This window comes from Aquarana catesbeiana, linkage group LG01 (genome assembly GCF_042186555.1).
Source record: "Aquarana catesbeiana isolate 2022-GZ linkage group LG01, ASM4218655v1, whole genome shotgun sequence".
NCBI lineage: Eukaryota > Metazoa > Chordata > Amphibia > Anura > Ranidae > Aquarana > Aquarana catesbeiana.
Window position 1 is genome coordinate 65523881 of NC_133324.1, and position 72089 is coordinate 65595969.

The following is a 72089-nucleotide window of genomic DNA, read 5'->3' on the forward strand; positions in this document are numbered from 1 at the left end:
AACTTCTTCGCTATTAAAACAGCCTTCCTGAATGATACCCCTCTATCCATCAAAAAAGCTCATTACTAAAACACCTCCTTATTGCTGCCAAGGTCTGCATACAAGCTATGCAATGGCTGGCTAGGATTATGGAGACCAAAACGATGGACAAACCTACCATGGCCATGAAAGACCACAAATGACACTCCTAAAATGAAAACAGGGGAAAATACAGTTTTATTCAATCTTTATTAGGAAAGCCCAGCACTAGCCTTGCACATGTTGACTATTCCTTCTGAAGCAAGGTCTAGATGAACTGCCTCTTCTAGAGGAGGAGGACAGGGAAGTGTCATTAAGCTGCGTGTGACCTGAAAACTGATATTCATATCTGTAGTCTTACCAACACTGGAGTATCAGGCTTGAAATGTTTATTTGCAATAGTTTATAATTATCTAACTAAAAAAAAAAGAAATAGAAAACATTAAAAAAATTATAGTTTTATTTGCTCTTGAACATAAAACACAAGGAAAATATATACAAAATAGTACAAGATGCCGTGGCAGGGTGTAAAGAGCATACAAGGAATTTTCATATTCAAGGCAATTAGCGGAAGATGTTTTTCATGTTGTTTCGCCAGGCTGTGTTGCGTAGTAAAAAACGCATCTATATATTTTGTCACATAAAGTCCAAAGTAAATTAACAGTAAGCCAATAAAATTATATGGGTCTAAAACACAAATGTCTGAAAAGCTTGTAATGTCTTCTTTTATAGGTGAAGGGGTGTTATGATATTTCTATTTTCAGTGAGCTGGAGCCATTTTACTTAGAACACGGAATAAGAAAGATAAAAAAAAAAAAAGTCTATGTACCAGTGTGATTTTACAGATTGTGCCCAGCAATGTTTTTCAAATTTCTCAAATTTCTCAATCCAAATTACCTTTTGGATTTAGAAGTACAGTGCCGTGCCCGTCCAATGTTGGCCTACCATTGGCTGCTTCCTGTTGCTATATTTGTGCCATATGCATGAGTGTGTCTTTTTGGACTTCATGATGTAAGTCCTGGCACTTTACTAAAACGGGAGAGTGAAAAATCTGGTGCAGCTGTGTATGGTGGCCAATCAGCTTCTAACTTCAGCTTGTTCAATTAAGTTTTGACAAAAAAAAAAAAAAAAAACTGGAAGCTGATTGGCTTCTATGCAGAGCTGTATCAGATTTTGCACTCTTCAGTTTTAGTAAATCTACACCTTCCACCTTCGTGTCATCACATCAGCTTGGAGTCCACAGGGAGCATGCATCCTGCGTTGTCGCTGTGGTACCAGAAGTGGAGTAACTGGCAGGATCACCAGGTAAAAAAAGATAAAATGTGTAGCACTACCCCCGTAGGAGTTGGAGGTGACAGGGCTCCCCACTTTTGCACAGCCAGTCACATAACATTTCCTACTTGCATCCAGACAAGGTGAACAGTCCTTGAGCTTTGTTTTTGTTGTTTTATTGAGGAATAACAACTTGGCTGGGGATTGGAATTATGGGATGCTGAGCTTGAAAGTGACAAAACCAGGGACAATTTCCTCCCTGTGTACAACTTCGATTGATTCTTCCGCACAGCTTCAATTGATTCCTCTCTTTAGCTCCAACTGATTCCTCTGTAATGGCTAATAGTCTCTGTTAGATTAGCAACAGCCCCTTACAGGCCAGGGACTCTCAGTCCCTTAGAAAGTAGCACAATGTGTTGTGAACTGCATCCTGGAGTACCTCTACTCCCTTGTAGACACTGGTCCCAGCTCTACCTCTTCAGGAAATGGTAGCCCACCTGGGTGCCTCTTTACCAGCCCACCTAGCTGCTTCTCTTCACCGGTTTACCCAACTGACACTCTGGAGATCTCCCAAGTCAAGGCTATAGAAGACTTAAGCACACCCAAAGTCTTCAAAAGAGACCTGCTACATGTGGCAGTCTCTCCCCTTGTAGGTCCCTGCACCATGCTGTAGTACTCACACTGTCCTCCTTGCTCCAGCTGCCTCTCAGGAAAGCCTCCTACCAACTTCTCCTGTGATAGGTTCCTTCCAGGCCAGCCACTTGTTCCCCGGACCGAGGCAGAGCACCCCCTTCACTAGGAGGTGACTAGGAGGTTCACCTCAAAGACCACCGAGGTCTTCTCAGCACTCCACCCCTATCATCCACCCGACTCCCCTGCCAGTCTATTTAAGGGCACAGTTAGTCCCCTACCAGGGCCACTTCCTGGGGATTGGTTAAGGGCCCCCTAAATATGCAGGACAATCCTCCTAGCCGCCACCCTCTAGCTTTCAGAACATTCTCCAACATTCCAGAACCAGGAGGGGGCACCAGAGAGCTGCCTGTATGAGTCATGCTGCCCTGAAATCTAGGAACCCTGACCCAACTGCAGACTCACAGGGTTTAAACATGAATCAGAAATATGTTTTACCTACTATGACTTTAGTAGCACACTAGAGGGTGCTACAAAAGGAAGAAGGAAAATATGACACTCTTGAAATGAGAGGAGGGTATGATGCCATTTTAGTCTTTTTTTCACAGGCAATGAAGTGATTAGTACTATGTGAAGACCCAAATTTTATTCAGCAATATGATATAAAAGTCTGCTGCTGCTCCTTTCACTGTTCAGTCACAGGGTGGGGAGGGATAAGGCTTTTAAAAGTTACTTGAAGTCTTAAAAAGTTCTAGCTGGATAAGATTCTATTGTTGAAGATACGCTGTATGCCTCTTACTAAAAAAGCCACTTTCTTTTGATACATGAAGCTGAACTCCAGGCAAACAGCAGATCAAATACATATAAGGAAGCTGCTGCACCTGGCAAAGGATTTGTATTTCTGTCTATCCAGTTTCTGAAATTTACATAGCTTTGCCCCCTCCACTAATATTCTACTGGCCTTGCTTGCTGCAGCTTGGCATTGCCTACTTTTGCTGAGTGTGTCATCAACTAGGACCCCCAGATCGTTTTCCATCCTTGATTCCCCCAGAGGTTCTCCCCCTAGTGTGTAGTGTGCATTCTTATTTACCTACACTGAACCTCATTTGTCATGTGTTTGACCATCCCTGTATTTTATCAAGGTCTCCCTGTAAAGTTTCTATATCCTGTTGTTAAGTTATTGCTCTGCCTAGCTTAGTATAATCAGCAAACATTGAGATTGAACTATTTATCCCAACCTCTATATAAGTTCTGAACAAGTTAAACATGATTGGTCCAGGAAAAAAAATGGCGTGGGGGTCCCCCAAGCACTATATACTCTGAACAGCAGTATATATACTATACGGCCTGCCCTATAGGCTCCGCAGAAAAATTGGGCCTTGGTGGTGCCAGAACACTGTAAGCCCTCACAGTTACTCTTTATGGGCACAGGAATGGGCCCTGCGTTGAAATAATATATCAAAAATTGTAATTACATGGCCCTGTTAAACAGGGGCAGAAAAGTTGGGCCTTTGGTTTTGGTGGTGCCAGAACACTGTAACCCCTCACAGTTAGTCTTATTGGGTCCATGAACGGGCCCTGCTGTGAAATATTGTATCAAAAATTGTAATTACATGCCCCTGTTAAACAGGGGCAGAAAAATTGGGCCTTGGGTGGTGGTGGTGGTGCCCTAAACCAAAAATATTGTTGGAAGCTAGCATCATCAAGATTGAGGAGGAATAGGATAGTCAGCATAGGCAGTCTTCAAGGGATCGCAGATCCATAGCAAATTCAATCAGTTACATCAGCATCAGGTGCTTGATAGCTGCTGATACAAGACTGATTCATTTTTATGAAGGTGAGCCTATAAATGGAGTCTGTGGACAGACGGACTCTTTGATCCGTTACAAACCCTCTAGCAGCACTGAATGTGCGTTCAGAAAGCACGCTGGATGCGGGACAGGCCAGTAGCTCAACTGCATATTGAGCAAGTTCTGGCCAGTGGTCCATCCTCAAGACCCACTAGTGGATGCTCTGCTGGAAAGGTCTCCACGTCTGCTCTTGCCCCTAGATATTCCTACACCATATAATGCAGACGCTGGTGATGGTTGCTTGAACTGATCAGACCTTGGCGCCGAGGACTGAAAAATTGTTTAAAGGCATTGGTCAGTCGGCCAACTTCTCCACCGCTCTTCCTCTGACTGAACAAAGCCTCAGCAACACGTTGTGCAGCACCAGGAAATGGTAACCTCCCAGGGTCTGGAAATGCATTACACAAACCTTCAAGGTATCCTGAAGATGTTTCATCCTCTGCTCCCTCTGCGAAGGCAGGATGAGTTCTGCAACTTTAGTATTGTAATGTGGATCAAGAAGGGTTTCCAACCAGTAATGATCCCTCTCCTTGATACCACGAATCCTAGGGTCCTTTCGCAGGCTTTGCAGAATCAGGGAGGCCATGCAGCGTAGGTTTGCAGAGGCATTCGATTATGAGTCCTCTGGGTCACTAAGGATCATATCATCCGTAACTACCTTCTCCCAGCCATTTACAACTCCTTGGGTTTCTGGGGACTGAAAACCATGCCTTAAAGACTGCTGCTGAGTGTTATCTCTACATTCATGCTAACACAATCCTCCTCCTCTTCCTCCTCCTCCTGTGTGTTTGGTGGGCCCACAGGAATGCTATCTGGATAAAGGGGGCCTTGAGAGGAAAGGAAGTCCTCCTCTTCCTCCCGCTGTTCTGCCTCAAGTGCCCTGTGCATGATTCCACCAAGCGTGCGCTCCAGCAGGAAGACTAGAGGGACAGTGTCACTGATGCATGCATTATAGCTGCCCACAATCCTTGTGGCCTCCTCAAATGGTGACAAGACAGTCCTTGATCAGTAGCTACTGGTGTGGCGAAAAGAAGCCAAGCTCCCCTAACCCTGTCCTGTTGTCATACTCGCACAGGTACTCATTGATGGCCCTCGGCTGTGTATGCAGCTGCTGCATCATTGCCAATGTTGAGTTCCACCTGGTGGGCATGTCACAAATGAGGCAGTTGGTGGGCAGGTTGCATTCCCTTTGAATATCAGCCAGACGAGCACTGGCATTGTATGACCGGCGGAAATGACCACAGACTTTTTTAGCCTGCCTCAGAAGATCTTGTAAGCCTGGGTACCTGGTCAAGAACTGCTGTGCCACCAAATTCAGGACGTGTGCCAAACATGGAACATGAGTCAAGTGTCCCTGACGGAGTGCGTAGAGAAGGTTCGTGCCATCGTCGCATACAACTATTCCTGGCTGAAGCTGGCATGGCATCAACCACCTCTGAACCTGCCCCTGCAGAGCTGACAGAATATCTGCTTCAGTGTGGCTCCTGTCCCCTAGGCAGACCAACTCAAGCACCGCATGGCATCTTTTATCATTATTAATAATATTATACACGATTTATATAGCACCAACAGTTTCCGCAGTGCTTTAGAATATAGAGGTTGGACAGCACAATTACAGTACAGTTCAATGCAGAAGGGACAGGAGGGCCCTGCTCATAGAGCTTACATTCTAAAGGGAGGGGGTTGGTGGTACAAAAGGTAATAGATGCAGGGAATGATTTGATGGGTGGTGGCTCGGGGACAGTTGTTAATAATAATTAACAATAAGTGAGTTTTCAGGGATCTCCTAAAGGTGGACAGGTTAGGGGCTAATCTGATTTACCGGGGCAGGGAATTCCAGAGGATGGGAGAGGCTCTGGAGAAGTCCTGAACGCGAGCATGAGAGGAGGTAACAAGGGAGCTAGAGAGCAGGAGGTCTTGGGAGGAGCGGAGTTGATAATTTGGGCGATATCTGCAGATGAGGTTGGTGATGTAGCTGGGGGCGATGTTGTGGATGGCCTTGTATGGTGTGGTTAGCATTTTGAATTTTATACGGTGGGGTAGGGGAAGCCAGTGAAGGGATTGGCAGAGAGGGGCAGCAGTCATGGATCGATTAGTGAGGTGTATTAGTCTAGCAGCAGCATTCATAATAGACTGAAGGGGGGACAGCCTGCGTAAGGGTAGGCCATTAAGGAGAGCGTTGCAGTAGTCAAGGCGGGAAATAATCAAGGAGTGAATAAGTTGCTTTGTGGTGTCATTAGTCAGGAAGGGTTGAATTCTGGAGATGTTGCGGAGGTTAAGGCGGTAGGATTTAGCCAGTGATGAGTGGGGTGAGTTGAGTAGTGGAGAGATAGTGGAGAGATAGATCTGGGTGTCATCGATGTAGAGGTGGTATTGGAAGCCATGGGAGGTTATCAACTGGCCCAGGGAAGAAGTTTAGAGTGAGAATAGGAGGGGCCAGTTTCTTGTCCTTCTGTGACACCCCCTCTCTCTCTGGGCTTACTTTACTCCCTTCCTCAACCTGTGAACCAGCATCGGAGCCTTCAAATCGCTGCGCATCCTCCAGCAGCATATAACCGACACTGTGGTCAAATAATTCTGGGGACTCCTCCGTGCATGATGGTGGGGCTATGGAAGGAGTGACTGTGGAAGGCAAACTACTCTGAGCCTGGGTGACAGAGGATGAGGAGGATGAGGGAGGCTTCATTATCCACTCCACCAACTTTTCTGCATTTTGTGGCTCAATAACACGGCCAGCAGCAGACAAAAAAGACAAGGGTGCCCCACGGCCACCTGCAGAGGATGCACCATGCCCACGACCACCACTGTTAAGTGTAGACACAGAGGCTGCTTGCCTTCTTTTAGTGGCCTGTGAGCGTCTGCCTCTCCTTGGTGGCCTTCTGAACATGATGTATTTTTTGTTTTGCAACACCACACTACACTTTATTATATACTGTGTACACCGCCTGAAGTGTATTAGAAACTATACACCACTGAATGCACTGTATATATAGGCTACACTGAATGCAGAGTATATATATATATATATATATATATATATATATATATATATATATATATATATATATATATATACTAGACCGACTGCATATATATCAAATACACTGCTACTAACTGAATAACCTGCCTGCTTGATCTAACTCAAGCTATTTCTCTGTCCACGCTAACACTGCACACGGCCGCTATGTAAGCAGCCTTATATAGTGTGGGGCGTGGATTTAGGCCCCCTGAGCCATGATTGGCCAAAGGCACCCTGCCTTTGGCCAATTATGGCTCTCTCAGCAGAGCGCGCTGTGATTGGCCAAAGCATGCAGGTCAGGTGCATGCTTTGGCCAATCATCATACAGCAATGCACTGTGATCTCGCAGTGCATTATGGGGTGTTCCGCGGCGCTCGAATTTCCCGCGAGTGCCCCATATGTTCGGTACGCATTGCATGCCGAGATTGAAAACTGGGCTTCGCATGCATGTCTCAGTGTACAATCAAAAGAATACGGATAGCAAGCATACCCAGCTCAGTGTACAATCTCAGCATTCATGGATATGATATTAGTGTTCTTGGGTTTAGATATCCTTTAACTTGTTGATAATATGAGGAGTTATTTCACCTACATAATTTTTACACTGATATTTAAGGACATATAAGGCTTTTATTTGTTTTAAACTAAAATATGTTTTATTATAGCCTGACAAACTGGTAAAAATTTAAAATATATATATTTTATTAATATAAAAATTTAATGAATTAACTATTGCTTTTTAATACTATAATTGTATCAGATCGCTGCAGTATTACATAAACAGCGCTAGCTTGTATTCTTTGAGGTAATAGTACCTTTTGTAACAGCATTAAACAGATACACACTGCCATCTTCAGTCATCAGTGGCATCTCTAGGCAAAAGGTTTTTTGTAAAAGAGTTTCCAGCTTAATCCCTGTGTCATACCTGTTTGCCATTTACTTTTGATTGTACACTAAGCCATGCCTGTGCACTTCTGTGTACCAGCTTGGCATGCACTGGGTGCTGGGACTAATAACTCCCATGCATTTGTATCGGAGGGTTACGTCATCCTGTGTTGACACAGATGACAGAAAGCCCTGAGCCCAGGAGAAAAAAAAAAATAATGGTGCCAATAGGCCAATGAGGGAGATGGCAAATGATTGCAATATCCTTTAATTCCGCTTTAAAGTGTTACTAAACTCAGGACCCTGCATTTATTATATCTGGTCCCCCACAGTACGCAGAACATGGAAATGCAATTATTCTAGTAAATAAAAACTGCTAAATACCTTTTCTCATCAGCAGTATATAGCAGTCTTGTGACTTCTGTCAACCTCTGGTTAGAACTTGTAGGAGGAGTTTTCATTCTCCTTGGTCTCTCCTATGAGGCTGCAGGATCCCTGACCCTCTGTGCTGATTGGCCCTGTGCTGATCACATGAAATCTCCCAAGAAAAAAAAAAGAAGCTCTCTAGCAATACACACCAAACTGAGCATGTGCAGAGTGTCCCCAAGGCTCTGTACTATCAGCAGATGGATTGGGGACAGTAAAAGAAGGGGAGGATCAGAGAAGACAGGATCAAACAGCCTTTTTACACAATGCACAGGATTAAACCCTTAGGTTCCACATTGAGTTTAACAAGCATGCTTTACTACTGCATATACAGACTGATTTTACTGTTGTGGGTTTAGTAACACTTTAGTATTTGTTTGCTGTGTTCTGCATAGTGTCCACCTATTCATACAGAAACTTCCTTGGCACTGTTGTGGATTTAGTAAAAAACTTTAAGTGCAGCGGGAAAAAAAAATCAGATCTCCTGTCCTCCCAGACAGAGCAGAGCTGTGTAAATTTTAGACCAGTACGGACAAAAATACAAATCCTTTGCCAGCTAAAACAGCTCCCATATATGCGATTCGTCTGCTATTTGCCTGAAGTTCAGCTTTAATGCATACACAAACAATCCATTATTTTATGTTTTAAGTCATTGGGGGAGTGAGCTGCTTATCTTTTTAAATGGTTATTTTTTTTTAATAGTTCAGTTGTGCCAATCATGACTAGTCATATCAAATTCTTTTCCATTGATTTAATTCTTCTACCTAAGGCCCTAATTCGTTGCAACTATTGTTATGCAAAACAACCTCAGAAAACGGCAGCGCTATTGTTTTGTGGTTATTTTTAATAAATATTTTAATGTGATGCAGTTAATCCTATTTCCCTTGACAATAGCGTGTGTAACCCGCATAACCTCCCTTCCCAAGCGGCTAATTGCTCTGAGAAATTAATGGAAACAATTATCTATGGTGGGAGAAGTAGATACCTTTTTAACATATTTATTGAACTATTTTGTGCTTCTTTAATAGCCTTTTTCTAATTACCTTCTGATACAATCACAGCTAAAGAGGACCAAACTACATTAGCCCTGTGCGGACAATGGTTTCCATGGATTTTAACTTCTGCAACTTGGACGGGAAGGTTTAATCGCTTAGTGATTTATTAGTTTGGAGAGGTTCCTTGAAAGTTGAAAGTTTGGTACCTTTTTTTTTTTTTTTTTTTTTTTTTTGCAAATTTATTTTTATTAAAATTTTGCATAGTACAAAAAGCACAAAAACACCAAAAGAGAGAGAGAAAAAAAAAGAAGGTAAACCAAACCACGCCATGCAGAGCGGGAGTCATAGAAAAGACATGTAAAAAAGAAAAGAAAATCCAGCCCCCCCCCCACCCCAGTCCAGGTGCACCACCCTGTGGATAAATCCACCTTCCCAGATGCAACAGTTTGGTATCTTTAATAAATTGTTTGATTTTCTTTTTTTTACACTTTAGCTTTGAAATTTCTAGTTTTTTAGGAAGAAATTAATGTATAGTACTGAACATTAAAGACTGATTAAAGCTTGATTCCTGGAAAACTCCCCCGACCCCAGCCACCCCCTTGCTTCCTACCTGGTGGCCTCCACTTGTATTTCATCCTTTTTTTTTTGCAATCTTTCCTCTTTCTGATGCCTGGTGATGTGGTATATGGGGTCCTCTTCACCTCTTCTCTGGTGGTGGGCGCTCTTCAATGCGCTCTTCAATGATGTCGAGCAGTTCTTGTCTTATGAGCTATAAGGAGCCTCAAATGCGGGCCCTGACATCACCAAAGGGCCACGCATAATATTCAGTATAATGCTTGAGGGGACCCTTCAGGTCTGGTATGGATTTTAAGGGGAACCCAGTACCAAAATTTAAAAAAAAAAAAATGGCGTAGGGGTCCCCCCCAAAATGCATACCAGACCCTTATCCGAGGACGCAACCTGGCAGGCCGCAGCAAACAAGGGGGGTGAGAGAGCGCCCCCCCTGAACCATACCAGGCCACATGCCCTCAACATGGGGAGGGTGCTTTGGAGTAGCCCCCAAAGCACCTTGTCCCCATGTTGATGAGGCGATACTGATAAATAGGGATGGGTAAAGGGTTCGGCCTGAACTTTGGTTGTTCGGACGTTCGGCGAACACCGAACAATATGCTGTGTTTAGGGCAAATTCGAAAGTCGCGGAACACCGTTAAAGTCTATGGGACACTAACATGAAAAATTAAAAGTGATCATTTTAAAGGCTTGGTGCACTTTTAATTTTTCATGTTAGTGTCCTATAGACTTTAACGGTGTTCCGCGACTTTCGAATTTGCCCCGAACACCGCATATTGTTCCGTGTTCGCCGAACGTCCGAACAACCAAAGTTAAGGCCGAACTCTTTACCCATCCCTACTTATCAGTATCGCCTCATCAGTGCCCATCAGTGCAACCTCATCAGTACACAACAGTGAAGAAGAAAAATTAGTTATTTGCAAAATGTTGTAACAGAAACTAAGAAAAACTTTTGTAGCCAGGGGCTGGCTAATATTGCCTGCATTTTCAGGAGACACTCTGCAACATTGATACAGTGTGGCTGTTTCCTTCTAGTGCCCAGTCTGGACTTTATTTCATCATATCCTGCAATCAAGGTGAATGAGAACTAAGACTGGAGCAAAGCATCTTGTGACATGTAGTCCAGAAGATCCAAGTTCTATACTCAGTCAGACTGTTATGAACTACAAAATCCAGCCAGCTAGGGTAAGTAGAACAGTATGCTGGGAGAGGGTTTAAAAAGCCTGTGGGGGGGACAGAATCACTCTCTTGGGACCACGGTCTGGATCTACAAGCAGTGACTCTGTGTTAGATTGTGCTGCGGCCAAGTTGCGGCCTGTACAACAGGGACAAAGAGTCATTGTGAGCGGGTGCTGCAGTATCCACTGCCATACACTTCTGATCATTCAGTGGCAGCCTGGAGGCCGCTCTCATCACATCCACGCTAGATGTGATGAGCTGCGGTGCAGTGCAACACGAGGTTCGAGCGCCATCCCTTGAGCCAGATCCTGCGGGAACCTGCTGCGAAGCCTTCACGCCACTCTTCAATACCACAGGTCGGTGGGATTGGTGAGTGGGCACTTGCCCATAGTTGCCAACAGTCCCGATTTTCCCGGGACAATCCCGATTTTGGGACCCTCGTCCCAATCGGAGGCTGTCCCGAATCGGGATTTTCGGGAAAATCGGGAATGTTTGATTTTTAAATCTCTAGCAGCTGGCTCCGGAGGAAGAGAGGAAGGGGGCTCGATCCGTGCAGCCAATGAATCGGCTTCTTTAGTTGCACGGATCGGCCCCTCCCCTCTCCAGTGAACACACAGCGCCGGTGTCTATCTAGCGCCTGCGCAGTACGGAGCGCTCAGATGGGGGGACAGTCACTTTTTGCCAGAACACCGCTGGCCGCTCCTGGAGTTCCTCCCTGGACATGTGCTGGGGTGCGTTATGTGCTGGCTTCTCCTCATGCGGCTCCGCTCGATGGATGTCACGGGGGGGGGCTGGTCTGGATGTCACAGGGGGGGCTGGTCTGGATGTCACGGGGGGCTGGTCTGGATGTCACAGGGGGGGGCTGGTCTGGATGTCACAGGGGGGGCTGGTCTGGATGTCACGGGGGGGCTGGTCTGGATGTCACAGGAGGGTCTGGTCTGGATGTCACAGGGGGGCTGGTCTGGATGTCACAGGGGGGGCTGGTCTGGATGTCACAGGGGGGGGCTGGTCTGGATGTCACGGGGGGGGCTGGTCTGGATGTCACGGGGGGCTGGTCTGGATGTCACAGGGGGGGCTGGTCTGGATGTCACAGGGGGGGGCTGGTCTGGATGTCACGGGGGGCTGGTCTGGATGTCACGGGGGGGGGTGGTCTGGATGTCACGGGGGGGTCGGTATGGATGTCACAGGGGGGGCTGGTCTGGATGTCACGGGGGGGCAGTCTGGATGTCACATGGGGGGCTGGCCTGAATGTCACGGGGGGGCAGTCTGGATGTCACGGGGGGCCGTATAGTCTGGGTGTCACAGGGAGAGGGACCATATAGTCTGGATGTCACAGGGGGGGCCGTATAGTTTGGATGTCACGGGGGCACCAGATGTAAGGAGGACTGATGGGGACACAGATGTAAAGAGGACTCTGCTGATGGGGACTCAGATGTGAGGAAGGCTCCGCTGGGGACACCTGATGTAAGGGGGGCTCCGCTGGGGACACCTCATGTAAGGGGGGGCTCCGCTGGGGACATCTGATGTAAGGGGGGCTCCGCTGGGGACATCTGATGTAAGGGGGGCCTCCGCTGGGGACATCTGATGTAAGGGGGGCTCTGCTGGGGACACCTGATGTAAGGGGGGCTCCGCTGGGGACATCTGATGTAAGGGGGGGCTCCGCTGGGGACATCTGATGTAAGGGGGGGCTCTGCTGGGGACATCTGATGTAAGGGGGGCTCCGCTGGGGACATCTGATGTAAGGGGGGCACCGCTGGGGACATCTGATGTAAGGGGGGGCTCCGCTGGGGGCACCTAATGCAAGGACGGACTCTGCTGGGACACCTGATACAAGGACGGACTCTGCTGGTGGCACCTGATACATAGATGGACAGCTGGTAGCAGGCGACGTGGCAGGTGACACGCACAGGGATCCCACTGATTCTGCATTATGGTGAGTTGAATGATTTATTTTTATATTATGTAATTATGTAATAATAGAAATAATGCGCTTCAATCATCCTGACACCATAACAATCATGGTGCCGGGATGATTGAAGAGCTAACACCAGGTGCTTGGAGTATCTTTATCTGCTGATTGTTAAACTTTCTAGAATACACATATTTCTATTGTTGTGTAGGATCTGGGGCTGCTGTCCCTTCATTCCTCTCTCCCCCTTTCCCTCTCCATCCCTTATTCATCTCAGACTCTAACCACACCCCCTTTGAGCCACGCCCATTTAAGCCACGCCCACTTTTTCACGTAAATCACGCCCATTGTTCACCGCGGCGCGTAGTTTTGCTTTTTATTGCTAAGCCACACCCACAAACGCATGCCCCGCCCCCTAATTATTATACGGCTCCGCCTACAGCCAAAAACGTGTCCCACATTTTTTTTTTGCAATGTTGGCAACTATGACAGGGGGCTCTGACACACAGGGGGGCTCTGACACACAGGGGGCACTGACACACAGGGGGGCTCTGACACACAGGGGGCTCTGACACACAGGGGGCTCTGACACACAGGGGGCTCTGACACACAGGGGGGCTCTGACACACAGGGGGGCTCTGACACACAGGGGGGCTCTGACACACAGAGGGGCTCTGACACACAGGGGGGCTCTGACACACAGGGGGGCTCTGACACACAGAGGGGCTCTGACACACAGGGGGCTCTAACACACAGGGGGGCTCTGACACACAGGGGGCTCTGACACACAGGGGGCTCTGACACACAGGGGGGGCTCTGACACACAGAGGGGCTCTGACACACAGGGGGGGCTCTGACACACAGGGGGCTCTGACACACAGGGGGCTCTGACACACAGGGGGGCTCTGACACACAGGGGGGCTCTGATTCCCAACAACATCGATGGCATTTGCAGCTTGCTGAAATAATGTTTCCCCAGCCTTTATCCCCAGTCTGCACATGTACAGAGCTCTATGCTAACACCTCAGCTCTTTTCTGGGAATGTGGGGCTGACAGAGCAGGGGAGGGCTCAATAGACTGACAGGAGACTGAGCTAATAGGGACAGGTATTTATTTTTTCATTGCACCCAGCTTATATCAGGCAAATAATATAGTAAGTACACTGCTGTTAGTGAGACATATCCTGTGTTTAGGATGGGAGACAGCTGGGGGGAGTTAGTTAAGCACTGGATCCCCTCCCTATACACAAGTACTAGATGGATCAGCAGAGAACATTAACAAATGAAAAGTCCCAGTATATTCCCAACATATATAAGAATTGTTCTTCACTTTTTGTAAACCTGCTCTGCAAAGTACAGGGCGAGTTTACAGCACAGCCAGGTAGAGTTTGGAAGGCAGAGCAGTGGGGACTCACATGGAAGAAAACTAACATCCATCCTGTGAGATCTTCATGTTGGGAGAGCTGTATGATGTATGCAGGGGGCGGAAAGCAATGATCGGAACTGCACTGTTGTATCATCTTGCTCCGCCCACCTGTAGAGGAGCTCTCAGTGTCACAGCCCGATCCAGCCAGCCAGACTGATGAGAAATCAAGCCCAGTAGAATGAATTCTTCTCCCTCTGTGCCAGAATGTGGTTGCCGCTGTAGAGAGGAGGCAAGCAATATGTATGGGTGCATCCTCAGCCCACTTTTTGGGCAGACTGTAGCATTGAGTGGAGCCATAACCTAAATATTCTCTGCATGCTCATGCTGCTGTCGGCGACCTAGAGCCCCCCTCCCACACTCCTCCCACACCCTGCCCAGGGCAGCCGATCCTCCCGCCCACCCCTTGTACCGGCCCTGCTGCCTATAGATGGCAGTGCTGGGAGGTATATCGTCAGGTCCACGAGTTCTAGTCTACCCTGGGCTATGTGGATCGGGTGTGCAACGCACACTTTTTTTTCCTACATTTTTTTAATTATTCATTTTATTTATGGTATTTATGGTTTTCATTTATTATTTTTATACCCCTTTATATTTATTCATTATTCATTTCATCAAGCACCCATTTTTATACACCATTATTTATTTTTAGATTTACCCATTATTATATATTTTTTTCTTTTTCTACACCATTTTTTATTTTTCATATGCATTTATTATTTTTATACACCCTGATTCATAGTTATTTTTATATTTATTAACTATTATATTTATCATTATTATTTATTTTATACACCCTTTTTTTTTTATCTTTATTCTTTAAATTTATTTATAAATGTATCCTTTTTTATTTTTTTATATACATTTTTATTCATTATCTTTATTTTTTTATGTATATTTATACTCTCTTATTTTTTTATTTTATATTACTTTTATTTGTTTATATTTTTAACCTATTTTTTTCCATTCACAATCTTTTATTTATATTTATTTATTATTAATGTCATCGCACACCCATTTTTATTTTTATACACCGTTATTTATTTTTAGATTTACTCATTATTAAGAAAGCGGGGCCCCATTCACAGGGGCCCTGGGGCCCAGGAACCATTCCTAACAAGGAAGAGACCTGGTGTAGTATAAAAGGGGTTTTTAACCGATTCAGCCCTCGGAAGATTTTACCCCCTTCCTGACCAGAGCACTTTTTACGATTCGGCACTGCGTCTCTTTAACTGACAATTGCGCGGTCGTGCGACGTTGTACCCAAACAAAATTGACGTCCTTTTTTTCCCCCCACAAATAGAGCTTTCTTTTGGTGGTATTTGATCACCTCTGTGGTTTTTATTTTTTGCGCTATAAACATAAAAATAGAGCGATAATTTTGAGAAAAAAAAAGCAATATTTTTTTACTTTTTGCTATAATAAATATCCCCCAAAATATAAAAAAAACCCTTTTTTTTCCTCAGTTTAGACCAATATGAATTCTTCTACGTAATTTTAGTTAAAAAAAATCGCAATAAGCGATTGGTTTGTGCAAAATTTATAGCGTCTACAAAACGGGAGAGTTTTATGGCACTTTTATTAATAATTTTTTTTTAATTAGCAATGGCGATCTGCGATTTTTACCGTGACTGCGACATTATGGCGGACAATTTTGACACTATTTTGGGACCATTGTCATTTATACAGCGATCAGTGCTTTAAAAATGCACTGATTACTGTGTAAATGACCCTGGCAGGGAAGGGGTTAACCACTAGGGGGCAGTGAAGGGGTTAAGTGTGTCCTAGGGAGTGATTCTAACTGTTAGGGGGGGGGTGGGCTTCAACACACAGGACAGTGATCACTGCTCTCGATGACAGGGAGCAGTGATCTCTGTCATGTCACTAGGCAGAACGGGGAAATGCTTTGTTTACAAAAGTATCTCCCCGTTCTACCTCTCCGTGACACGATTGCGGGCATCCGACCGACATCGAGTCCACGGGACCCGCTGTCACGGAGGACGTGGCACTCGCGCGCCCGCAACACCGCTTCTTAAAGGGGACATACCTGTTTGCCCTTTTGCCCCCAGTGCCATTCTGCTGATGTACATCAGCGTGCGCTGGTCAGCAAGCGATTAAAATAGAAATGGTAAGCAAAACATTTGTGTATAGATATAAAAAATAAAAAAATTATAAATATCTTTGTTGCCTTTTTTATAAGTGATCACATTCCCTCTGTTCTCAGCTGCATAAGAGCTTGGGGAGGAGAAGCAGCAGCACACTGATCTTCTCAGTGAAAAGCTGTGCAGTGGGGGGGGGGTGTGTCAGGACAAGTCTGATCATTGGAGGAGAGCAGGCTGAGTTCCCATCATAGCTAGAGAACTGACCACGCTGTGCTCTCCTGCTTAGTGTGGTCAGTTTTTATTAGGAAAGCAGAGGGACTGACAGACACACCAGGGATTTCACATAAAGGAAGCAAAACAAAGAGAACAGGAGACTTTCTCATACAAGTACATGGTACAGCAGGCACATATCAGGAATAGGAAATGTTGGGGTAACAAACACCTTCCATTCTGGGCCAATTCTGACATCTCTCTCATACATGGAACAATTCGTTTTTTTTTTTCTTGGAACCCACAAATATTATATATTTTATAATCAGAGACCTTGGAGATTAAAAATGGTGGGTCTTGCAGTTTTTTATGTCACAAGATATTTGCATAGTGGATTATCAATTATCAAACTTTTTAGGAAAAAAATACACTGAGTTTTAGTACATAGAAATGCTCTGACACATAGGGGGCTCTAACACACAGAGGGGCTCTGACACACAGGGGGGCTCTGACACACAGGGGGGCTCTGACACACAGGGGGCTCTGACACACAGGGGGGCTCTGACACACAGGGGGGCTCTGACACACAGGGGGGCTCTGACACACAGGGGGGCTCTGACACACAGGGGGCTCTGACACACAGGGGGGCTCTGACACACAGGGGGGCTCTGACACACAGGGGGCTCTGACACACAGGGGGGCTCTGACACACAGGGGGCACTGACACACAGGGGGGCTCTGACACACAGGGGGCTCTGACACACAGGGGGCTCTGACACACAGGGGGGGCTCTGACACACAGAGGGGCTCTGACACACAGGGGGGGCTCTGACACACAGGGGGCTCTGACACACAGGGGGCTCTGACACACAGGGGGGCTCTGACACACAGGGGGGCTCTGATTCCCAACAACATCGATGGCATTTGCAGCTTGCTGAAATAATGTTTCCCCAGCCTTTATCCCCAGTCTGCACATGTACAGAGCTCTATGCTAACACCTCAGCTCTTTTCTGGGAATGTGGGGCTGACAGAGCAGGGGAGGGCTCAATAGACTGACAGGAGACTGAGCTAATAGGGACAGGTATTTATTTTTTCATTGCACCCAGCTTATATCAGGCAAATAATATAGTAAGTACACTGCTGTTAGTGAGACATATCCTGTGTTTAGGATGGGAGACAGCTGGGGGGAGTTAGTTAAGCACTGGATCCCCTCCCTATACACAAGTACTAGATGGATCAGCAGAGAACATTAACAAATGAAAAGTCCCAGTATATTCCCAACATATATAAGAATTGTTCTTCACTTTTTGTAAACCTGCTCTGCAAAGTACAGGGCGAGTTTACAGCACAGCCAGGTAGAGTTTGGAAGGCAGAGCAGTGGGGACTCACATGGAAGAAAACTAACATCCATCCTGTGAGATCTTCATGTTGGGAGAGCTGTATGATGTATGCAGGGGGCGGAAAGCAATGATCGGAACTGCACTGTTGTATCATCTTGCTCCGCCCACCTGTAGAGGAGCTCTCAGTGTCACAGCCCGATCCAGCCAGCCAGACTGATGAGAAATCAAGCCCAGTAGAATGAATTCTTCTCCCTCTGTGCCAGAATGTGGTTGCCGCTGTAGAGAGGAGGCAAGCAATATGTATGGGTGCATCCTCAGCCCACTTTTTGGGCAGACTGTAGCATTGAGTGGAGCCATAACCTAAATATTCTCTGCATGCTGCTGCTGGCGACCTAGAGCCCCCTCCCACACTCCTCCCACACCCTGCCCAGGGCAGCCGATCCTCCCGCCCACCCCTTGTACCGGCACTGCCTAGCAGTGTTGCCTATCAATGTACCAGATCAGTGCCCATCACTGCCACCCATCAGTGCCGCCTCATCAGCGTACATCAATGAAGGAGATAAATTACCCTTTTTAAAATTTTATAACAAAATATAAAAAAAAAAAAAAAAAATTTTTTTTAAATTCGGTCTTTTTACATTTTTTTTAACAAAAAATAAAAACTGCAGAGGTGATCAAATACCACCAAAAGAAAGCTCTATTTGTGGGGAAAAAAATGATAAAAATTTCATTTGAGTACAGTGTTGTATGATCGCGCAATTGTCATACAAAGTGCGTCAGCGCTGAAAGCTGAAAATTGGTCTGGATAGGAGGGGGGTTTAAGTGCCCTGTAAGCAAGTGGTTAATAAAGTAGCGTAAAAAACATATAAAATCCACATGAGACAAAAAAGCACGAAATATGTTACATGGAAAATCAAATAAATGTTGTACACATAATCGGGGGCATAAGGTGTACGGTGTGATTTTTTTCTGAAAAGGTGAACTAACACTCAACGGTGACACTAAAGAATATCCTTAAATAGATTCTTCACCGTGAAAACAAAAATGTAAAAGTCAGAATTAGGTGTGGGTGTGTTCGGGATCCCACCTGCCCAATCCCGCCAGGAAGCCGACACTGCACACCGCTAATCACAGGCAGGGAGACATTTCCCGGTCCGCAGCTGCATAGATTGAGAACTGTTTCACTGCCTGTGATTAGCGGTGTGCAGTTTCGGCTTCCTGGCGGGATCGGGCAGGTGGGATCCCGAACACACCCGAGCCCATCTCTAGTCAGCAGCTACAAATACTGTAGCTGCTAAGTTTGAAAGAACACACAGGATCCAGTGATGTGGTCACCCGACCCGGCTCTTTACCGGTGTTTGGGTTTCCAGCAATTTAAAGTGCAGAAAATCTGTAAGGTGACCTTATACTGGACCCCCTTCCCCATCCCACCCGGTCCTGCTGTACCAGATTGCCACAATCCCCTGCTGTCATACACAGACAAGCCAGTTCACCGGTCTGGGGATTGGAAAACCCTACGGCCTAATCTCGTGTCTGTATTAGCCAGTATGGATTACAGGGATTCTAATTGGTCAGCACCGTCACATGGACGGCGCTGACCAATCAGAAGCCCTTTAGCCCGTACTGTCACCAAAGTGAGGAGAGAAAGCCGCCGGAATTTCAAATCCCCGGACCGGTGAAGCGGCTTGTTGGTGTATGACAGCAGGGGATTGTAGCAATCTGGTACAGCAGGACCGGGTGACATGGGGAGGGGGATCCAGTGTAATGTCACCTTACAGATTTTCTGTAAAGGTGAACCTACACTTTAAGATGCCGGAAACCCAAACACCGGTAAAGAGCCGGGTCGGGTGACCACATCACTGGATTCTGTGTGTTCTTTAAAACCTCAGCAGCTACAGATTTTCTGTAAAGGTGAATTTACACTTTAACTGTGGGCAACTGACTGTGACGCCTTGTGGCTTCACATCTGGCTGCCCACCGCGCATGCGTGAGCCGCGCTGCGTCCCATGAGTGGTCCCGCAGTCTCTTGAGATCTGTGACGTGTCCAAAAAGTCTGCGGGGGGGGGGAAGAAGTTAAAATCGGGTACACGCTACACCCCCCCCCCCCATAAAAAAGCCTTTCCAAATATTAGGGGGATGGGGTTGGGTTGGGAGCAGAACTTTCCCTTTTGGGTGAATCTCCACTTTAAAGGAGTTGTAAATTCTCAAGGTTTTTCACCTAATGCATTCTATACATTAGGGTGAAGAACCTTCTGTTCTGCAGCAGTGCCCCCCCAGAGTCCCCTTTTTTCTTACCTGAACTCGATCGTTCCAGCAACGCCAGTGCCTCAGGTCCCCATTGGACAGATTGATAGCAGCAAGAGCCATTGGCTCCCACTGCTGTAAATCAAATCCAGTGACACGGGAGCCGGGGGCGTAGCCAAGTCCTGCTGTCTGTGTCAATGGACGCAGCAGCAGGACTCGGGAGCGCACCCGCACGGGTGCCCCCCATGGAAAGCAGCTGTCCAAGGGGGCACTCGAGAAGAGGAGGAGGTAAGTATAACATGTTTGTTATTTAAAAACAAAAAACAAAATGAACCTTTAAAATCACTTTAAGCTGGCCCAACGCTAGTAGATCTTTGAATGAACTTTCGTACAAAAACTGTCATCAGAACATTCGATGACAAATATGTCGTCTGAAAGCACTTCAAAAAATGTTTGCCTTGTGTTTTGCATGCTGCATTTTTGGTGGATATTTGGAGTGGTAAAAGAAATGCATGAAAAACGCACCCCCCCCCCCTTTGAAATGAATGGAAAACTCACCAAAATCGTGGCAAAATGCATCAAAAACTTTCGGTGCAATTTTTGAGTTACATGTCCTTTTTTCAAGGTGCAAAGTGCACAAGAAACATGGCAAAAACGCATATGCATTTTAACCACATATTTTGCAACGGACCAGTGTGAAAGCAGCCCTAACATATAATTTTGCAATGAAAGACCCAAACAAAAACCTCAAACACTGTTTTGTTTGATAAAAGATTCCCTTCCTGCTCCTTCTTTTTTACTAGTGTATACCTAGCTCTATTCTCCAAAAAGAATCCATGCACATTTCACTACTTAAAGCGGAGTTCCACCCGGTTCTGTGTTTATTAAAAGTCAGCAGCTACAAAAAGTGTATGTAGCTGCTGACCTTTAATATACACACACTCACCTGTCCAGCGGTCCATCGATGCGGGCGTCCGAAGCCTCGTTCCTCTCCCTCCGCCTGTCCGAGGTGCCAGCATTACTACCGGGGGTACCCGACTGTGACAGCTTGCAGCTTCACAGCTGGGTTCTCACTGCACGAGTCGCACTGCACGTCGTGAATTGCCATGCAATCTTCTGGGACCTGTGACATGTCCCAGAAGATTGCAGGGAGGGAGGGGCCATCTGGGGGGGGGGGGGGAGTCGCCTAGGCCCGGAGCAGAAGTGGGACCTGGCCCACCCCCCCCCAAAAAATGACATGCCAAATGTGGCATGTCACGGGTAGGAAGTACTTAAAGCAGAAGTTCCACTTTTGGGTGGAACTCTGCTTTAATGGCCATCTAATCTGTTTTTCATGAAATTGTTTCTTGAAGTGGTTGTAAACTCACATAAAAAAAAAAAAAAACCTGCAAGACAAAGACATAATGAGCTAGTATGCATACTAGCTCATTATGTAATACTCACCTGAGATTGAAGCCCCCGCAGCGTTGCCCATACACAGCACCGGATGATGTCACTCCCGCGCATGTGCGCGGGAGCCGCCGGTAACGGCACACTTACTGAAGCAAACAGCACGTACGTGCCATTGCTTCAGTGCACGTGCCGATGACGTCGGCACATGCAGGTACAAGGGATATCTCCTAAACAGTGCAGGTTTAGGAGATATCCAGGGTAGCTACAGGTAAGCCTAATTATAGGCTTACCTGTAGCAAAAAGTGGATTGTAAGGGTTTACAACCACTTTAAAGCTTCATGTACACTGCCCCTGAACTCTCCTCTGTTATCTTATCAGTACATGTACACAGGGTTGTTTATAGTCGATTCTAGGCAGTTGAGTTTAGAAGCATTTTTTGGAAAGCAAAAAAAATGCGTTCAGGACAGATGTTCAGAGGCATTTGAAACGCCAAACCCCTGTAACAGCTTGTAAATGCGGCTAAACGAGGTAACTCGCATTTAGCCGTGTTTCGTTTACAGGTGTTTATCGATTTTTTGACTATTTGAAAAAAAAAAAAAAAAAAAAGCTTCTAAAAACGCAAAAGCAGCTAAACACGGCATGTAAATGCGGCAAAACAGACGTTTTTAAATGCCAGTTACTATCTGTCACGTTAAATCGTTCAGGAGAGGTTGTAAAATGTCCCGTGTACATTAAGCCTTAGGCCTCTTTCACACGGCCGATCCGTTCAGGTCCGCCTGTCAGTTTTTTAGGCGGACCTGAACGGACCCTCCATAGATCTCTATGGAGCGTCGGATGTCAGCGGTGACATGTCCACTGACATCCGACCCGCTCCGATCCGAAAAAGTGTAGCGGAGGAAAAACCTACTTTTCCATCCGTTTTCGGATTGGATCGGGTGACGACGGACTCTACGGTGCGTCGTCATCCGATCCCCCATAGGGGAGAGCGGCGCTCTGACAGGTCCGTCGTTCCACAGTGTGCAGAGACAGACCTGTCATCTTCCTGCTCAGCGGGGATCGGCGTAGCGATCCCCGCTGAGCAAGCGGATGTTCACGGGGCGGATCATCATGGACCCGTCCCATGTGAAAGAGTCCTTACTGTGTTTTTCTGCTTCCTTGTAACATTCACAGTGAGCTCCTGAGCCTCTCCTTTTTCCACTCACCTCCATTTGTTTGGAATGAGCAGTGTACAATAGTTGAGATCATGTGCTCTGCTCTATGCACACTACACATCCCATACTCCATAGTTCATCCCAGGAGTGCGCAAGAAAGGGTGACTACACTCCTATATACAGTGGACCATGGAGAATGAGCGTAGCCACCCTCTAACAGGAAGTCAGATCACAGTAGCATAAAAAAAAAAAAAAAAAAAAGGGAATGTGAAGATTTGGAGGAGGCTAGGAGCAAAAGAAGGGACATTTTTGGGTTAAAAATACATACTTGCCAGAGTTTGGTGTCACTTTAAATGCTGGTGATGTCTAGGGGGGAGAGGGAAAGTCTGTAATACCTTTTGTCTGCTCCCCTGATCACCATCTCCGTCTTCTCTGACATTCTTTGTTACAAAATTATAGAACAGTCTTCAGGGGACCAGATACAGGGTCCGGGAAGCCACCCAGGGCAAGGTATAAAGCAAGTATTACATCTTATTTCTATATCCCCAAACATAACAGGTATTTAACCCATGCAGTGGGATGGGGGAGGTGGAAGGCACTGCAAGGGAATTTTTTTTTTCTGGTCCAAGCCCAACTCCAGACAAAAACAATTGTTTTGAATAAATTACCTCCAATGATGGGGGGTCCCATGTACTGACAATGCTGTGCTAGGTAAAATTCATATTTTAATTCAACATTCTGTGAGTGGGAGAGGGGCTTGTAACCACTTGCCAACCCCTCATGTACCTGGTATGTCATTGGTCTTCAAGTGGTTGTACCGGTACCGTTTTTGGAGTTGGCAGTCGGATCTCCTGTAATAGCAATCGGAACAGCAAACTAGTCGCTCAATTGCTATTACAGGCAGCGGGAAGGAACATCCCCCCCTCCTCCTGCCGAATTCTGCAGCTTGCTCAGGCTCTCCCATCCCACCGGGAAACCTGAGTGCCAGCTGGTCAGACACCCGAAGCCAAGATTGGCTTTGATCGGCTCTCTATGGTACTATGGTAACCTGGAAGCGATGACCCGGGTTAACCAGATGTCATCTGTGCCATTTAAAAAAAGTCAAAAGCATTAAAAAACACAGATCTTGGTGTTTTGAATACAAGCAAAGCTGCTCCAGGTGGGTAATAAGCAGTCCACCTAGTAGCCACACTGGCGGTATGATTATGTCAGATTTTTGCGTCTCAAAGCGGTACATTGTTTTGCATAGAAATTTGGCGTTTTATATTGTAGGTCTGTAATTCTTAGTAATAACTCACTTAAATCTGTCCAAACAAGAGTCTAGTAGACATCCCGGGTATGATAAAGTTTGAAACACGAAATCATAAATTATAATATAATAAATAACTATAAATAATTATAAAAAATAATATAATATAATAAAATTAATTTCCCCACAATTTACTATCGCTCAATTCTGCAAGTGTTCTAATTTACTATCGCTGTTTTCTAGCTGGTCTAAAACCACTTTTGACGTAGAGGGACACTTTTTGATTGCCATGGACAATCTCCAGTTTCCAGGCAGAAAGAACTGTATATATCATATAAAACTGCATGCAGGGCATTGGACAAACCACTAGGAACAAAAGGGATGTGAAATGATTTGATACAGTAATGTAATCTGTAAGATTACAGTGTACTGTGTTATGTTTGGTGTACTTTTTGAATTGTCCGCCGGGCTCCGCCCCCAAGCATCGTGACGCTCGCAGGGAACGGAGCCCGGCACACAGAGCATTGGGTGGAGGACAGAGCCCGCAGACACAGCGGGGGGACATGGTAGGATCCTGGGGACAAGGTAAGTAACCTGGACCAGGGTTCTGCAATGTAATCCCGAGTGTGGCTCGGGGTTACCGCTAATGGTACTGAAATTTAACCCCGACCTACACTAGGGATTACCGCCAGGTAAAAAAATGTTGCTCTACATAAGATGGCCTAGGCTACAAGAAGATTGCCAAGACCCTAAAACTGAGCTGCAGCACGGTGGCCAAGACCATACAGCAGTTTAACAGGACAAGTTCCACTCAGAACAGGCCTCGCCATGGTCGACCAAAGAAGTTGAGTGCACATGCTCAGCGTCATATCTAGAGGTTGTCTTTGGGAAATAGACGTATGAGTGCTGCCAGCATTGCTGCAGAGGTTGAAGGGGTCAGGGGTCAGCCTGTCAGTGCCCAGACCATACGCCACACGCTGCATCAAATTGGTCTGCATGGCTGTCATCCCAGAAGGAAGCCTCTTCTAAAGATGATGCACAAGAAAGCCCGCAAACAGTTTGCTGAAGACAAGCAGACTAAGGACATGGATTACTGCAACCATGTTCTGTGGTCTGATGAGACCAAGATAAATTTATTTGGTTCAGATGGTGTCAAGCGTGTGTGGCGGCAACCAGGTGAGGAGTACAAAGACAAGTGTGTCTTGCCTACAGTCAAGCATTGTGGAAGTGCCATGGTCTGAGGCTGCATGAGTGCTGCCGGCACTGGGGAGCTACAGTTCATTGAGGGATCTATGAATGCCAACATGTACTGTGACATACTGAAGCAGAGCATGATCCCCTCCCTTCAGAGACTGGGCCACAGGGCAGTATTCCAACATGATAACGACCCCCAACACACCTCCAATACGACAACTGCCTTGCTAAAGAAGCTGGTGATGGACTGGCCAAGCATGTGTTCAGACCTAAACCCTATTGAGCATCTGTGGGGCATCCTCAAATGGAAGGTGGAGGAGCTCAAGGTCTCTAACATCCACCAGCTCTGTGATGTCATCATGGAGGAGTAGAAGAGGACTCCAGTGGCAACCTGTGAAGCTCTGGTGAACTCCATGCCCAAGAGGGTTAAGGCAGTGCTGGAAAATAATTGTGGCCACACAAAATATTGACACTTTGGGCCCAACTTGGACATTTTCACTTAGGGGTGTACTCACTTTTGTTGCCAGCAGTTTAGACATTAATGGCTGTGTGTTGAGTTATTTTGAGAGGACAGCAAATTTACACTGTTATACAAGCTGTACACTCACTACTTTACATTGTAGCAAAGTGTCATTTCTTCAGTGTTGTCACATGAAAAGATATAATAAAATATTTACAAAAATGTGAGGGGTGTACTCACTTTTGTGAGATACTGTAAGTCTCCATATAGTAAAAGTCAGCAGCTACAGTAGCTGCTGACTTTTATTATTTTTTTCCCAGGCTGGAATGCATCTTTAAATTTTCTTTAAAATCATCAATTGATCTGAAAGTTAAAAGCTGAAAGTTAAACACATTTTGCACTACTGTTAGTGCATAACCTATCAAATGGATAGCTTAGTTGTGCAGATTACATGGGAGATCACTAGTCTCTGTGTAACCAGCAGCACTCTGCTGTCGGTGTGACAGCCTCCTGCTCTATATCAGTATCTCTGCATGCTCCCAGTAAGCAGAGCACAGAGCCTTGCTGTCACAGAGCTGTGATGATTACACAGGGAGATCCATATTTCTCCTGTGTAATCTGTAGAACTGAGCTATCAGTTTGACAGCTCGGGTCCTGCTCTGCATTTATGAATGAAAATTTTCATTGTAGCTTTCATTCATAAATTACGGTTATGTGAAAATAACAACTTTTTTTATTTTTTTTAAACATTTTTGCCCCTTGTGATCTTTTAAATTTATTAGCTCCTTGTTTCCCCTTACCATTTTATTGTTTTCATTTTTGCAACGGTGCAGAGATAAATGAGCAAATGAGCACTGGCTCGCCCAATCAAGATGGCTGAAGGCTCTGAACCCTGAATAAGGCTGGACAAAGTTGTGCCACAAAGAGCTCAGTGTTTGGGGGGGTGTCACACTTTGGCATCTTCACCTTGGGTGCAAGAAGACCTTATCCTGCCACCCAGGCCTTGTGTGACCATATACATTGGGGTATACACTCAAGTAAATGTGACAAAGATCTACACTTCCTAGGGATTGACACAATTGGCAAGAACATAACAGGGATACATTTATAAAAGTGGATTACTACATCCTTATCCTACTGGAGGAACAGCTACAAGAGCTGGGACAGAGCTCAGAGATTTATCACCGAATATCCATCAATTTCCTTTTATATATCTTCTGTATAAGTAAGCTGTGGCTGCTTCCTTTATAAAATGACTCCTCGATGTCACACACATCTTTTCCTTGTCTGCAGCCTCTAATCAGAAACCATGAACACAAAACATTGTCCAACATCTATAAAACATTTTTTTTATTTGTGAACAGCTTGTTTCAGTTTGGGGAATAGTTTGATGGCGTTCTTTGTAGTTACTTCAATCACTTCTTCCAGAGATATCCCTTTGATTTTAGCAATGTATTCAGCAGAAAATATGATATTTTTGGGCTCATTTCCGACCTGTAAAAAAAAAACAATTGTTAGTAAACCTTAAATCTATTTTTAGATGTTTTCAATGTTGAATTTTTCTTTGTGAATACGTTAAAGTAGTTATAAAGCCTAAACATTTTGTACCTTGATGCATTCCTTGCATTAGGGTAAAAAATGTTTATGCATCAGCCCCCCTTTTACTTACCTGAGCCCTCATTCGATCCAGGGCTGTGCATGTCTGCAGCTCTTCTCTCTCCTCACTTCCTGGTCTCTTGGGCTTTGCAGAAGCAGGGGGAGCCATTGGCTCCTGCTGCTGTCAATCAGAGCCAGTGATGCAGGAGCGAGGGGTGGGGCCAAGCCCTACTGTCTGTGTCAATAGATGCAGACAGGGAGACTCGGAAGCGAGGCAGCACAAGTTGCCCCCATAGGAAGGTACTTCCTAATGGGGAACTTGTCAGAGGGGAGCACAAAGAATCACTGGTGGAGGACCCGAGAAGAGGAGGTTCAGGGCACAGAGCAGGCAATTATAAACCTGTTTGTTATTTAACCACTTCGCACCCAGGCCAATTCTGACATTTCTCTCCTACATGTAAAATTCATCATTTTTTGCTAGAAAATGACATAGAACCCCCAAACATTATATATGTTTTTTTAGCAAAAACCCTAGAGAGTACAATGGCGGTCGTGGCAACTTTTTATCTCGCACGGTATTTGTGCGGCAATTTTTCAAACACTTTTTTTTGGGAAAAAAACAGTTTCATGCTTTAAAAAAACAAAAAACAAAACATTAAAGTTAGCACAATTTTTTTGCATAATGTGAAAGATAGAGACTCCGAGTAAATAGATACCTAACATGTCACCCTTCAAAATTGCACACACTCGTGGAATGGCGCCAAACTTAAAAATCCCCATAGGCGACGATTTTTTAATTTTTTACTGGTTACATGTTTTGAGTTACAGAGGAGGTCTATGGCTAGAATTATTTCTCTCGCTCTAACGTTCGTGGCAATACCTCACATGTGTGGTTTGAACACTGTTTGTGGGTGGGACTTACGTAAGCGTTCGCTTCTGCGTGCGAGCTCACGGGGACAGGGGCACGTTAAATTTTTTTTATTTTTTTTTTTATTGTTAATTTGACTTTTTTTTTTTTTTTAGTTTGACACTTTAAAAAAAATAAATAATTTTGATCACTTTTATTCCTATTACAAGAAATGTAAACATCCCTTGTAATAGGAATATGGCACGATCTGTTCTTTTTACAGTGAGATATGGGGTCAATAAGACCCCACATCTCACCTCTAAGCTGGGAACCCTGAAATTAAAAAAAAACAAAAAGAGATCACGGCTTCCCAGCTGTGGCGGCGCTATTTTTTTGAATGCAGAGGCTGGGCATGATGACATAACATAACATAACAATTCACAGGCTTATTCCTTCTGATAACAGTTCACAGCACTGCACACAAGGGGTTCCATTTCAAAAGACCCCCTTTATCTGAAAGCAAGGCTAAGTCACAGTATGCTACTAAGGTGTTTCTGACTGGTAGGTTCTTAAGGGAAGGAAGTAGTAGAGGAAGTAGTCTTCCTCTTTAATTGTACCTACAGGTAAGCCTATTATAAGGCTTACCTGTAGATACTGTAAGGCCCCTTTCACACTGAGGCGGTTTTCAGGCGCTTCAGCTCTAGAAACAGCCTCTGCAAAACGCCTGAAAACTGCCTCCCATTCATTCCAGTGTGTCTTTTCACAATAGGGCGGTGCGCTTGCAGGACGTTACGAAAAGTAGCAGCATCTTCGGGGCGGGTTGGGAATGCTGTATTTAGCATAGGCAGCTCTTTCAAAGCGCCTTAAGGGGTCATCTACACTTGCTTCGGCTTCAACACACATTAATGGCTAGTTTACACTTGCTCCAAAACAAGGTTTCGGACGGGCTTTGTTAAAGCTCATTTGCTTTGCTTTGGCTTCGCTTCAAAAATGATACCCCATGTAGCTTTAGTGGTGCTTCAAAGCATCTTCAAAGCCTCCATAGAAGTCTGTGGCAAAGCTCCCTTAAAGCCCCACCGAAGTCTCATCAAAGCCCCTGAAGCCTCACCGAAGCTCCACCAAAGCCTCGTCGAAGCACCAAGCAAAAGCAAGTTGTAAACACGACTGTAAGCTAACCATTTTATTTAGTGACAGGAGCTTTGACTGGCATTCAGAGAGCTTAAACAAAGCGTGTCTGAAGCCATGTTTTGAAGCAAGTGCAAACTAGCGCTAAAAGCGAATTGAGAGCACTGCAAAATGGGACTTTTTATACTTTTTTGGGGGGTAAAAAGTGCCCCACTAGCCGCCGAAAAGAGGTGCAAAAGCACCACTTTAACAGCGCTAAATGGTCACTCGTTTTAGTGTCGTTTTAGTGCTGTTAAAGCGGCGCCTTTGCACCTCTTTTTGGCTGCTAGTGGGGTGCTTTTTACCCCAAAAAAAGGATTAAAAAGTCCCATTTTGCGGTCGGCGCTTTCAGTGTGAAAGTAGCCTAAATATCTCCTAAACTTTCACCATTTAGGAGATATTTACTATATACGCTGGCGCCGACGTCATCGGTGCATGCGCACTGAAGGGACGGCCCGCTCGTGACGTTTTTTCGGGGCCTGTGCCGTGACCGGCAGCTCCCGTGCATGCGTGGGAGTGATGTCATGGCGGCTCCGGCCAAATACAGCGCCGGAGCCCGCGAACTTGGAAGTAACTCCGGGAAAGATGTTGGCCCTGTCAGCGGTGTGCCGGCGCCGATTCAGGGCATCGTTCTAAGGTATTTCATAATGAGCTAGTATGCAATTTTTTTTTTTGAGGTTTACAACCTCTTTAAAGCTGCACTCTGATCAGCAAATATTGTCTAACTACAAGAGTCATGTGTCTTCCTCCTTGAATCTTTGTGTACTTTTTGTATTTTTTTCTAATCTGTGCAGGAATCCAATGTGAAGCTTTAGCTCTGTGCAGGAGCTTCCTATAATAAAGACCGCTCACCGTTGCTCTCCTTGTGCAGGGTGACTAGTCTGGTCTCGGCCTCCACCGGAAATTTTCTACCGGGGGCATGTACAGGGCGGGGCCTGCTGGGTCCCTTCCACAGCTCTGCTCTCTGCACAGGCTATGTACAGCACAATGATGATGTCACTGTTATATGTTAATATCTGGGTTTGTAAAGGCATTTGATGCGCACAGAGTGGATTTATATCCTCTGTGGCTACTAATTCATTTATTACATAAAACTTTGTGTGCACAGCTTTCAACTTCAAAAAATGAATTCTGACCCACATAATTTTATTTTGTTTGGAGAGAGTAGGAAAGGGTTACAAATAAAAACCTGTTGGAAATGTTCTATGTCATTCCACTGACCAGATTTTCCTTTCTGCTTTACTTACTCTCTGAAGCCAACAAAGTCCTATTCATTCTCATATAAGAAAAGTGTCAGGCAGAGGAGTAGTAACGCTTAAAACAGGTCATGTGACAGGCGGAGGAGTAGTAGGCCTCAGGCTGGGTTCACACTGATGCGGTCTGCCGCATCGCATGTCATTTGTACAGGAATCGCACCGGATTCCTGTAAAAATGACACGCAAATTCAGTGCGGTGCAAATTGAGCCATACATTATGTATGGCTCAATTTACACAGTGCAGGACCCTTTTCTTTTGTCCACAATGGAATCAGATCGCATGGGTGTTCAGACCCATGCAATCTGATTCTACAGTTCGCACTGCGTTCTGCGAACCGATTTGGGGGTGTCATTAACTTTATATTGACACCCGCAGCGGTTCGCAGAGCACAGTGTGAACTGCCTGAGATTGTGATGTGGTGCAGGAACCACTCAAGAATTGCGACGGTTCCCAAACCGCATCAGTGTGAACTGGGCCTTAAAACAAGTCATGTGAAAAGCACTCTTCTATTTTGAGGACAGGCAAGCCGGAGTAATGTGATAGTTATTTCCATATAATGGCAGGGATTCCCCTGGAGGGGTACACAGGGATCAACCAAGAGGACTAACAAAGATAAAAAAAATAAGAGGTTAATATAAAAATGTACCTGCTTTTCTGGTCCGAGAGCTGGGGAGTCAGTTTCTAGACACATGTTTTCCAGAGGTAATTGTTTCACTAGTTTCTGCTTCTTAAACAAAGAAGGACTGAATTACATACAATATCACACATAAAGCTGTCTTTTCTATTACTATACATTCCAGATTGTAGTTATCACATATGCATGTATTATGAGTTGAATTCCAGGCAGGCATACAAAAGCACCAACTAATACACTTATGTGTATCTGCTATCCCCTGAAGACGTTATTGGATGAAACACGTCAGGCAGAGCCTTTGGCAGTGACATCATCACGTGCGGTCACGGACTCGTGTGGCGCGCAGGTCTTTTTTATTCTCATTGTTTTTTCGTTCTACATCATTGTAAGTGTAATATCTTTTAATAATTTATCTGTATATCGGGTAATGCACTATAGAGAATTGTATTTCATGCATATCCGAACATTGGTAATTGTTGCTGCAACTGATCAAGGGGCGAGCAGCCAACACAGAGTCGTTCATTGGCCGGAACAGAGATCATTAAACCCTGAAATTCAATCTGATCTCGGGAAGCATGTATGGGCTGTTTTTGTGAGGCCTTTGGCTCTGGTAAGCAATTTGTGTGCTCACTAGGCGGGTGAAGGTGCACTGAAGTTAGTGTAAAGAGTCAGCGGTGGATTCACAAAGTCATGAATGACACCTAGATGGACGTTTTATCATGAAATTTGAGTGAATTTGATCATTATTTACGGATACTTTACAGTTCTGAAAGTAATATTGCAGTAAGCATATTTGAGAACATATACAGTGGGGCAAAAAAGTATTTAGTCAGCCACCAATTGTGAAAGTTCTCCCACTTAAAAAGATGAGAGAGGCCTGTAATTGTCATCATAGGTATACCTCAACTATGAGAGACAAAATGTGGAAACAAATCCAGACAATCACATTGTCTGATTATTGAAAGAATTTAATTGCAAATTATGGTGGAAAATAAGTATTTGGTCAATATCAAAAGTTCATCTCAATACTTTGTTATATATCCTTTGTTGGCAATGACAGAGGTCAAACGTTTTCTGTAAGTCCTCACAAGGTTGTCACACACTGTTTCTGGTATGTTGGCCCATTCCTCCATGCAGATCTCCTCTAGAGCAGTGATGTTTTGGGGCTGTCGCTGGGCAACACGGACTTTCAACTCCCTCCAAAGGTTTTCAATGGGGTTGAGAACTGGAGACTGGCTAGGCCACTCCAGGACCTTGACCAAAAAAGGTCTGCCGATCGGCTCCCGATCAGTGCTCTCAGCCAATGACTGGTGTGTTCTGGCAGGATGGCCTTCCCCTTGTCAGAACACAATAGCGCAGCAGGGGAGAACGCTGTACTAACAGCTGTCAATCAGCCCGCTGGGTTGAATGAAAAAAAAAAACGACATGTGTACTAGGCTTATAGTGGTAATGCATTAAGATAAAAAAAACTTTTGTGTGTAGCAGCCCCCCCCCCCAGCACCCGCTTATTACCTACCTGAGCCTCATTTCTCTCCAGCGATGTCCGTGAATGTCTAAGCCGTCCGGGACAATCCTCTTGATTGGCTGAGACACAGCAGAGGCGCCATTGGCTCCCGCAGCTGTCAATCAAAGTCAGTTAGCCAATTAGGGGAGAGAGGGGGCAGGGCCAGGTCTGGGCTCCCTGTCTGAATGAACGCACAGAGCTGTAACTTGGTTCCAGTGCCCCCTGTAGGAAGCTGCTGGCTATGGGTGCACTCGACAGGAGGGAGGGGCCAGGAGCAGCAAAGTCGTTTCAGGATTGAGCAATGTCCCTTAGTAGCAGTAGTAGCTGGTCAAAGCTCCCCAGAACACAAGCCAGAAGTAGCAGAAACCGAGCAAAGTCCTATGCAGTAGCAACAGTTGGACAAGCTCTTCAGAGCACTAGCCAGTGTTCCCTTGTCTGGACCCTTTAGCTGACTATATAGCACACCAAAAGAGGTTAATAGCACAAATCTATGGATCCTTTGGGTTGCCTGTACTCACAAAATGTCCAGGGACAGCTGGTGACCTCCTTTAAACGTCCAAGCCACAATCTATACCAGTGATACCAGACCAGATCTTCAATAGACATTCCCTTCTGTCAGCACTGTAGAACCAGGGTCACTACAAATGGAAAAGGACCTGGGGGTCCTAGTAGATGATGCAATGCCATGCAATGCCAAGCTGCTGCTAACAAAGCAAACAGAATATTGGCATGCATTAAAAAGGGGATCAACTCCAGAGATAAAGCGATAATTCTCCTGCTCTACAAGACTCTGGTCCAGCCGCACCTCGAGTATGCTGTCCAGTTTTGGGCACCAGTCCTCAGGAAGGATGTACTGGAAATGGAGCGAGTACAAAAAAGGGCAACAAAGCTAATAAAGGGTCTGGAGGATATTAGTTATGAGGAAAGGTTGCGAGCACTGAACTTATTCTCTCTGGAGAAGAGACGCTTGAGAGGGGATATGATTTCAATATACAAATACCATACTGGTGACCCCACAATAGGGATAAAACTTTTTCGCAGAAGGGAGTTTAACAAGACTCGTGGCCACTCATTAAAATTAGAAGAAAAGAGGTTTAACCTTAAACTACGTAGAGGGTTCTTCACTGTAAGAGCGGCAAGAATGTGGAATTCCCTATCACAGGCGGTGGTCTCAGCGGGGGGCATTGATAGTTTCAAGAAACTATTAGATAAGCACCTGAATGACCACAACATACAGGGATATACAATGTAATACAGACATATATGTGCAAAAACAAAAGCGCTGTGATGGTTATTTAAGATAAAAACAAAAATTCAATGATCAAATAAAATTGTGAGGCTGCTATCAATAAAGAGTGCTCAAAATCTCAACAAATATATAAATATAAAAAAGATTGAAGCGCTTCACTGCGTGATCAATGGAAGTGAAATACATATGTGTGTAACCCACACAAAAATACCCAGCTAATGTGCAATGCAAAATGCAGCTAAAATAAGTAGCCACACGTGTTGAAACTAATAAAAACCTATGTCAAAATGAAATAAATATACAAATAAATAGTGGAGTATCAAACCGGATGATTAGCTACAGTATCAAACCATAAATAAATATTAATTAATACCAAATGATTATAAATAGACACACGGATGGTATAATATAAATATGTATCAAGATAGGACAACCAATTCAAATGAAGGATAAAATATAGTCCCAGTATTAAAAGTTCTTAAATTGCTTAATTGGAGTGCTTGCTTGTTAGTGCTGACCGATAGCGTCATTCAACTCCAAACTCATAAGATGTGGTTTTCAGCGCCAGACATCATATGTAAAGCAAGTAAAGAAAAAACTTTCATTGCGCAATGCTCTGAAAATATGGTACACCAGCAAACATGCTATGAGATCCACTCACGTGCGCCCCTTATTGGGAAAGACATATGCAGATGTGATTAGCAGTCAGCCGTCAAGGACGAGAGCAGGATCGCTGCAGTACACAGCCACACTGACAGACTGCACAGTGCGTCCTAGGCTCCTCCCACGCGTTGCGTCACCGTCACGTGACTTGCTCAAGGTTACACTCGAGACATCACGGTCTCAGTCTTATAGCACATTGGCATAGCGGTTACCATGGCTACAATGTGATTCACTCGAGTCATCATCCTGCTTACTGCATGTCATCATCTGTTGATTTAGAGTCTACTTTTATTATGTAAACAATTAAAAGGTAATAGCAAATTACACATATTAGTAAATAAAAACCGCTACATACACATATACATGAATTAAAACTACACACTGGGTATTTACAATCATTGTTATGTGCTTCATTTGAATTGGTTGTCCTATCTTGATACATATTTATATTATACCATCAGTGTGTCTATTTATAATCATTTGGTATTAATTAATATTTATTTATGGTTTGATAGCTAATCATCCGGTTTGACACTCCACTATTTATTTGTATATTTATTTCATTTTGACTGGGTATTTTTGTGTGGGTTACACACATATGTATTTCACTTCCATTGATCACGCAGTGAAGCGCTTCAATCTTTTTTATATTAATACTGACATATAATCACACACATAGGTTAGACTTGATAGACTTGTGTCTTTTTTTCAACCTCACCTACTATGTAACTATGTAACTCTCACTAACTTTAAGCCCTCAGGTCGCCCACCTGAGGCTAAATGGCAGCAGGTGCCCGGGGAAAGGCTCAATGCATCCAAATAATAAATACCTTTTCCCAGCATGCTTCAGGGCCACCCTCCCTGGGATTGGCTGGAGTGGTATTAATATCAATGTTGTGTTCTGCATAACATCCACCTATTCATCCAGAACCTTCCTAGGTTACTTGGATACAGAGGAGGCTAGAGGCAGACCCGACCAGCAGCTGAGCACACTGAGCAGGCTACACTAATCAAGGGCAACTCTCTGTTAAAAGGGTTGTAAAGGCAGACGGTTTTTTATTTTAATGCATTCTTTGCATTAAGATAAAAAAAAACCTTCCATGTGTAGCAGCCTCTCCAGTACCCCCTAATTACTTACCTGAGCCCCATCTCTCTCCAGCGATGTCCACGAGTCCCTCGGCCATCCAGGACACTCCTCCTGATTGGCTGAGACACAGCAGCGGCACCACTGGCTCCCGCAGCTGTCAATCAAAGTCAGTCAGCCAATCATGGGAGAAAGGGGGCGGGGCCAGGTAAGGGCTCTGTGTCCGAATGGATACATGGAGCTCTGACTCAGCTCGGGTGCCCCCATAGAAAGCTACTGGCTGAAGGGGCACTCAACAGGAGGGAGGGGCCAGCAAAGAGGGACCCGAGAAGAGGAGGATCCAGGCTGCTCTGTGCAAATCCACTGCACAGAGGAGGTAAGTATAACATGTTTTTTATAAAAAGAAACAAAAAAACGAGAGTTTATAATCGCTTTAAGCAATGAGTTAAGTACATTTCCGTAGCAGTTCTTTTGTTCAGCAGGGAAACAAAACTATACTACACTAATCCTAGCACCTACCTAGGAGGGTGCTACATTAGCTTTGCGGCCCTTCTCTGGACTTTCTCCAGCTCCAGGACATCCTTCCGGAGGACTGGTGACCAGAACTGGACGGCATACTCAAGATGTGAAAATAATCCGTAGAAGGACTTCTGCACTACTATATTAAGACTGAAAATGAATAACTCTGTGACTATATTAAGACTGAAAATGAATAACTCTGTTGCTGCAAAATCCAAAAGGTGAACACCCCTCACTCAATGAAAACTAGAAATGATGCATACATAAATATTATACATATAAAAATGATATTGCGCAACACCTCTCTTGTGAATAAATCTATGAATCAATAAATAAACAATAAAATGAATCTCCAATACTCGGTGATATCCAAAAAAGAAAAAACATATAAGAAAAAACAAATCCAGTGATAATAATATAAAATAGTGGAAGTGGTCTTAATAACGATATATCACAATGGTGTATCAGTGGATCAAAAGCAAAAAGTTATTATATATTATAAAGTCCAGTGGTGATGCTGAATGGTGAGTGAAATATAAATAAATAAAGTTCAATAAAAAAGTGAATGAAAAGTTGATAGATGATCTCGTGACTTTGTGATAAACACACCACCGCTATGTGCTCCCAGAACTCATACCTTAGCGGCATGTCCAATATCCCGGGGTTGTAACTCCTCTCAATAATAGGTGAGATCCACATGCAAAATAATTAAGCCTCCAATAGGTTAATATCACCAAACAGTGAATTTATTAAAATACAAAGGCCGCTTAAACTCAGGTAAACTCAGATGCGCCAAACAAATACAAGGAAACAGCGTGACACGGTACCCGATACGTCACTTCCGGTCCGCAGTGTATAATTCCGGTTATGAAACCTTGCCACTTCCTTCCTCTTGCACAAACTTGGTTCACTATGTACAGCACCTGCCACCAGCACACCTGGCTGCTTTCTTCCCCCAGTCCTCCTGACTTTACACACATGGAGATTCCCCAGCGCAAGGTTGGATGAAGACTTGGCACACCGCGGTGTTCAAGAGAGCACTGTTAGAGTCGTCAGTCTCTCCCCTTGTCTTGTCCCTGCACCGTGCTGATCTACTCACTGTTATTTCTCTCCCACTGCCTCTCCGGCATGAATCCCCTCAACTGTTTCCTGTGGTGGGATCCTTCCAGGCCAGCCTCCCGAGCTCCAGCCCAAGATACAACTCCTCCCTGGCAGGGGTCTCCCAAGGGCCACCGACAGCCTCTCCTCTTCCACCTGACACTCCTTCTCCATCTTCCACCCGACACCCCTGCTGGCAAGGACCATGTCTATTTAAGGGCTTCTTTAGCTCACAGACAGGACCCCAACCTTGGGATTGGCCAAAGGCCCCTTAATATTCAAGGCAGCTCCTCCTCACCTCCGCCCACTAGTTCCAGAACATTCTCCAACATTCCAGAGACAGGGGGAGGCACCGGAGAGCTGCTAGGATGAGTCATCCAGCCCTGGCCTCTAATAACCCTGACCCAGCATCGGTAACTCAGGTTTATCCTTGGGCCAGAATATGCTTTTACCTACTCTCACTATAGTAGCACACATAGGGTGCTACACATGTCTCCTGCCAGACATAGTTGTGTTGTGTGGCTGTTGTGTAAATCTCAGGACTGGATGGACAAAAATAAAAATCCATTAGCCAATAAATCAGCTCCCTTATACAGAATTTCATGTGCATATTTAGTCATTTGCCTGGAGTTCAGCCCCAAAAATAAAATAACACGAACCTAAACTGTTATAGTTTCTTTTAAATATCCACCCTCAGGGCTCATTCTGATGTGCAGCAACCCTTGCCACCCCTCTGAAAAGTGATCTGTGATAGATCACTTTTCAGGGGGCAGTTGACAGGCAGCTGGGGGGCAACATGTCTTCTCACCGCCTATTTCAACCCTGAGGCCTCATTAACATGGGCGTACATAACTGTACATCTGTGTTAAAGGCGGTGTTTGCTCACAAGTATTCAGTGCATCTTTGTGCAGGTAGTCCCTGGACTGCACGGAAACAGTTGCTGCTCCTAATTTGACAACCACAAAGGTGCAGGTCCATGTCCCTGAACTCAGACTGTGTGCATTCGAGAACATGCTCCAGTACCTGCACAATGCGTCATGTGTGGGCAAACACAGCCATTTGCACGGGTGAACACTTAATTATGCCCATGTAAGCGAGGTCGGTAAATGCCAACCTACTGCTCTTCAACCATGTACTTTGCAGTGGATGTGCAGTTGCACCATGGCCTGATTCACTGAAGTGGACTGCTTCTAGTATGGTACTGGGCTCAAAATGTGGCGTTGGGGTTTAAATTTTCTACGTTGGTGCAGCAACACATTGTGGCCACATCGTGTGCACAGCCCTGAGCAGCTGCATATCCTTGTTTAGGTGGGTGGTTGGGGGGAAGGGAAGCGGAAAAGCCACGCCCTGCTTTTATTGCCCCCTGGCCACTCATCTGAACAAGCATAATTTAGGCTAGGTTGATATCTTTGCTTGTCAGGAACGTGCTTTTCTGATATGCAGAGAAACGCGTTGCCCTTTAGCAAATGTAACACTGTGCAATGTTACTGTTATGCAGAACTCTATTTGGCCACAAGATGGCAGTGTTCCACAACTTAGTCATCACACAACCCATACAGGAATGCTGGGGACACTGGGACTTGTATGCTGTAAGCAGGATTCTTTCACCCAGATTAGTTGAAGCTGAACTACACTGCCCAAGAGGACTGGTAAAGGGGTGGGAGTATTTAAAAAGGTAAAAGCCCGGGAACACAGAAGGAGATGGGAGAGACCGTGTTGGAGGCCAGACGTGAGAGAGAGAGAGCACAGTGGATCCACACGGGTCCAGGCTGGATCAGACAAAGCCAAGAAAGTTGCAAAGGCACCCCCACACATCTGCAAACGTGCGTGCTTTCGTGCGCACCAAATCGCATGGTGCATGAACACCACACAGTTCAGGTGCGGTGCATGTTTGGAAAAGAGTCAGGCACTCTTTTTCCGCGTTTCTCCCATGTAGCACAGCCCATTAAAATAAATGATTGGGTTTAGCCTATCGAACTATGGGGTTAATATCTTTACACATGAGGATGGATTGGATCAGGCCTTTTCTTTTTCTTTATATTTATTTTTAGTCTTATTTTATTTTGACTCCTAATTTTTGAACATAAATAATCTTTTTTTCTCTTCTATCACCACATTCTAACATTCACATTAATTATTCATTTGTTTTAATGAGTTAGATTTAGGTGATTACAATTCAATTGATTCCCTATTTGGCATATTTTTCTATTTTGTTGTATTTCTTCACTGATAAAAGAAAATTTACCACACATATATTTATATTTCAAATAGATAAGCAATGTTAACTACATTGTCTTATTTTATTTAATTAATAAATTATTATATATGTTCTTCACTCCATATGTATACTACTACAATTTTATTATTGTTTGGTGATTTACACATTTATTATTTTCTATTGATTTATTTATCTAGTTTTCGATCACTTCCCAACTGGACACCTATTAGTCTAATACATATATATATTTATACACAGGTGTTCTGGTTGGTTTTGAGTATTCGTTTACTCATATTCACCACAATCACCTCAATTATTTATTGTTTTTTATTTTTGGATAATATTCTGTTATCCAATATTTATAACATTCTTTAAATACACTTAGTTTGTGTTATTCTTTGGTTAATGTTGCATTGTCGACACTGATACTGGATATACATTGGCATTGGTTTAGTGCTGTTTTTGTTTTGTTTTTTTATTTCCTTTTTCTTTCATTAAGAAAATAAATTCTCCTTCGGTTTCCCATACTTTCCCCCTAGATTAGGTACTGTTGCCCAAGCCTAAGATGGCGCCTCGTGACTCTGCCTGCGGGACTCAGAACGAGGCTTGGTAACAATATAAAGGTGGCGATTCAACACACTTCCCCTTCCCCATTGATAACGTCATCTATGACGAAACGCGTCTGGGCAAGGACACGTGTTGATGTCACCATGCTCCTACGTTAGGAGGACAGGAGTTTGTTTGCAGCCAGCCGGCTCTGATTTTATCTGTGACATTTTAACTTCATGTAAGTGCATTACTTTTTATTAAACTAACAATTGTGACAGTATTACGCTATGGAAGGTCTTTCTTCCTCTATATGTGGCTGGGTCTCGTGGTCTGTGTAAGGTCTCGTGCTGCCAGGAGGAGATGAGTATCCAATCCATTTCATCCTATATCCATCCTCCGGTCCATCAGTGGATCTCCCCTATGAGGAAAGGCCCTGGCTGGGTATAAGCCAACTGCCCAACTTACCTGCCAGCTGGTAAGCAGGTTTTTCTTCAGGTGGTGGCACGGTTGATATAATTTCTGATTCACCTGGGTGATCGGCACTAGATTGAATTAATATCGTCCATCCAAGAACTACTGTATGGACTTTCCATTTGTAGCGCTGCCTTTTTTTCCCTCCATTAAAATAAATGGGCTGCCCTACATGTGATGCACAGGAAGGCACCTGCGCTTGGTTGCACCTGTAGGTGTGACTCAAGCTTTGGATCAATTAAATCAAAGGTGTTACATTTTTTTAAAGTAAGGTGATGAATGTGGAGTAATTACTCACCATACATTTCAGGTTTCTGGAGCAGTAATAAAAGTTTCTGATAATATATTCACACCTGCATTTCCCTTCTTTGATGTTTTATGTCAAAAGTTGGAAGCCAAATTAGGTATTTGTTTCTTTACCCAGAAGATTCTGCATATGAGAAAATCCCAGAACTTTTTAATGCGTGTTTACAGGTAGAATGTTTACAACAGTTGGCTTCTAACGGTTGTGGGAGATCGGAGGTCACTGGGGGAGTGGTAAATCTTCTCTTCTCTTTTCTTTTTTTATTGTTCATTATATGTGTGAAACATAAGCCTAATTAAAGCAGATGTTGCATTGCAGAGTGAAATGTAGCATATCGATTAGGCAAAAAAATGTTTATTTAGGGAAGAAAAATGTAAAACGTTATTTATTTATTTTTTAAGTAGCCCTAAACCCTAACTGCATGATATTTAGAATGCCAAAGTGTTGGTGTCTTTGCAATCTACAACACGATCTGTGATGAAACTTTGCAACCCTCTCTGAAAAATAGCTTTGTTATCCATATTACCAGGCTCCAGGGGCGTTGCTAGGTGGGAAAACGGAAAAAGACCAGGGGTCCGAGCCAGGCACGGGGGGGTAAGCTCACTTGCTGGTTGCTGTCTGGCTTACCAGTGCCCATCAGTGGCGTCACTAGGGGGGGTGGGGGGTGTGGGTCGCACCCGGGTGACACACGCCAGAGGGGTGACACCTGTGGGCAGTGGCATCACACAGTCCGCACACCCCACTGGTCTGTGTCTAGGTTTCCCCCAGAAAACCTGTTTCCCCTGGCTCTCAGCTTAGATCGGTACTCCGCCCACCAGCCCTCTGCAGCTCCTCCCACTCTCCCTCGGAATGTTATTCACTGGCTGTCTCCCTCAGTGGAGCGGACCGGACTGAAGCCGCCTCTGAGTACTCCCTCCTCTCTGTTTACATGTACACAGGAGGAGGGAGTCCGAGGAGGGACATGCCACTGTGCCTATCCCGTTCTGTTCTGAGGTCTGAAAAATGTATTTTATTTGTACATGGACATATGCTGGAGGCTCTATGGGAGGGAGGGGGACTACTAGCACAAGTGGAGGGGGGGAATCTGCACTGAGGGGGTCTGTGCTGATGGAGGGGGGATCTGCACTGAGGGGGGTCTTTGCTGATGGAGGAGGGGGATTTGCATTTAGGGGGGTCTGTGCTGATGGAGGGGGGATCTGCGCTGAGGGGGGTTTGTGCTGGGGGGGATCTGAACTGAGGGGGGTCTGTGTTAATGGAGAGGGGGTCTGCACTGAGGGGGGTCTGTGCTGATGGAGGGAGGGATCTGAACTGAGGGGGGTCTGTGCTGATGGAGGGGGGATCTGCACTGAGGGGGGTCTGTGCTGATGGAGGGGGGGTCTGCACTGAGGGGGGTCTGTGCTGATGGAGGGGGGATCTGCACTGAGGGGGGTCTTGCTGATGGAGGGGGTTCTGCACTGAGGTTGTCTGTGCTGAGTGAGGGTGGTCTATACTTAGTGAGGGGGGTCTGTGATGAGTGATGGGGGTCTGTACTTAATGGAGGGGGGTCTGTCCGAGTGAGGGGGGTCTGTCCAAGTGAGGGGGGTCTGTACTTAATGGAGGGGGGTCTGTACTGAGTGAGGGGGGTCTGTACTTAATGGAGGGGGTCTGTACTGAAGGGCGACTAAAGTTGGTGGAGGGGGGTGACACCAATTTTTTCCGCACCGGGTGACACCAACCCTAGTGATGCCACTGGTGCCCATCAATGCTGACCACTAAAAACTGACCTACCTGACCCACACTGACCTACCTGACCCACACTGACCATTGCACTGACCTACCTGACCCACACTAACCATTACACTGATTTACTCGACCCACACTGACCTACCTGACACACACTGACCATTACACCGACCTACCTGACCCACACTGACCATTACACTGACCTACCTGACCCACCATGACCTACCTGACCCACACTAACCATTACACTGACCTACCTGACCCACTCACTGACCATTACACTGACCTACCTGACCCACACTGACCTACCTGACACACACTGACCATTACACTGACCTACCTGACCCACCATGACCTACCTGATCCACACTAACCATTACACTGACCTACCTGACCCACCATGACCTACCTGACCCACACTAACCATTATACTGACCTACCTGACCCACACTGACCTACCTGACACACACTGACCATTACACTGACCTACCTGACCCACCATGACCTACCTGATCCACACTAACCATTACACTGACCTACCTGACCCACCATGACCTACCTGACCCACACTAACCATTATACTGACCTACCTGACCCACACTGACCTACCTGACACACACTGACCATTACACTGACCTACCTGACCCACAATGATCTACCTGACACACACTGACCATTACACTGACCCATACTGACCATTACACTGACCTACCTGACCCACACTGACCATTACACTGACCAACCTGACACACACACTGACCCACACTGACCTAACTGACCCACACTGACCTACCTGACGCACACTGACCTACCTGACCATTACACTGACCTACCTGACCCACACTGACCTACCTGACACACACTGACCTATGTGACATACACTGACCTACCCGACCCACACTGACCTACCTGACACACACTGACCTACCTGACACACACTGACCATTACACTGACCTACTTGACACACACTGACCTAGCTGACACACACTGACCTACCTTACCCACACTGACTTACCTGACACACAGTGACATGCACTGACCTACCTGACCATTACACGTTAGACTTCAGGTGACCTCCTCCTCAGCCATAGTATGCGACGGGCCCATCCCAGTAGACGGCAGGCAGGCAGAGACAGGCGAGGAGAGCCGCCCACCCAAGCGCCGAGCGGGGATCCCATAGTGCTCGACGCAGCCGCATTGTAATTTCCGCCTTCTGGAGCCTGCAGTGCCTATGATGGATGTCACACGTCCCACGGTCCCGGCATTGGACCAGTGGGACGTCCATCATAGATGCTGCAGGCTTCAGCAGAAGGCGAGAACTGCTATGTCACTCGACTGCACTCGGAGTCAGATCGGTTCCCTCTCGGGCTCAGAGCTGATAATAGAATTTTGAATGCCCGAGACCCGGGGCTTTTTGGGGGCCCACTCGGGGCTCCAACCCCCCTTAGCCCCCTCCCAACGCCACTGCCAGGCTCTATCTCATCCCAAAAGAAAAGTCTTTTAAGGTTCTTCTTGTCAGTGGCTAGACAAATTATTCCCCAATACTGGAAGTCTTTCAATCCTCCTCCCATTACTCTATGGATAGCCACTGTTAACGATATTTTGAGGATGGAAGAAATGTTAGCCTTGGAATCTGACTCTTTCGACAAACACAAGACCCTTTGCTGTTCACTTTTCCTCCTCAGCTGCCATTCATGATTTCCTACCGCGTCCAGCTGCGGCTCCCACACCCAATCCTTGAGACAGTTGAAGATGAGGACAAACTTTTGAGACATCACCCCCCTCCCCCCCCTTGTGGGGCTTCATCTTTTTTTTTATTTTACCCTACCACGCAGCTTGACGTTTTACTGATATAAGGGTCTTGTCCTGCGGCTGCATTCACAGCTGAGCGTAGCGTGTTTACGCTTTCTTTCTGAGTTTTTATGCGCGACTTGTGCGTTTTTATACAGTGTTTTAGAGCTTTGCTGATTTTTTTGTTAGCCAATAGAGAAAACTATTCTGTTGCATCATTTGTTGGTAGGTACAGTGATACCTCGATTTGCGAGTAATGCTGTATATGAGTGTTTCGCAAGAAGAGCTATATATTTTTTTAAAAATCTTGATTTGATTTGTGAGAGCTGTCCCGCAAGATGAGCAGGACTCAAGACGCTGGTGTATATATTACCAAATGTGGCCAGAGGTCCGGGGGCACTAGAGAGCTCGGAGACGCTTGGAGACTCTCGGAGACACTCCCAGCTGGGTGGGGCAGGCGTAACGAGCCTCAGAGCACACGAAAGTGTCAAAAGTTCCCAAGTGTCTCCCAGTGTCACCAGTGCCCCATGCACCTCTGGCCACATAAAGTACTGCATACACCAGCAGTGGTTGTAGAACGAGTCATCTGAGTTTCCATTATTTCTTATGGGGAAACTCACTTTGAGATACGAGTGCTTTGGATTACCAGCATGCTTCTGGAATGAATTATGCTTGTAAGTTATTACTATATTTCAGCTTTTTTAGCTTTTCCTTTAGCTTTCATTTCTTTTTTTTTTATTAATATTTTATTATTATTTTTTTCCGTTAGGGTAAGGGGTTATACCCCGTACACACGGTCGGAGATCGATCAGACATTCCGACAACAAAATACTAGGATTTTGTCAGACGGACGTTGGCTCAAACTTGTCTTGCATACACACGGTCACACAAAGTTGTCGGAAAATCCGATCATTCTGAACGCGGTGACGTAAAACACGTACGTCGGGACTATAAACGGGGCAGTAACCAATAGCTTTCATCTCTTTATTTATTCTGAGCATGCATGGCACTTTGTTCGTCGGATTTGTGTACACACGATCGGAAATTCCGACAACGGATTTTGTTGTCGGAAAATTTTATAGCCTGCTCTCAAACTTTGTGTGTCGGAAAATCCGATGGAAAAATGTGTGATGGAGCCTACACATGGTCGGAATTTCTGACAACAAGGTCCTATCACACATTTTCCGACCGTGTGTACGTGGCATAAGAGTTAAGGTTAGGCTAGGGTTAAGATTAGGAGTTGGTGTTAGGATTAGGGGTTAGGGTTTTTTTAAATTTTTTGTTAGGGTGTTAATACTTCTACTACCACTTCTACTACTACTAAATTAATAAGTACATGCAAAATAAATACACAAATAAATAAAAATAATTATAAATAAATATGAAATAAATTTGATAAATGAATACTAAGTAATAATCAATAAATAATTAACCCCTACCCCTAACCCTTAAAAAGAAAAAAAAAAACTAAACACCCTAACACAAATTAAATAAATACATCATTATTATTATTATTATTATTATTATTATTAATAATAATTTTTATTAATAATAATTTATTTAATATTTTTTAAGGTTAGGGGTTGATTATTATGTATTTATGTATTAATACATATCATTAATTTTATTTATTTATGATGATTTTTAGTTATTTGTGTATTTATTTAACATTTAGGGGGGGGTCTCTTCTTTATATTTCCCCATTTACCTGGTTTGGCACATTCTGAGCGGTGTTCGGCTGTTTATCTGGTCCTGGAAAAGAGCATCACCCCCTAGGCTCCGGAAACCCTGGAGGAACTGATGAAAGACCCCCCCCTCCTTGGTTATTTTGAATGCTGCTTACCTTGAAGCAGTAAGGTAAGAAGTTAGTACACCTGCGGGTGTCATGTTACACCGAAGATTCACAGCACAAACGTCACCTGTTGATGCTTGTCAGCACCTTATGGTTTGCACGTTTGCACCTTCTGCCAGTTGGAAGATCTCATTACTTTCGGACTGCGATCCATTTGCACTATTTGCACTTTTATACTGTACATATGGACTTTTTTTAATGTTTTTTTCTTTATTGCACTGTCTTGATCATTCAATACACTGCAGTCACTTTATTTGCCATCATTGCACTGATCACTTTTAATGAAGCATTGGATTTGTTTCTATATATGTCAGTTTGGTATTGAAACAACACACACTGTTATTTATTTTTAGTACTTTATATTTATTTACTGTGGAGCGCAGCACCAATCTTTGATTCTTTCCATATATTATTGTGGGTAGTGTTTGACTCATACGGTGGCTGTTGCACCATACATATTGCCATATCATACTCAATAGCAGCGCGGGAATATTCACTTTACCATTTCTGTTAACCACAAACCCACCCATTCCTGTAGCCACTATGGAAGTGTTTTCCTTTATGGAAAAAAGGAAAATCAACCTAGAAGATGTTTTTAATACTACAGGCTCCAGTGCTAAAAACAATGGAGATGTAGAGAACCTAATAAGGTAACTAGGCCATAACATGGAGAAAAAGGTCAGTCTGTGGTGGGACATGACTACCTTTGAACAGTATTTAAAAGATAGCCTGGTTCCCAGGCGTCTAAGATGGGATATCCCACCTAATGACGGCCTGGTTGACGAGGGATCTATTGATGAGTGGTTCAAGTTCTTTAACGAGAAGGGACTTGAACTACTCAGATTTCTATTAAAAAGGAAACTGAGGAAACTGAGGAAAATTGACCAAACCATAAATAAAGGACGAACTAGAAGCACACAAAGAGCCAGCAGAATTTATCACACTCACTGCACAACTTAACAAAGACCTATTAAAAAAAAGATAAAGAGGTTCAAAATAGAAAAAGTAAAAAATACACTAGGAGCATGAATGACTTTAGAAACGATCAGGTATTTAAATGGCAGAGTCAATTAAGACATCTAGACCTGATCTCTACTTACTCTACGCCAGAAAAAAGTAATAGAACAAATACACCACACGAGAACCCCCAACCTGACCGTAATGTAACATACAGATTTCCACAAACCAATGAGCAATAGAAATAGGATTGATTTACCAAGACACACACATCCCAATGATGGATATAACAACCCCAAACACCAGACCCCACAGAGAAGACCACCCCAACACAACCAGACTTCACATAATGGGTGGAAAAAAACCCCATGGCAAGAATAATATGAAGCCTTATAATGGAAACAATTGGAATAGACCATCATATGAACAACGCGAACAAAGAGGACCTCCATACAGTGCGTATGGTCCCCAAGGACGGAACCCCGCACCCGACTATGACAATAACTATAGAGAGAGAGATAATTGGGGCCCACCCTTCAAGGGGTACAACCACCCATACGATCCATATCCCATACCCACGTACAACCAGTATGCCCCCTTGAGAGATCATCCAGAAGATGATAGAGATGACAGATATTATCAGACCTACTATCACGATCCATAATACAATAAGGCTTTTTTAGGGAGAGGCAAAGAACACCACCAACCGAGGACGACGGACGAACAAAGAGGATGGAGAGGAAGCCCTGGAAGAAGAGAGGACGAAGATCCGGCAAGAGAAAACAAACGAAAAAGAGAGTAAAAGGAGAAGGTATTTTTAATTTTAGCGGAACTCCACTCAAACAGGAAGAAATTGGGGTTCTAGATAAAGGTCTGAAATATGCACCAACAAAAAACTTAGACAAGTTCCAGACCTATATAGAAATACAGAAATATGTTAGGAGCCTAAACATCAAAAAATACATAGCACGTAATCCATTCAAATCAAGAATAGCTGCAACGGACCAGGAGATTGTACACAGCTCACTCAGAAATAAGTCATTTTTCAACCCTCCAGTTAACAACAATAAATATGTAGATGTATTCAAACAGGTTGTACTCGAGGACCTGAAAACTTTGAAAATCAAGAAATGAGAAGAGCCCAACTTCGTGAAAAGTGGTATCAGAAAACTGACCAAGAGGAAGGATATTGTTATACGGCCTGCCGATAAAGGAGGAGGCATTGTGATTTTATCAAAAAACCAATATAATAACAGTATGAAAAATCTACTTAAAGATGAAAAAACCTATACCAAATTACCCAGCAACCCTGTTTTTAGACGTAGGAAAGAACTTGAATTGGTCGTACATCTGGGGATGAAGAGAAACATTTTTAACAAAAAGGAAGCTAAATATTTAATTCCAGAGGCATGTCGGACACCTATTATTTATTCATTGCCTAAAATTCACATAGACAAAGAAAACCCTCCCCCAGACCCATGGTCAATGGAATCGATTCCCTAACTGCAAGAATGGAACAATACATCAACAATTACCTATAACCTGCTGTGAACAACACCAAAGAGACACGAAGCAGATACTCCAGATCCTCGAAGAACTACCGAAAGATGGGGGCCCATGGATCCTGGCTACAGCAGATGTGTCCTCACTGTACACAATAATCTTTCATCACCAGGCATGCAAAGCCACCAAATGGGGATTAAGGAAACACACCGAATTATCATGCCCCCAAAGGAAATACCTAGTTAAGTGTCTAGACTTTTGTCTAAAAATAGTTACTTTTGATACAATCGAAACTATTATCAGCAAAGGACTGGCGTCGCGATGGGTGCTAAATTTGCACCCAGCATAGCCAGTCTCTTTATGGCCAAATGGGAAGAAGAAATGGTCTTCACAGACACACCCACTGAGCTTATCATTTTTAAATGATTCATCGATATTTTTATTTTGTGGAAAGGAGAAGAAACACGATTGGCACAATTTCTGGAGAATCTGAATGTGAACGACAGGAACATCACTCTAACATGGGATATCAGTAAACATAATGTGACCTTTCTTAACCTAGAAATAATGCAGGAAGATCACACACTTAGCACCAAAACACATTTTAAAAACGTTGACAAGAATAGTTACTTACCCATGGAGAGCTGCCATCATCACAACTGGCTCTGCAACATTCCTAAAGGACAACTTATGCAGCTACGTAGGAACTGCACAAAGAATAATGATTTCCTTATTCAGGCAGAAAAGATAGGCCACAGATTCATCAATAAAGGCTATGATCATGATCACATCGAAAATACAAGAAGTAGAGAAGATGGATCAAACCATACTGATTAAAGATAATCAGAAACAAGACTCCAGAATTAATGTAGCACCAATCATCTTGGATTACAACGCCCAACATAAAAAGGTTGAGAAAATAATTAAACGCCATTGGCATATTTTACTAACAGATACACATTTGAAATCACTCCTTCCGCAGATACCGAAATTTGTATATAGTTACATAGTTACATAGTTACATAGTAGGCGAGGTTGAAAAAAGACACAAGTCCAACCTATGTGTGATTATGTGTCAGTATTACATTGTATAATCATGTATATAAGAGAGCTCCAACACTTAGAGGCAAACTTGTCAAAAATATTCCAGACCCCCCCCAAAATTGACTATACGTTCTTCACAGGAAAAGGGTTTTTACCCATGTAGATGGTGCTACGCTTGCACAAAATCCAAAAGACCAGCAGAAAAAATATTTAAGTTTACATCTACCAGTACCGGCAAAACGTAAGAAGTCGATGATTGTATTTGTTGCAATACAGAAGGGGCTGTCTATGCCCTCCAATGCAGCTGTGGGTTACAGTATATTGGACGCACAAAGAGACTCCTGAAAGTGCGAATTAAGGAACACATACAAAACATTATCAAAAGATTCGATAAACATAGTGTTTCCAAACATTTCGCCATACACCACAAACAAGACCCCACACATCTGAGATTTTGGGGCATCGAACCTTACAAGAAACACTGGAGGGGAGGACACAAAGTCAGAACTCTCAGCCAGTTAGAGTCAAAATGGATTTTTATTTTAGATACCTCCACGCCTCGATGTCTCAATATAGAATTTGATCTTAACTGTTTTATTAGTGATTTTTAGGTTCTTAACACACAAATTCTTCGTTTTACATAAGTAGTTTTAGTGTAATATTTGGATGGCTTCTTAATATCATTTTACTATTGATTTATTACCTATTTTAATTCTATGATTTTATCATGATTTATTGTATACCTTCTCCTCGCTCGACATCATTTGCGGAGTCCTACAATGCGTTATCTCATATATTTTAGGCATTATACAGATATACAGATATAATATATATATATATATATATATATACACACAGTGGGGACAGAAAGTATTCAGACCCCCTTAAATTTCTCACTCTTTGTTATATTGCAGCCATTTGCTAAAATTATTTAGGTTCATTTTTTCCTAATTAATGTACACACAGCACCCCATATTGACAGAAAAACACAGAATTGTTGACATTTTTGCAGATTTATTAAAAAAGAAAAACTGAAATATCACATGGTTCTAAGTATTCAGACCCTTGACCTTGGTATTCAATACGTTTATTTTGATAAAAATAAGGGGGGTCAGGTACTCACATTAAAATAACAATCACAGTGCAATGTATCCAGACGAGTGGCGAGCTCGAACGTCACTTCCGGTGTCCATATCCAACGCGTGTCGTCACCGTCACATGACTTCATCGGGGATAGATTGTAGGCAATGGAAGTGTCTATAAATAGCTAATGAATAATTGCCGGTCGGTCATTTTCTTGGAGACCGTCCATTGAAAACATATCAGCGGCCATTTTCCGTGAGATATTCTATGGGGCTACGATCGCGGCCATTTTGTTATGGTTTGTTGAGAACATTAGAAGGAATGTCTTGACTTAATGATGATTATAGAGAAAATTGATGAATGTAAACTGTTAGGTACCTGGTAGTTGAGCCTGACTGGTAGAAGGAGACCTCTCTTAAACGCTGGTTCAGGAGCCACTGGAAGTGGGAACAGTGGTCTCTTGAGCACAGTGGGTAGGAGGGCCTGATGCAGGTTCCAGCAGAAGCAGATACTGGTCTGGAAGGATGTCCCTCAGGGATGGCTGAGCTGCGGATGCAGGTAGGCTGATGCAGGCCGGAAGGCAGGTAGCTGAGAAGGCAGCGGCAGGATGCTTGGCAAGCAGGCTGGAAGCAGCGTCACAGGACACAGGCAAAGCAAGGTCAGACAGTCCGTTCAGCAGGAGATCAGGCAGGTATAAGCAAAAGGGATGATCCAAGAATAGTCAGGCAGGCAGGAGTTCGGCAACAGGTAACAAGATAAGCAAGGTCAGGCAAGCCGGGTCGGATAGGAGACTGGAGAATGGTCAGACGTAGCCGGGTCACTAGCAATACAACAGGCAGGATACAGAAACTCAGGTGCAGAGCTGCAGACGAACAGCACCTGACAGAAGCATCTGTCATTCTTTTAAAGGGCCCTTGGCGCCAAAATAGAGCTAGCGCGCACGGTCGAGCGCGCGTACCCGCGAACGCGCGTACGGGCACACGCGGGAGTGCTCCGGCGCCCCCTGGTGGGGAATTAAGCAGAATTGTCCTGGAAAGGCCCCTCGTGCACCTGCGTGCACGCATATTTGCCCGACGGCCACTGATATGCCCCTGACATAAACATACTGGATATCTAGTAGGAAGGAATCGAATAGTGGACAAACTTTTTGGGTGCCAAAACAAATGTCATTCTGGCCAGAGTTGCGGATATATAGTGGCACTGACTCAGGTTTAGTTTAATAAATATTAAAAGGTTAAAAACAGATGGATAGACATATCTAAAAAAACGAACCGGAAGTGTATAAAAACAGGAGAATGTATATATATACACATACTGTATGTATGTATGTATGTATGTGTATATATATATATATATATATATATATATATATATATATATATATATATATAGTGGGGACGGAAAGTATTCAGACCTCCTTAAATTTCTCATTCCTTGTTATATTGCAGCCATTTGCTAAAATCATTTAGGTTCATTTTTTCCTCATTAATGTATACACAGCACCCCATATTGACAGAAAAACACAGAATTGTTGACATTTTTGCAGATTTATTAAAAAAGAAAAACTGAAATTTCACATGGTCCTAAGTATTCAGACCCTTTGCTGTGACACTCATATATTTAACTCAGGTGCTGTCCATTTCTTCTGATCATCCTTGAGATGGTTCAACACCTTCATTTGAGTCCAGCTGTATTTGATTATACTGATTGGACTTGATTAGGAAAGATCACTGTGGCTGAGCTCCAGAGATGCAGTCGGGAGATGGGAGAAAGTTGTAGTAAGTCAACCATCACTGCAGCCCTCCACCAGTCGGGGCCTCTATGGCAGAGTGGCCCGACGGAAGCCTCTCCTCAGTGCAAGACACATGAAAGCCCGCATGGAGTTTGCTAAAAAACACTTGAAGGACTCCAAGATGGTGAGAAATAAGATTCTCTGGTCCGATGAGACCAAGATAGAACTTTTTGGTCTTAATTCTTACCGGTATGTGTAGAGAAAACCAGGCACTGCTCATCACCTGTCCAATACAGTCCCAACAGTGAAGCATGGTGGTGGCAGCATCATGCTGTGGGGGTGTTTTTCAGCTGCAGGGACAGGACGACTGGTTGCAATCGAGGGAAAGATGAATGCGGCCAAGTACAGGGATATCCTGGACGAAAACCTTCTCCAGAGTGCTCAGGATCTCAGACTGGGCTGAAGGTTTAACTTCCAACAAGACAATGACCCTAAGCACACAGCTAAAATAACGAAGGAGTGGCTTCACAACAACTCCGTGACTGTTCTTGAATGGCCCAGCCAGAGCCCTGACTTAAACCCAATTGAGCATCTCTGGAGAGACCGAAAAATGGCTGTCCACCAACGTTTACCATCCAACCTGACAGAACTGGAGAGGATCTGCAAAGATCCTGTTTCATCATTATGTACCACACTACTGAAAGGAAGGGGGTGCTTTATTATCATGGGGCTGGTGTCTGTCAATATGGTCTGCTGAATTTATGTTTTTAGGAGAATAATTACCCCAAATTCCTTTTAAAGAATTTTCCAATAAATGTAATTCTTTTTAAACAATTACAGTATTTGCCGGCGTATAAGAAGACCCCCCTAATTTTCCATTTCTTTTACAGTTTTTGCCTATACTCACCGTATAAGGCGACCCCCTTTCCGAGGCTTCATATTTCATACCACGCTGAGCCAATCATAATGAGAAATGTATTCTATGAATGAATACAAAGCGTGCTCGGATTGGCAGATGCTGTAACATCATCAACCAGTGCCTCTCTGACTCTCAAAGCCAATCCGAGCAGGCTACTGTATGTAGCCTGCTCAGATTGGCTGAGGTTGTTACTCCAATCCGAGCAGGCTCTGTATTCATTAACCGCTTGGCATCCGCGCTATAGCCGAATGACGGCTACAGCGCGGACCTACATTCCCGGGAGGACGTCATATGACGTCCTCCCCTGTGCACGCTCCCTGCGCGCGCCCTACAGGGCGCGCGCCGGGCGCGTTGTGATCAGCGAGTCACTGAGACTCGGCTGATCACCGATCTGTGTAAGGGGCCGGTCCCGGCCCCTTACCATGTGATCAGCTGTCAGCCAATGACAGCTGATCACATGATGTAAACAAAAGATCGGTAATCGTTTTTTTTTTTTACTCACGCTGACAGCGCGAGTAGAAAAAAAAGCCGATCAGCGGATCGGATGTGAGGGACATCGGTCCCCAAGTGGAAGAGGAACATCTGCCTCATCAGTGCCCAATAAAAGTGCCACCTAATAGTGCCCACAGTGCCACCTAATAGTGCCCACAGTGCCACCTAACAGTGCCCACAGTGCCACCTAACAGTGCCCACAGTGCCACCTAACAGTGCCCACAAGTACCACCTATCAGTGCCCACAAGTACCACCTATCAATGCCCACCTGTAGTGCCAATCAGTGCCACCTGCCAGTGCTGCCCATCACTGCCACCCATCAGTGCCCATCACTGCCACCCATCAGTGCCCATCACTGCCGCCTATCAGTGCCCATCACTGCCGCCTCATCAGCGTACATCAATGAAGGAGAAAAATTACCCGTTTAAAATTTTTTAAAACAAAATATAAAAAAATAAACTTTTTTTTAAAAAAAAATTCAGTTTTTTACATTTTTTTAATAAAAAGTAAAAACCGCAGAGGTGATCAAATACCACCAAAAGAAAGCTCTATTTATGGTGAAAAAATGATAAAAATTTCATTTGGGTACAGTGTTGTGTGACCGCGCAATTGTCATTCAAAGTGCGTCAGCGCCGAAAGCTGAAAATTGGTCTGGATAGGAGGGGGGTTTAAGTGCCCGGTAAGCAAGTGGTTAATAGAATACATCGCTCGCCGGGATTGGCTCAGCGGTGTATACTGTTTGTATCCGAAGCTACATACAGTATTACCGCACATCCAGCGGGCATCTGGCGGGCTGACATCCAGTGGGCGGCATTTTAAACCCAGCGTATAAGACGACCCCCGCTTTTTGGGCGTTTTTTTAAGTTTAAAAGGTTGTCTTATACGCTGGAAAATATGATATACCATATATACTCGAGTATAAGTCGTTCCGAGTATAAGTCGAGGCCCTAATTTTCCACAAAAAAATGGGAAAAACTTATTAGTATAAGACGAGGGTGAGAAATGCACAGCTACTGTAAGTGGAAAAGAGGGTCAACAGTGCCCATTTGCAGCATCACTGTGCCCATTTTCAAGCCTCACTGTGCCCATTTGCAGCCATAGGTCCCCTGAACTTCAAACTCGGTAGTTAGGGGTTCCTAGATGCCCCCTAGCTGCAGCCAAAATTTGGGGTCTCTGAACCCAAAGGGTCCCGAAATGACATTGCTGCAGATGGACACAGTTGACCGAATATCTCGGGGCCACTTAGTGCTAAGAACCCCAAATTTGGTGTGCAAACCCAGTGGAACTAGCACCATAAAATTTCCAAAGCTGGGGTTTCTAGCACGCAGTGGCCCCGAGATACAGGGCCCCAAAAATCAGTTTAGAAAATGTCAAGCACTTTTCTGCAGCAGAGAATGACATTTTCCGAACCAAATTTGGGGCCCCGTATCTCAGGGCCACTTAGTGCTAAGAACTTCAGCTTTGGATATGTTGTGGTACCAGTTCCACTGGGTTTGCACACCAAATTTGGGGCAGCACTAAGTGTCCCCGAGATATTCGGGGCCCCAAAGTCGGTTCAGAAAATGACATTTTTTGCTGCAGAAAAGTGCTTGACTCGAGTATAAGTTGAGGGGGGCACTTTCAGCACAAAAAAATGTGCTGAAAAACTCGACTTATACACGAGTATATATGGTACTTACTATATATATATATATATATATATATATATATATATATATATATATATATATATATATATATACACTATATTACTTTTTCTATACATTAGGGGATATCATCAACTGGACTCACTCATTTAGACTCAGGAGGACCCCACTGCTGACACAGAAACATAAAAAATCCAGATTAGAGTTTGCCAAAACTTACCTGAGGAAGTCATAATCCTTTTGGGAGAATGTGTTGTGGACAGGTGAAACAAAATTACAGCTTTTTGGTAAAGTCCATCATTCTACTGTTTTCAGAAAAAGAAATGAGGCCTTTACAGAAAAAGAATACATTCCCTACAGTCAAACATGGTGGACGTTCACTCATGTTTTGGGGTTGTTTTGCTGCTTCAGGCACTGGATTGACCCTTGACCGTCTACATGGCAGTATGAGATCTGAAGACTACTAAAGATTTCTGGGGTAAAATGTAGGGCCTAGTGTCAGAAAGTTGGGTCTCCGTCAGAGGTCATGGGTCTTTACAGCAGAACAATGACCCAAAGCACACATCAAAAAGCACCCAGAAATGGTTTAAGACAAAGAGCTGGAGAGTACTGATCTGGCCAGCAATGAGTCCAGATCTAAATCCCATAGAGCACCTGTGGAGACATCTCAAAACAGCAGTTGGGAAAAGGAATCCTTCCAATCTGAGACACCTGGAGCAGTTGGCAAAAGAAGAGTGTTCCAAAATTCCAGTAGAGAGGTGTAAGAAACTCACTAATGGTTCCAGAAAGCGATTTGTGCTGCCAAATATTAAATTGAGGATACCAATAATTTTGTCCAGTCCATTTTTGGAGTTTTGCGTGGAATTTGTCAGATTTGGCTTTCGGTTTCTCGACTTGTTTGTGTCATACCAATACAAACAAAAGAAATAAACATGAGAATGCTGAAACATTTGTAATTGCAACAATTTTCTGGGCGAAGTGGTGCATTATGTGGCAGAAATGCAGGGGTGCCAATATTTTTGGCCATGACTGTATATGGGCAGGCATTCACATTATTGGGTCGTAACACAGATTCCAGGTTGTTGGTAATTTCTGAGCCACATGAATAACATGAATAAGTTATTCAGGCAGTGGCAGCGCATGTGCAGAACGATCTCACCTTTAGTCATATAGGGGTGAGAGGTTACACATTGTATATTTTTCCATGTTGGCCCTGAGCAGTTGTGGCCAGTAGGGTCATGTACACATGTATACATTAGCACAAATGTTACATGCATACAGCATACAGACCACTTTTTATGCAACACCTTGCTGCTAGCAAGATCCTGCGAGAAAACAATATGCTTGTATCGCCTTCCCCCTTCTCCATACAATTCAGTGCATTATTTTTCAGCTATATCACATTATTGCTGCCTGGCCAGCCCACTATTATGTGGACTTAGTTGTATTTCCATGTAAATTTTCTAAGCTGTATATTTCCTTCCTCAATGTCCCTTCTTCTGCTGCTTAAATCTGATTCCCTGTAATCTCAAGGGAACATCTTGTATCATTGTACACGTCCTTGAGACCTGAATTGGTTGCAGGATGTTAGGAAACACAGCGGGCTGTTTGTTATATGCACAATAGGGGAGTATGAAAGTGTTGGCTCTTGCGTCCTGCTCTTTCAGGCTTTTCACTAACGTTTTTACTCCCTTTGGTCTCTAACTCATAGGATTGCACTACCCCCTCCCTTCTTTTCTTTTCTTTAAAGTGCAACTATTGTTGAAAGTTAATTTGAATTAATAGGACACATGATTAATTTACGAGTGCTGTACCAAAAATAATGCGAAAGTGGGCATAACTTTTTTATTAACTTACATACTGTAGGTCATTGAAATTTCATGTGCTGGTAAAATAACACTTCCTTTATAATAACTCTTCTTCACCTTATACATAATTACATAGTTGGTAAGGCTGAAAAAAGACACAAGTCCAACCTGTGTGTGTGCTTTTATGTTAATATTACATTGTATATCCCTGTATGTTGTATGCCTATCTAATAGTTTTTTTAAATTATTGATGCTCCCTGCTGAAACCACTGCTTGTGGAAGAGAATTCTACATGCTTACCGCTCTTACAGTAAAGAACCCTCTACGCAGTTTAAGGTTAAACTGCTTCTCTTCTAATTTTAGTGAATGGAGGCGTGTCTTTTTGAATTCCCTTGCGCAGAAACGTTTTATCCCTATTGTGGGGTCACCAGTACGGTATTTGTACATTGAAATCATATCCCCTCTCAAGTGTCTCTTCTCCAGAGAGAATAAGTTCAATGCTTGCAGTCTTTCCTCAAAACTGAGATCCTCCAGTCCCTTTATTAGCTTTGTTGCCCTTCTCTGGATCCTCTTCAGTTCCAGTACATCCTTCCTGAGGACTGGTGCCCAAAACCGGACAGCATACTCCAGGTGCGGCCAGACCAGAGTCTTGTAGAGCGGGAGAATTATCGTTTTATCTCTGGAGTTGATCCCCTTTTTAATGCATGCCAGTATTCTGTTGGCTTTGCTTGCAGCAGCTTGGCATTGCATATCATTGCTGAGCCTGTCAACTACTAGGACCCACAGGTCCTTTTCCATCCTAGATTCCACCAGAGGTTCTCCCCCTAGTGAGTAGATTGCATTCATATTATTGGCACCCAAATACATTATTTTACTTTTTTCAACATTAAACCTCATTTGACATGTAGTTGCCTATCCCATTCATTTGTTTAGATCTGCTTCCAAGGTTTCCACATCCTGCGTAGAAGTTATTGCCCTGCTTAGCTTAGTATCGTTCGCAGACACTGAGATTGGGCTGTTTATCCCATCCTCCAGATCGTTTATAAATAAATGTAATAGGATTGGTCCCAGGACAGAACCCTGGGGGACCCCGCTTACCACACCAGACCATTCCAAGTACTCCCCATTTATCACCACCCTCTGAACTCGCCCTTGTAGACAGTTTTCAATCCATGTACTCACCCTATGGTCCATGCCAACAGACCTTAGTTTGTACAGTAAGCGTTTTATGGGGAACTGCATCGAATGCCTTTGCAAAACCCAGATACACCACGTCTACAGGCCTTTCTTTATCTAGCTCACCTCCTCATAGAAAGTTAATAGTTTGGTTTGGCAAGAACTATTCTTTATGGATCCCTGCTGATTACTGCTAATGATACTGTTTTTATTACTAAAAACTTGTATATAGTCCCTTATTATCCCCTCCAAGAGCTTGCAAGCTATTGATGTTAGGCTAACTGGTCTGTAATTCCCAGGATATATCTTGGCCCTTTTTAAATATTGGTGCTACATTGGCTTTTCTCCAATCAGCTGGTACCATTCCTGTCAGTAGACTGCTCCTAAAAATTAGGAACAACGGTCTGGCAATCACTTGACTGAGTTCCTTAAGGACCCTCGGGTGCAAGCCACCTGGTCCCCGTGACTTATTTGTGTTAAGTTTTTCAAGTCTATTTCTAATTTTATCCTCTGTTAGCCATGAGGGTGCTTCCTGATGCGTGTCATGAGGATACACCATGCAGTCTTGGTTACTGTAACCCCCGTTTCCCTTGTGAAGACTGAGGAGAAGAATAAATTCAAAACATTTGCTATCTCTCCATCTTTTGTAACCAGATTCCCTTCATCATTCTTTATCGGGCCAATATGTTCTGACCACCCTCTCTTACTATTTAAATACTTAACCACTTGACCACTGGGCACTTAAACCCCCTTCCTAACCTGACTAATTTTCAGCTTTCGGTGCTCTCACACTTTGAATGACAGTTACTCAGTCATGCAACACTGTACCTATATGAAATTTTTGTCCTTTTTTTCACACAAATAGAGCTTTCTTTTGGTGGTATTTAATCACTGCTGGGTTTTTTATTTTTTGCGCTATAAATCAAAAAAGACTGAAAATTCAGTAAAAAAAAAAATTCTTTGTTTCTATTAAAATTTTTTGCAGAGTATTGACAAATATTGCATAGTATTGCAGAGTATTGGCAGAGTGTTGCAGAGTGTTGCAGAGTATTGCATAGTATGGCAGAGTACTGGCAGAGTATGGGCACTGAGCAGCGCTGTGGGCTGGATCTGTAGTGCCCACAGCGCTGCAAACGATCTCTCCCTCTTACACTGTACCAATCGGTACAGAGAGGGGAGGGAGGAACTGGCGTCATGACATAACGCCTGTTTGTTTACAAGTAATGCTTTGTCATTTGACGGAGCGATCACATGGTAATCAGCTATCAGCTATCAGCCGCCATTTACCGTGATCCGTGATGCGCCAGGTCCCCCGGACCTGGCGGTCACGGATGTTCCCGGGTGCGCGGGAGCGTGATTCTGTGAGGACGTCCATGGACGCCCACCCAGAATAAGCTGACCACGCTGTAGCCGCCTTTCGGCTATGGCCCGGTCGGCATGTGGTTAAAGAATTTTTTTGTTTTACTCTCCTCCGCTATGTGCCTTTTGTGTTCTATCTTAGCGCCCTGATTGCACCCTTACATTTCTTATTGCATTCTTTGTAAAGTTGGAATGCTGATGATGACCCCTCAGCCTTGTATTTTTTTTAAGGCCTTTTCTTTTGCTTTTACATGCATTTTTTGTTCGCTCTTTTAAATTTATTTCCCATTGGGATGCACTGGCCAATACCTTTATTTAATATGCTCTTAAAGCATACCCATTTTTCCTCCATGTTCATTTTTACCAAGATTTTATCCCATTTAATATCTTCTAGCAAGGAGCGTAGTTTAGGGAAGTTGGCTGTTTTGAAATCTTTGTATTACCCTTATGTTTCCTATTTGTGTTATTTATGCTGAAACTAATTGACCTGTGGTCGCTCATTCCTAAATTGGCCTGTATCAGGTCTGTATTGTTAGTAATCAATAGGTCTAGTAACGCATTGTTTCTTGTTGGTGCATTTACCATCTGATCCATGAAATTGGCCTGCAAGACATTTAGGAACTGGCGAGCCTTAGACGAATGTGTGGTTCCTTCCGCCCAGTCTATATCTGGATAATTAAAATCCCCCATTATAATGACACTTCCCATCCCATAAATCTGTATAGGTGGAGCTTTAAAAGCCTTTACAGCTCATCAGTTTAGAGTTATCTAGGAGCTCTTGTGCTAGAATTATTGTACTTATTACTGAAGTAGCAGCCATCAGCTTGTGATTAATAGTATACGTTTGGATGTACGTAGTAAGGCCTTCTGTGATGTCAGACAGCCTGCACCCCTCCATCATCAAGAACTCAATGATGGCATGTTGCTTCTGCTTGATATCAATTAGTTACCTGCAATGAAAAAGAAGAAGAGTTACTCCACCAGCATGTGAAATTTGGATGACCTACTCTATGTGAGTTAATAAAAAAGTATGCCCACTGCAGAGCCCTCGTGTCTGTGTCTCATATATACTGTATGTTGTACGGCATCAGCTGGCTAGGTTGTGGAGGGTATATATCAGGGATGGCCCATTCATTAAGGGCGCATGGGCACTGGCCATCCATCCATGCGTCCCGCTCCTTGCAGGACGCTGGATGCATGAATTCCAATGGGGGGGGGGGGGTATGAAGCATCCAATTAGAGCCAAAGACTCTAGGTAGGCTTCAAAATAGGATGGGCTCGAAGCGCAGAGAACGCAAACCGAGCCCACCCAGGTGTTTTACAATAGCGAATTAATATTTGCTATTGTAACACTGATCCTCCTCCCGGCCAATCAGGAAACCGATTGGCTGAGAGGACAGGCAATTCTATTGGACGTCTAGGAGGAGGGGAGGAAACTCACAGCTGCTGTGATGGAGAAAAGGACACAGGAGCCGCTGCCCGCCACCTGCCACCTAGATGGGGTAAGTGCCGGATCGACCAGCAGACAGCAAGCGGGCGAGATGCCGCCGGGGGGGGGGTAGTTGTTTGCCATCCCCTCAAAAGAAAGAACCAGCTGCTACTGGTATATATGTGTCACCTAGGTATCTCAGTCCCTACGGTCTCCCTACTCTCTCTCCCTCCTAAGCTCTGTAGGTGGGTCCACTGCTAATGGCACAAATCTGAACCCATGCACATTTTTGCGCACACCAAACCAGGACACTGCGTGGTTTCGAAAAAGAGTCAGTGGCGTCTGTCTCGAGTTTCTCGTGTGTAGGGCAGCCTATTGAAATGGACTTCTCTACACGTAAAGCGCAGGAACGTGCCCACCTGTAGATGTGAACCAAACCTTAGTGCGCACTACCACAACGCACAAGCATGAATAGGAAAAGTTGAGATCTGAATTGAAATTCAGCTGCCTATACTTCCGGATCTATTGCTCATTCCAACATGCTGTTTTCACTGACATTATACATTTCTTACCATATATTCAGTTTGAATTGCCTGTACAGGTGACAGCTTGAATTGAAGGTGTAGAAGGTGGATTATGGAAAGTGTTGAATTCCTATGACTATGAAGGAGAGACGTGGAGGCGGTATGCAGTTAGACCCCTGGGACTGCTGTTTAAATATTTAATCTGCACCATTCATTACTCACATGGACTTATCATATTATTACCTTAGGAATGATTACCAGGAAATGGAAATGCACAAAAATGACCAAAGAGCAAAGTAGTCATATATAATAAAAGAAATGCCGATTACACAACGCAGCACCCGCGAAGAAAACATTTCTCTCTCAAACAATTACAGATACCTTCCGGCGGTGGAAATAATGTATTCTTAGCTCTTTGCAAATCAAATCCCTGCTAAAGGCATATTCGTTCTTTTATGTAAACCGTAACTGAAAGTATAACTAAAGGCAAAACTTTTAGTTTTGTAAGGGGTGGAGAGGGATTAGAATACCTGCCAGTTTTTATTGCTGTCTGTGCCCCCCGTTAAGGAGATTTATCCTCTCTATTTGTCCTGGTGACCGTTATCACTGAGAGTTCCAAAGTCCAAATTTTGGGTTGTCACCAGAACAGGAATGGGGGGGGGGGGGGGCACTAGTTCTGGTGACAACCATGGATTGCCCTTACCTGCTGTGCTGGCTATGGGACAGGAAGTGAAGGGAAATCTACGCAATGAGACACAGATGACAAAAAAAGACTGACAGGGGTTACTTGACTTTAGTTCTACTTGAATGACCTAGGGCAGAGGTCTCCAAACTTTATAAGCAAAGGGACAATTTACTGTCCTTTAACATTAGGGGGTCAGATTATGGCCAGTGGGAGAAGAAAATGTCCTGGCATCGGTGGGAGTAAACAATGCCCCATCATTGATATCAATGGCAGGAATAGTGCCCCATCATTGGTGTCACTGGGAGGAATAGTGCCCCATCATTGGTGTCAGTGGGAGGAATAGTGCCCCATCATTGGTGTCACTGGGAGGAATAGTGGCCCATCATTGGTGTCACTGGGAGGAATAGTGGCCCCATCATTGGTATCAATTGGAGGAATAGTGCCTCATCATTGGTGTCAGCGGGAGGAATAGTGCCCCATCATTGATATCAATGGGAGGAATAGTGCCCCATCATTGATATCAATGGGAGGAATAGTGCCCCATCATTGATATCAATGGGAGGAATAGTGCCCCATCATTGATATCAATGGGAGGAATAGTGGCCCCATCATTGATATCAATGGGAGGAATAGTGCCCCATCATTGATATCAATGGGAAGAATATTGCCCCATCATTAGTATCAATAGGAGGAATATTGCCCCATCATTGGTATCAATAGGAGGAATAGTGCCCCATCATCAGTATCAATGGGAGGAATAGTGCCCCATCATTGGTATCAAAGAGAGGAATAGTGCCCCATCATCTGTATCAATGGGAGGAATAGTGCCCCATCATTGGTGCCAGTGGGAGCAATAGTGCCCCATCTTTGGTATCAATGGGAGAAATAGAGGAATAGTACCCCATCATTGGATTCAGTGGAAGGAATAGTGTCTCATCATTGATGTCAGTGGGAGAAATAGTGCCCCATCATTGGTATCAATGGGAGGAATAATGCCCCATTATTGGTATTAGTGGGAGGAATAGTAACCCATCATTGGTGTCAGTGGGAGTTATAGTGCCCCATCATTGGTGTCAGTGGGAGGAATAGTGCCCCATCATTGGTGTCACTGGGAGGAATAGTGGCCCATCATTGGTGTCACTGGGAAGAATAGTGGCCCCATCATTGGTATTAATGGGAGGAATAGTGCCTCATCATTGATATCAATGGGAGGAATAGTGCCCCATCATTGATATCAATGGGAAGAATATTGCCCCATCATTAGTATCAATAGGAGGAATATTGCCCCATCATTGGTATCAATAGGAGGAATAGTGCCCCATCATCAGTATCAATGGGAGGAATAGTGCCCCATCATTGGTATCAAAGAAAGGAATAGTGCCCCATCATCTGTATCAATGGGAGGAATAGTGCCCCATCATTGGTGCCAGTGGGAGCAATAGTGCCCCATCTTTGGTATCAATGGGAGAAATAGAGGAATAGTACCCCATCATTGGATTCAGTGGAAAGAATAGTGTCTCATCATTGATGTCAGTGGGAGAAATAGTGCCCTATCAATGGGAGGAATAATGCCCCATTATTGGTATCAGTGGGAGGAATAGTAACCCATCATTGGTATCAGTGGGAGTAGTAGTGTCCCATCATTGGTGTCAGTGGGAGGAATAGTGCCCCATCATTGATATCAATGGGAAGAATATTGCCCCATCATTAGTATCAATAGGAGGAATATTGCCCCATCATTGGTATCAATAGGAGGAATAGTGCCCCATCATCAGTATCAATGGGAGGAATAGTGCCCCATCATTGGTATCAAAGAGAGGAATAGTGCCCCATCATCTGTATCAATGGGAGGAATAGTGCCCCATCATTGGTGCCAGTGGGAGCAATAGTGCCCCATCTTTGGTATCAATGGGAGAAATAGAGGAATAGTACCCCATCATTGGATTCAGTGGAAAGAATAGTGTCTCATCATTGATGTCAGTGGGAGAAATAGTGCCCTATCAATGGGAGGAATAATGCCCCATTATTGGTATCAGTGGGAGGAATAGTAACCCATCATTGGTATCAGTGGGAGTAGTAGTGTCCCATCATTGGTGTCAGTGGGAGGAATAGTGCCCCACTGTTGCTGACAGTAGGTGTAGTAATGCTCAAGGGCCAAATAAAAGCAAGCAAGGGGCCGCATTTGGCCTCTGGGCCGCAGTTTGGAGACCACTGACTTAGAGTTTGTTAACCACTTTAGGACCAGCTGGTCAGTGCCCTTGTTAGGGCAAGTGAACATACTGGCGGAGGGAGTGTGAGGCTTTGGGCAATGTTCTACTGGGAAGACTTGGGTCCTGCCATTCATGTGGATGTTACTTTGACACATACCATCCACCTAAACATTTGTGCTGACCAAGTAGACCCCTTTGTGGAAAACGGGAATCCCTGATGGCAGTGGCTTCTTTCAGCAGGATAATGCGCTCTGCCACACTGCAAAAATGGTTCAAGAATGGTTAGAGGAACACAACAATGAATTTGAGGTGTTGACTTGGCCTCCATATTCTTCAGGTCTCAATACAATTGAGCATTTGCGAGATATGCTGGAAAAACAAGTTTGATCCACGAAGGATCCACCTCACAACTTACAGGTCTTAAGAGATCTGCTACCGTCCTTCAGAGGTCTAGTGGCATCTACATGCTGCAACAGGTTGGGGCTGTTTTGGTGGCAAAATGGAGACCTACTTATTATTAGGTGGGTCATCATATTGTTATAGCTGATGGGTTTACATCCCCAGTTTTGTTTTTGGCATCTGTACAATGTAACTGATGATGATCATCAGTGTAATGCACTCAAAAAATACCAAAGTGAGCCAAAACAGTGCATGTGAACATACACATAAAAAAGTGCACTTGGGTGTTTTATCATCCCCTTCAAAGAGGAAGGACCCCTCCCTGGTCCCTTGGGGACTCAGGTTCACCAGGCCAAAAGGCCAGGCAGACTCCACTCATGATCAACTGAAGCCAACCAAAGAGTACTGGGTGGGGGCTCTCTCCAGAAGAGAGACCCTGAAAGCAGGGGAGAAAGGAACCTATTGGCCACACATCCTTCCCATAGACTTCAGGGTGGCCCCAAAGACTCACACCCTACCATTTATGAGTAAAGGAAAACACGCATACTATATAAGTGCAGTGACAAAACACGTGAGAGGTGAATTAAAAAAAAAAAAGGTGCCAATGTGCAAGACATTGGCTAGGCCTCGCAGCCTGGTAAGAAAAATTGCCCCTGTCTTGGCTAAAAGGCCTAGCCCAGGAGGCGATGTGCAGAAAAAAATCAAGTGGTATTGTGGCCTAGTGCTTGTTCTCACAGTGGGGTCCCAAAACCATAGTGATACCAGGATCACCCTTAACATTGAAGGCTCTCTGGCTCCCTGGCTGCTGGCCAGACAAGGCAGCACTGTTCAAACCAGGAGGCAGTGGGCTCCTCCAAACCATCTACACCAGGGAACACTTCTGACCATCACCTTACCCAGTGGGCACTTTTGGTTTCTTTCCCACAAGGAGGGCCCTCAGGTTCCCCATCATACCAGCAGAGATACTAAGCAGCCAGCCATCCCTGCCAAAAAGATGGTGGAGAACCATTACTGGACACTGATAAGAACTTGATCATATCCCTAAGGCAATGTCTGCAGATAGGTAGGCAAAAACAAGCCTGGACATGCTGGAGCATGATGCGGTTGTATGTAGCACCAACTGGATGCCCAGAAGGCATTTTGGTACCCCCAGAGACAGGGTGGGCTGACATCTCACCTTGGGTGTAGATTACTTAGGCAATAATGGGACATAAATAGATGGGCACAGTCACTTTAAGGTGTAACAAAAAGGAATGTATTACTCACACTTAAACTCTCAGGAAGGTCACAGGACACCCATAAACTAGCAGAAGCCAAAAAGTGGAACAACAGTATTTTTGTTTTTTACAGATAGAGAACTTTGAAGCTGATCCTGCATTCTGTGATTGCAGCTCCTGACTGTAATACACTTCTTAAGTCAGCCACCAGCATGACTTCTAGCTCCAGTGAGGACCAAGCTACACATCCAAGCTTCTCTGGCCCTTCATCACATTTGGAGGTCCTCCATGGCTCTTCACTCCCCAGGTCACACAAGCTAGGCCACAAGTCCAGCCTTTTGCCCAGACACATGGTCACCTTTCAGACAGCAGGCCTAAGACGACTAAACAGACAAACACATCCCTTGCCTAGACAGGAGCCCTAGGGGAGAACAGACTCACTTCCCAGGGTCACTCCCGGATTATTTATACCCTCTCCCAGCATGCACACGTGGCAATGAAGCTCCTACTGGTTGGCAAGAAAGAGAAATTAATATTCATAACTCTGGTTAGTGCAGCTCTCATGCTATTAACAGAGGCAACAGTGCCACCTACTGGTAACACAAGAACACCCAGCGTAACCAGAGAGCCAGTGTTCTGCCGAGAAAGTTCCTCTCGGCGGATAAGGACCCCCCTCTACTGCGCAGGCGCAGCGCTTGTGCAGTGGGAGCCGGCGAAAATAGCCGAAGCCGAATAGACCAGAAATCAGCTGTACACGGCGCCTGTAAGAGGGCCCCTCGCGGGCTCGCTTCGCTCGCCACAATTCGCTCGGCACTTTTTTATTCTCCCTCTAGGTCCACTTGGATGGTGGGGCTTGAACCTGGACCTAGGGCGCAGGCGCCGCGTACAGCTGATTGAAGTTTTTCAGCTTCGGCTATTTTCGGCGGCTCCTAGTCGTTTGTACTGCGCAAGCGCTGCGCCTACGCAGTACAGGGGGGTCCTTATCCGCCAGGGGGAACTTTCTCGGCAAGACACCGGAACTATCAAAGAAGTAGAAAGGTTGCTGGAATCTGCTGTGCTGACATGTTGGGACTAGTCAGGACACCGTCATTATGGACACTGCCACTCTGAACTCTCCATCTATAGGCTCTAACCGTAAATTATGCAGGGGCAGCCACAGCTAGTGTTTGTTAGGGAAAGGACGTTTTACTCTGTTGCAACTGTTATTTCAAGTTTGCAGTAAAGTTGTTTTAACCGCTTTGTGGGCCAGATCACACCATACCCTACGCTATGCGTTTCCTGTGCGATTCATACCCCATGCAAAACGCACTCCATTTACGATCTTCAGCAGCTGTCAATACAAGGTTAACGACACTCCAAACGGAGGTTGCAAACCCAGTGCATTTGCCCGCACTCGCCTGAACCGGATTGCATGGCACTTTTGTACCATGCGATCTGGTTGCAGTGCATATTAAAAAAGTCGTGCATGCACTACTTTTGGTGCGGTGCAATGCGATTTCAGCCCATTCAAAATTTTGAATGGGCTGAAATCACACCGCACAGAACCCCATGTAAATTGCACATTCACGTACAGGCAAGGTGTGAACCGGCCCTGAGCCTGGTCTGAAGTCATTCAAAGAGGTGCATGTTGGGTCCTGGCGTATCCCAAGGAACCTGGGTCTGTAAAGCACTATGGGGTATGAGTAACACCACTACAAGAGGTAACTCAGCAAGACAAGGAAGTGGAGGTAGTTGCCATAGGCAACCAAAGAGTAGAACAGCCACAGCAACCAGTCGTTAGGCGTGGTACCTTGTTAGGTGACAAGTCCTCCAGTAGCGAGGGGATCAGTGCTCTGGCTCCCTCCCTATCTTTCCATCTCCTCCAGTCACCAGGAGGAGCAGAGTAGTGTCAGGGAGATTCAAGGTAGGTATGGGGAGCAAAGAGTTAATGAGCACGCATGGGGCCCGCTATGTGTTCGGCGGGACTCCATTCTGTTACTGGGAATGAGATAACAGAGGTACCCTGGACTGGTGGAGTGGGTGTAGGCTCCTCATGCAGACATCTAAGTTATAAGTGTGTAGTGACATGGGATGGGACATCTCACAGAGGAACTCTGCACATTACTGCTGCACACAGGTGGCTCATCTCTGAGTCGGTGGACTGCCTAAATGTTGGATTTTTCACATGACTGCAGCCTCTGCCTGGTCCGGGGCATTGGTGAGCACGGGCAAAGTGTTTCCCCACATGCATAGGCACAGTAGACCCCGCCCACAAGCTCCTCGAGGGCAGGGACTGATGGGAACACACAATATGTAAAGCGCTGCATAAATTGTCTCACCTGTACTAAATAAATACGAGACATGGCTGGAAATAAAGAGGTCAAACGTTGGGATCATGAACAGCCTGGTCCGGGGCATTGGTCCGGGGCATTGGTGAGCACGGGCAAAGTGTTTCCCCACATGCATAGGCACAGTAGACCCCGCCCATAAGCTCCTCGAGGGCAGGGACTGATGGGAACACACAATATGTAAAGCGCTGCATAAATTGTCTCACCTGTACTAAATAAATACGAGACACGGCTGGAAATAAAGAGGTCAAACGTTGGGATCATGGACAGTCAGGATCCACACTTCTTTGTCTTGCATTTCTGCGTGACAATTTCAATAATGATGCCACCTACGTATATCGAAGCAAACCACATACAGTTAATTAGTTAGATTGTTAGACAAAGAAAAGCTTGGCATGCGCGTGCTAGTCATATTTTAAATTGGATGAAGCATTTAATAGCATTGTCTTAAACAATTACAATTATAAAATAAAAATGTTTCTTGATTAAGATGACACCGCAGGTCAGTGTGCTGCAGTTAATTACTTCTTCAAACATGATTTTATAGAAAGACAACGAATGATGAAGAAGAGTCAAGTGTAATTATACGAGACGTCAGTGATATAAACCTGGCATTTATCTCATAATGTATGCCATTTCCAATGTGTTTATTACACTTGGATACAAAATGTGCTGGCAGACCCATTATTTTTTTTCCTCCTTACGCCAACAATGCAAGACTTGCGATAGCATGGAAACCATGTGGTGTTAGGGAAGAACCATAGGGACCAGGAATATCTGCAAGGATCTTCTATCCTAGAACGACCAGCACTCTGGCTTTTAGGCCTCATTCACATAAAGAATAAATCATAAGAAACTCATACAGCCAGTAGGAGAACACTGAAGGGTCTATTTATAATACATTCGTTGTACGAATGTCAGATGCATTTGTGCAACTTAAACAAAAAGATCCCATATTTTTCTAAGCGATTAATGCCTGTACCATCAGCTCCATCTAGTGGCCAAAATGCAGTATAGTTTTCTCATTGAGGTATTTCAAAAAGTTATACCACATTTTGGCCACTAGATGGAGCTGACAATACAGACGTTAACCTGTGCTCACTGGTCATACACTTTTATCCGGCAGCTGGGCAGGTGGGCTTTAACACTTTTAAGCGCTTTTAAGGCTTAAAAAACCTTGAAGAACTATTCATACCCATTGAAATGTTACAACCAAAAAGGTAAATGTATTTTATTGGGATTTTATGTGATAGGCCAACACAAAATGGCACTTAATTGTGAAGTGGAAGGAAAATGATAAATGGTTTTCCAAATTTTTTTTACAAATAAATATGTGAAAAGTGTGGCGTGCATTTGTATTTAGCCCCCTTTACTCTGATAACCCTAACTAAAATCTAGTGGAACCAATTGCCTTCAGAAGTCACCTAATTAGTAAATAGAGTCCACCTGTGTGTAGTTTAATCTCAGCATAAATACAGCTGTTCTGTGAAGCCCTCAGAGGTTTGTTAGAGAACCTCAGTGAACAAACAGCATCATGAAGGCCAAGGAACACACCAGACAGGTCAGGGATAAAGTTGTGAAAAATTTTAAAGCAAGGTTAGGTTATAAAAAAAATATCCCAAGCTTTGAACATCTCACGGAGCACTGTTCAATCCATCATCCCAAAATGGAAAGAGTATGGCACAACTGAGAAGCAGCTAAGAGGCCGATGGTAACTCTGGAGGAGCTGCAGAGATCCACAGCTCAGGTGGGAGAATCTGTCCACAGGACAACTATTAGTCGTGCTCTCCACAAATCTGGCCTTTATGGAAGAGTGGCAAGAAGAAAGCCATTGTTGAAAGAAAGCCATAACAAGTCCCATTTGCAGGTGTACGTTTTAAACAGTGTTAATTCTTGCCTTATTACTGTTCTTTTAACACTCTCTTACACAACCATGTTTTAGTCCTGCTTTGAGGCTGTTTAATAAACGGTGTAGTGTTAACTCCAGGTCTGTGATAAGCGGTTTTAGCTAGCAGTATGTTAGCACTGTGTTAGAGGGAATGGAATGTGAGGAAGGTTTGACTAGCTGCACATCAGCCATCCTGTGTGGGAAAACCTATTATCTACAATAAAGGATCATAGATTATTCCTCAGAACTGACCCAAGCTGGGTCATACACGGAGGAGTAAGATTAAGCATAGTCAGTAGGTAAGCCAAGGTGAGAATGAACGTGCAGCAGGGAGGAGGTCAGTAGCCAAGCCAGGGTCATACACAGAGGAGCAACAGTAAGCATAGTCAGGAGGAAAGCCAAGGTCAGTAAAGATGGACAGTAGGGATGTGGTCAGTAGCCAAGCCACGGTCATACATGGAGGAGCAAGAGTAAGTGTAGTCAGCAGGCAAATCAAGGTCAGTTCACTGCAACAGTAGAGCGAAGTCAGAGTCCAGCCAAGGTCAGAATCAGGAATTTGCAAATCAAGGGCAAGCTGGGTCAGCCATGGGAGATCGGTCAGCAAGAACAGGAACATGGGAAAAAAAACATCCAGTGTTTACCAGACATCAGTACTTCCTTTAAATAGGCGACTTACCGCCCGTCCAGAGACTGGACATGGGTGTGCATACGCCAATGCATGCATATGTAGCACTACCAACGAAGGGGCTGCTAATGAATGTTTGGTTCTGCATCTTGCCTCTCAACCCCAAGAACAATCTCGACCCCTCTGGCATACCTGCTTAATAATATTAGTATGGGGCTCAGCAATAGAGAGAAACACAGTAATGACAACCCATACAATGTATTTACCATAGCCCTGGATCCCGTCCCTTCACCTGCTGTAGTAGTAACAGAGACACACACAGAATATCAATTAACCACTCAGAAAGTTTACTTAAGTGGGTATTAATCATAAGGAACAATGAGACCAAATATAAACAATAAATGACAGTTGGTAACTATAATACGGATATGAAACTGTATATTCAATAATCACTGCAGGGAGTATATGTAGACAGGTGCACTGTGGGACAAGTGTTCAATATTATGCAAGACCTATAGTAAACACCTTCCCACTGAAGCCTCAATACACACACCAAATTACAATATAATGTTGCTCACATTCACTGATGCAATGCAATATTTAACCTGTACTCAAGGGCTCCCCCTAGGTTGCAGTTCAGAGCAATTCTTCAATGCAGAGCAGCAGAGTTGTGTAAAAGAATACAGTGATAAATGTTGCTCAGTTTGCAGTTTGTCTTCAGCTAGCCAGATATTATACTGCAGTATTTGGAATCCAACAGGGAAACAGAGAGAAAGCAACTGTAGAATAAATGATGCGCTGATAACTGTTTAACTGAAGAAATAGAGCACTTGTAACACTTCCCTCCTTATCTGCGAGTGTAATAGAGTACTGACTTTATAGAACAGGGAATAACAGACCCCAGAGTTCAGCTGTATGCGGCCTGTGAATAGGTAAGATCACTTCTGTGGGATTACAAGTCTCACTAGCAGTCTGTAACTAACTCACTCAAATAGTGTACTTTACTGGAATGGGCAGGTGCCCTC

The 72089-nt window shown here is 44.5% G+C and overlaps 1 long non-coding RNA gene across 1 annotated transcript; it reads right to left on the reverse strand.

The window, feature by feature from the left end:
* Positions 1–26850: 26850 nt before the first annotated feature.
* On the reverse strand, positions 26851–49345 carry LOC141131963 (uncharacterized). Its single transcript, XR_012242844.1, has 3 exons — positions 49135–49345; positions 31028–31105; positions 26851–27011 (listed from the first exon to the last, which is right to left on the reverse strand). It is a non-coding gene; the product is annotated as an uncharacterized lncRNA (long non-coding RNA).
* Positions 49346–72089: the final 22744 nt, after the last annotated feature.